Raw genomic sequence first — 72,089 nt, 5'->3', positions numbered from 1 at the left:
CAGAGTTTCCCAAGTGACTCAAACTATTTGGGTTGTGGCAGCTAGACCAGATCTAAACTGGTAATTGAGCTTAGAGCTTCTCATGCAGGTCCCCACATCTGTACCCTAAAGTTCAGAATGGGGGTGAAACCTATGACAGAAGCAGATAGAGACAAACATTTAGTGTTCCAAACCAGGAGGTGACCACCTGATTTCCACTAATATTAACTATTTTGCAGCTGGTTCTCCATGCATAATCTGATGCCAAAAATTCTAGTGAAATCACAGTGAAAAGGTATGACATATTTAATATATCAGCCAGTCCAGAAGGTATATTTTTCTCAACATGTAATTTCTAGACATATTTAAGCTATCAATGATAATTCATCAATACAGAGATTCAAATTTCAGCTGGTCCTGTATATAATAAGTCTAAACTGTATTGTCAGAGTAATTTAGAATGTAAAGTCCTTAGGGGTAGAGACCTATTTTCTTCTATGAGCTGAGCAAAATGATGGTTCTCAGTATCAATCAAGCTCATAGAGGCCACACACCCAGGCTGCTTCCTGGGCTTTTCCCTCAACCCAGAGCTCAGACTGTAACCCTGTTGTCCCGGTAGTAGCACCAGCACATGTCCTGTCCAGCAGCCCATGCAGACTCTGATCATACAGCATCGCCCCCATCTCCAGTCAGAGGAAAGAAAGCAGCAGAAAGTAGGGTGGGATTTACTGTCAACTCTGTAGCCAACCAGGGCTTTGGAGGGGAGAGGGTTTGCCTTTTCACCCTGTTGATAGATTATGTTGGGGGCTTCACACTTTGCTCGTAAGTTGGATTCCTTTCTCAACAACTCTTTGTCTGTCTTTGTCATTTTAGATTGCACACTCTGTGGAGCAAGCACCATGTCTTCCCCTGTATTGGGAAAGCACCAAGCTCACTGTGGGTGCTACTGTAATCTAAACAATAAATATCAAACAAACAGATGCCACGCCTGAAGGTGTTTACACGATGCAAGAGATGTGAAGCTGGAAGTTTGGATATGTGCTGTCCTTTCCTCCAATAACAATGATCATCCACTTCCCAGAATGTTCATATTTTATGATATACAGGCAAAACTGTTCACCTCCATTTATTTAGAACTGCATCTTACATGAAACAGTAAAACAAAAGTCTCTTCAACCTTCATAAAGCATTAGATTTTACTAGCAGAACATTATTATTGCAAGCACATTATTAAATGCATCTTTAGTAAAATAGCATTGTTATTTGCATGGAGTCTATCCTGGTAATAAAGCTTCTTGAATCTGTGCTGAAAGAAAGATTTCTTTTAAGGCTCATTTACCCTTGGACTGATAAAGCAGTTTCACAGAATTCTTGACTTAAAACAGCTTTGGAATATAAATGTAAACCCTGGGGGAAATAGGGGAGAAGAGCAAAAGCAGTTCTGTACTGTACCTTCACTTGAGCAGAAGCAGACACCTGAATTAATCTCTTGCTGCTAAGATAGAACATAATCTAAACTAATCAAGGAAGGGTGAAGAGGTTGGGTTTGAAGTTGAACCTTAAATTGAGATTTAATCCAAACACTGTAATGCCAAGGCAAAACTGAACTCTTGGAATTAAACATACTGTATTATGTGCATGAGTTGTGAATTCTAGCTTGAATCATTTGAAATCCTCTTCTAAAACAGCAGGGGAGAAGATAAAGGGAGGAGAGAAAGAAAGAGAGAGAAATTCCATCTTTGAGAATATGAAGATGGATGATGATCATGTGATGACCCACCTAATTAAATATGTCCAAAATCTGGTCATTTGCACAGAACACTGTATTACATTTTTAAAAGGGCACAAAATTAATGTCAGGTTTAGTCACAGATCTCTCTGGCTGTGTGTGTAGAGGATTACATTTCTGTAATTTTGGAGAAAGGTATAGTGCTTTTGGTCATGTGCAGAATCACATGCCATTCCACTTTGCCATCTGAGCAGCTTCTGCTTTATCATCACCACAGACTGAGCACACAGAATACAGCTATATAAAAGGAGTCTTAAATCCAGTCTGTGTGGCAGGATGCATTCATGTCTGATTAAGAATGTGTAGAGATAGACAGCTGCCCAGTTGCTGTTATCTTTATTGTGTGACTGAATTCTGGATCACTGAAGTAGACACAACACTTTTGCCAAGGAAACAAGCAGCTGATATCATGGATGAGGACATGATTACTGGTTACCTCAGATCTTAAAATGAAGCACTAAAAAAAAAATTCTGGTTGAAACAAATAATGGAATTGGCTTATTAATCAATAAATTATTTTCCTGTTGACCACCTATGGCATCAGCCTCTACTGTCCCTATATTTTTCACAATCTTTACCATAATTCTGTCTTCATTAATAAGACCTGGCATGCCAGTGGTATATGAAAGAGCACCGTTTACATATTAAAGGGAAGCTCCTTGGCCCTGCTACAATAGATTTATGCTGCTTTGTCAAATTAACCGGCTTAGGGAGTATTCAGCCAGCATAGAGGAATGCCCCCGGTGCCACAAAAATATCAGAGTGGTTCCTATAACACCATTCCTCCCACAGCTTGGCAGAGGGGGCACGGTTAGGGAAAGGGCACATGGCCATAGAATTTCTATAATCTGGTGACCAGCTGGATCAGTCCTTTAGCTGGGCATAAAAGGCTGCTCTAATTTATGATGGACCTGGTCCAGTATTCAACTGGCACCACAACTGGGGAAGCATAAAGGTGAAATACAGCTACTTTTGTCAACTTCTCCCCTGCCCCATTCTGAGCTACACAGAAGAGAGCTTGGATGTGGCCCAGAACTGGGACCCAAGTAGTTAATTGTGGATCCAGTAACAATAAGTCTGTTTTATATTCTCTATTCTAGAATACCTACATCTCATATATTTGACTGACTGACATGATTAATTTATTAGGGCTTAGCAGCAAATGTTCAGCACTACCCTGCTTGACATATTACACTTTTCAATAGGATAATGCAATTACACATTCAAGGTGAGGAAAATTTAGTTTTGTGTTTTCTGTTTTTCCACAATAAATCCCAATATATTGTCACTCATTATGAAAATGTAATTTTTTTATCAAATGGTGGACGTTATATTGGATGTTATATGATGGCAGGATTGTGACTTGCTTTCATGACACTGCACAGAGAGGAAAGGAGCACAAGTCACACCCCTGTATGGGCTAAATTCATCATGGGTCACAATGCTAGAGCGAAGCGTAATCTCCATTGGGCTGCTAGTCCCCATTCCACATCAGTGGGAAGGAATGGCTGAAGTCTTGGTTTCAGCTCCACAATATACCAGCCAGCAGAGCTGGGGGCAATCTGTTATTGGCCTGGATTACTAGCAAAATATTTCCCCCTTGGAGCAAAGGGAAGCAGGAAATAATTAACTGTGGTTCTCACAGTCACAGATCATTCTCTGTTTTGCTCTGGTGGTGGTACGGCTACATAGGGATGTTGCATAATGAATGGAACAGGAGAAGGAGATTCAGGTTTCAGGTTTTGTGTAACACTAAGGGGTCAGGACAAGGTGCCATAGCTAGGCTGATACCTCACAAGCCCTAGAGCCTCATTATGTAATTCTGGTCTCCCAGCATGCTTAGCAAAGAAATCTGTACTACAACTTTGCCTGCTTTCTGTATCACTTACTGCTAATGAATCAAGGGCAGATTTTAATGTCACAGTCTCTCTCTTGTTGTGTTTTGTTTGTTTGTTTGTTTTCTTTTGGGGGGAGTGGGAGGAAGGTTGTAATTCTTAAAACCATAAAGTTCAAAGGCCTGGCTCAGTATCTATGCAGCTAAATATAAATTATACAGACAATTCCAGTGGCACCTACAGTCAGAGGGTTATACTCAGACCTAACTGGAGTGATGATTCAAATATAAATAGTGCATGTCACAAAGTAATCAAGAACAGACACTCTCTGATATCAGTTTGTTTTATATTAAAACTTTATGGGTGATACATGTATTTAATTATTAGCTGCATGATGACAGATCACTTCTGGTAGATAAGCAGATAAACAATAATTCAAGTTCTGGTATGTGTTCCTCTGTCAAATTCCCAAGAGCATTGACTTACTCTCTAGAATTGCTTATGAAATGTATAGAAAACTATTGTAAACCTTTTTTATATCAAAGTTGGAGCCAGAATTCATAAAAATGTTTAAAAACCCAAATAAATAGTGCATGTCATGTCAGTGAGAGCCAGTGTCCATTTTGTTAGGTAAAGTTTTTCTGTCAAGCTAAAATTAATAAGGATCTCATTTGAGGGGATAGCAAGATAATATGTTTTTATTAGTAGTTCTTATAATGCAAACTATTTCACTAAAGGCATTAAAATTAGATATCAAATTATGATCAGAGAAATAAATGAAATGTTCTCAGGGTATTTTAAGATATTTATTTCATTTTCAAGCTAATCAAATAAGTTTTAAACTCTATTTCTGCCTGCAGCTACAGTCTACCTAAACAGTTCTGTTTATAAAGATATCTTGAAAAAGGAGAGTGGTTTTGTTCTACCCGGTTAGAAAAAAAAGGAGGCCTAGAGAGTTGCTCAGAAAAAGGGACACATTTAGCATGAAAATATTTGTGAAAAAAAAATATTTCTCCTTTATTCTTCGAAAATTTCTAAATTTGAATGCTTTTCAGCTCACTTTCACATGGTATAAGGCAACATTTCATGACAAAACCCTGGAGGTTCACAAGGTAAAACTATAGGAGGAGTTGGTGAGAGAGAGAATGCAAGGAAAATCCTATCCCACTTTGACTATCATTGCGGAGGCTGTGTTTCCTTGCATAGGAATAAAAGAGACATCTTTTGAAAACAAATATACAAAACTATTTTCATTAAAAACAAAGCCAATGGGAAAAAAAATGTTGGCTAGCTGTAATGCCGATGAGTTTCACCCAGCCCTGACCCTGCCTAATCCTCACTCATACCCGACTCTTTACCCACCCAGTCCCCGCCTCAATTCCCCACATGCATCTTGTCCTTGTACGGAGCCCTCTCCTGAGTCCTGGTGAAAGGAGCCAGTCCTATAGAGGCAGCTAGTGCCTTACTTGCATGTAGCATGAGGATATCTGCACATGTAGGGTCCCCTTTGAATACAAGCAATTGGCATTCATTGGAGGTGAAAATGAAGTGCAACTTACACATGGAGGAAGTGAAAGGGAGTGTAGAAAGAGAAGCAACTAACAGTATGGGGGGGAGGGATAGCTCAGTGGTTTGAGCATTGGCCTGCTAAACCCTGGGTTGTGAGCTCAATCCTTGAGGGGGCCACTTGGGGAGCTGGGGCAAAATCAGTACTTGGTCCTGCTAGTGAAGGTAGGGGGTTGGACTCAATGACCTTTCAAGGTCCCTTCCAGTTCTATGAGATAGGATATCTCCTTTAATTAAAAAAAAAATAAATTATAATATATTTTAGGTGGTGATTATGGCTGTTTTATTTTACAGTTAAGTGTTATCTACTAGTGCTGCTACATCACCTATTCCTTCTCACCACATAAGCTAGTTTTGCACATTCCCTGAAAACCAATCAACTTATACCACAGCACGTAAATTACCTCACCCTGTATGTCATCACTGCCTTTGATCGACCATATTAATCAAACATGGTTCAAAATTAAATCTAGTATTATTCTGTTAATGCCTAGTAAACTACTTGTCACATACGCAGAGAAGAATAGTTGTTTGGAAGTCAGAGCAAGCTAAGGGTTGAATCAGATTGGCCCCATCATTTGTCTGCATCAGAGGGTACAGTAATGAAAACAATCTCTTATGGCTCACTCTATACTTCTGGGAACACAATACCCATAAATATGTCATCCTGTTTATTTCAGACGCACTGACTAGAACCATCATTTTAGAAAACACCTTATTTCAATTGTTTTGCTTCCAATCATTAGCAGTTGTTCATTGTTCCAGAAATATAATAGGGAAGTATCGCACACTGCAGAATCCTAATTTCAATGAGAATTAAGGAAACAACAGTTTTGAGCATACTTGAAAATAAGAACCAGACGGGAAAAGATGAAAGAACCTCCATTCTTTTGGAAATGTTCTGTAAACACATGCACAACCATAGGTCCACTACACAAAAACTTAAGTAAACAGACATTCATAACATTCATTTAGAAGAAAAGATCTGCATGGAACTAGAAAACAGGACTCCAAACTACAGCAGCATAAATAATTCTACATGGAAAATATATCTGGTGCTCTCAGTCTGTCTCTGCCAATGGACTATTAGAGGGCAGATCATGATTTCCCTGGTTTTGTTATTCAAGGAAGATTATTTATTGTGATTTAAAAAAAAATCTATGGATTGATTGTGAACAATTCTCTGTGAGTATTTTGATATTTGAGCTATGTTGGGTAGTTGCAATTGGCCAGATGAAATAATACCATCTAGGTTTTTTCCTTCGTTGGAGAATTATGTAAACACTTCCAGGCCGTGATCAGAAAAGCTTATTAAAGTCAGTGAGAGTCTTTTCATTAACTTCAATGGACTTCAGATACTGCCCCTAGAGTGAATATTCATATGTGAAAATTTAGGATATGAGACTCATTTTCCATGAACATTCATGGCAAATAACTTGATTGCATGAATGTTCATGGAATTTGAAAACACAAATGAAACATGAGCAAATTTATTTAAAAGCTCAAAGGAGACACTATTTGCAATATTTGATCAGCTGTTCAAGACTAGGCAGGCAAGTGTTGTGTAATTTTAGAGAAAGTAGCAGCTACACTAGCTAAATCCAGGACACATTTTTATATTTTACTAATCTTTCCTTACATTTTTAAAATGACTGCTGAAATCTTATCTGTGGTCAATATTATGTTTTTCAAAAACACTGTATTTGTGGATTTTTGTCAAAACACAGACGTGTCAGCAGTGTGAACAGATTAGTAGATTAGAAAGCCAAACTACACTAATAGTATCTTGTATATCAGTGGCAGTGGGTGAGGGAGCAGCCTTTCATATGTTAATAGGAACAGAATTGAAGGTTCTTATCAGCTAGAGGTAAAATCCAGATATCTGAAGCTGAGTGCAATTATTTAAGAGTATGTCTTAGTTATAGTTCAGTAGATAAGAGAACATCTTGGCTGCTAACGATTCCATGTTTATTTAGATGGGAAATCTCTAAATCAAGCATTTATAATTCACTGTCTGAAATACATTATGCTCTGAACACTGATATGTATTTGTTTCTATCAATAATGAAAATGTGACTTTAAGGAAGCTAAGTTTCCCCTTCTACAGAGGAAAATGAAGAGGTTTTTCTGACTGGCAGACTAACCAAAATCCACTGGAAATATAATGCCAGCAATTTAAACAGAAAGAGCTATAAATCAGCCCTGGGTTACACTGGCTTCTGATATCAAATCACAGGGCTAAAAGGCTCTTGGGCTGGAAAATCTGCAGTGATGTAAGTGGTCACAGTGGCACACAGCCCCACACCACTGTGGGGCCTAGAGCCAGTTAACTCAGCCCAGAGAGTGGGCAGACTTGGTTGGGGAAGGTGTGTAGACTCCTGAAAGAGATGATTCTTTAGTGCATCTCTTAGTAGCTTGTACCAGCTAAGTTGCCATCAATGGAATCATCCTAAAATTAAAGCTTCCAGACCCTGGCTGAATTTCAGAAGAAAAGTGGCTGCCTGAGTATCCCTTGCCTCCTCCCCACTTCCAGTAGGGAATCTCCTCAAAGGCAGATGTCACCACCATCAAAAGGGGAAGGAGGATGGAGTAGCCCTCAGAGGCCAATAAAATCAGATAAATTTTATTTGTTCTATTGGGTCATTACAGGAGAGACTTCCAGCAGAAACCACTGTTTTCACTGGGTATTGTTATTTTGGTGAAACCTAATAAATCTACCACATTTTCATCAGCATTTTTGTAACCTTTCTGCCAGATGGAGTCGGCACCAACAAGAGCTGGATTCAATAACTATGCAACACAGAACCAGCTAGAGCCCACACCCAGTAACCTGGGACAATTACACATCATCCTTTGGGTGCCTCTCTAAGAGGCAATACTTTCCCTCTCACAAGCACAGAGTCTGCATTTAGAAAAGAAACTTTTAAGAAAAGGGAGAAAGTAGCCCAACATTAACTTGGGAAAACACCGCAAGCAGGATTCATAAGCATAAAACCAGGGACAAAACCTACACCTCAAAGGATGTTGGGCAGTGTCCTTTTGCCTCAGGTTCTTAGGGTGAACAACCAAAAATTCCTTTAGCATGCCACTCTCTTCCCCGCTCCCATCCCCAGCACACCCCACTCAAAGCCATTATTCTTGGTCAGTGAAGACCCGGAGTTCAGAAGTGCATCTGCATGAGCTCACGTTCCTACCCTGGCAGGGGAAGGCACCTTGATCGCTCCATTGTCCAGGCACTCATTCTGGCATTAGCCTCATTGCCAGCTATTCAGTTGCCATTTTGCTCCGGTCTTTTCAGGTCCTACCACTTAATACAGCCCTCAGTGATTTCAGTTCATAGGGGGGCTAGTGCAGACTGGGAAATCTCTTGCATCAGAGACACTATCTCAAAGCAGGTCTAACACTTAAATTTGATTATCAGTGATTTCAGCTCTAGTGGTCTTCAATAAAATATTTGCAATTGAGTTTTAATCAGCTCTGTTATTACACAGTGGAAAAAAAAGGTTAAAAAAATATCTAGAACTCTTAGGCAGAGCCTACACCACCTAGTACAAGTTCCTGTCCTCGTTGGGCTTTGGCAGCCCTGTTCCCTGCATAGTGAGTGCAGTTTAGTTGAGGGTGAACTCCTCAATCAGAGTATGCCAAGCACAGTTCTGCCCCCCTTGATTCACACAGCAAGGATAATAATACTTTATTACTCCTGCCCCCAATAACAAAGTGACTTGTGATCCAACACCAGCCAAAAGTGATTTGGGCAAAGTAGCCCCATCATACTGAGCACCTAGGCAGGGTGGGCATGTCCCTGCAAACACAGTCAGCTCCTGAAGTCCCCTTCCCAAGCTCATCACTAGATCGCAGAGGAAAGCTCATTCAGACCCTGCTTGCCAGAAAAAAACTAGATTCCAATTAACTGTTTACTTTGTTATAAAGAAATGAATCACTTTGAGACCTAGTAAGGTGCCAATCCCCATGCAGCAATGGAAGCTAGTGAGCCAGAGTGTTTAACAAAATAAAGCATCAAACCTCAGGACAGGTCTTGATGTCATTTGATTTTGGAAATGATATGCTGGTGTAGCAAATCACACACAATTTTAGAACTAATCAAATTATAGAAATATTTAGGTTGAAATATGAATTCCATACGATTTTTTAAAGAGAAAAATAAATTGTTACATTGTTGCTTTGGCAGCCAAATACTTACATTGTGCACAATTAGGAGGGTCAATAAGTGAAACTTTAATTATGGAATCTATCATGTAGATGCAGTGCTGCTCCATGTTCATCAGAGAAAGAGTAGGAATGGAGCTCTATTGGGATACTTAGATGGAACTACCAGGAGCATTGACTATATATTTCTTGTGAGTGAGTACAAGATGCAGATTAGAAACGTTTTCTTTGTAAAGAGTCACTGAAAAATGCATGGTGCTGAAGGTCTGAATTGGCACGCTTTAATACGTTGCACTTCTGTAACCCAACTTTTATCCTGCAATCTCAAAGCACTTTGCAAAAATTAAAGAATTAAGTTTCACAATGAACCTGGGATGTAGATTTTGCTATCCCATTGTACAGAAAAGGTGACTGAGGTATAAAGAGATTAAGTGACTAGATCAAAGTCAAACAGCAAGTCTGTGGCAGAGCTTCAGTAGGACTAGATCCCAGATCTCTGGATTCCCAGCCTCAGTTTCAACCACTAGACCAGACTTCCTGAAATTTGCCAACAATACTAAGCTGGGATGGGGTTGCAAGTGCTTTGCAGAATAGGATTAAAATTCAAAATGATCTGGACAAACTGGAGAAATGGTCTGAAGTAAATAGAATGAAATTCAGTAAGGTCAAATGCAAAGTACTCCACTTAGGAAGGCACAATCAGTTGCACATGTATAAAATGGGAACTGACTGACTAGCAAGAAGTACTGCAGAAAGGGATCTAGGAGTCATAGGGGATCACAAGCTAAATATGAGTCAACAGTATAACACTGTTGCAAAAAAAGCAAATGTTATTCTGGGATGTATTAGCAGGAGTATTGTAAGCAAGACACGAGAAGTAATTCTTCCGCTCTACTCTGAGCTGATCAAGCCTCAACTGAAGTATTGTGTCTAGTTCTGCACGTTGCATTTCTGGAAAGATGTGGCTGAATTGAAGAGAGTCCAGAGAAGCGCAACAAAAATTATTAAAGGACTAGAAAACACAACCTGTGAGGGAAGATTGAAAAAATTGGGTTTGTTTAGTCTGGAGAGGAGAAGACTGAAGGGGGACATGATAACAGTTTTCAAGTACATAAAAGGTTGTTACAAGGAGGAGGGAGAAAATTTGTTCTCCTTAATATCTGAGGATAGGACAAGAAGCAATAGGCTTAAATTGCAGCAAGTGCGGTTTAGGTTGGACATTAGGAAAAACTTCCTAATGGTCAGGGTGGTTAAGCACTGGAATAAATTGCCTTGAGAGGTTGTGGAATCTCCGTCATTGGAGATTTTAAAGAGCATGTTAGTCAGGGATGGTCTAGATAAGACATAGTCCTACCTTGAGTGCAGGAGACTGGACTAAAAGTTCTCTTGAGGTCCCTTCCAGTCCTATGATCCTATGAAATTCAGCCAAGTTTTGGCACTGTGAGATCCCCAACACTTAGATCCATCAGCAGATGCTAATATTGTCCAGCTTTTCAAAGCTTATTTGTTAAGTAAAATGAACAATATATGCTAACTGCACCCCATCAGTCTCAGCTTGCATAGAAAGAGCTAAAATTATTAATGTGCACTATGCTTTTGTAAATGCAACCTTCCAGGGATGGAATTAGCATTCAAATTCATGGTTCAAAAATCCTCTGGGTTTAGTGCAGAAAGACTGGTCAAGGATTAAATAAGATGGTGACAGTGGGAACTGCCAAGAAGACCTGAAGAAACAAATGGGAATCGATGCAATCAGTGCGATGAGGACCTAGGAAAAGAAATGAAGAGATATGAACTGAAATATAAAGTGTGCATAAAGACACCAAAGTAATTACTAAAACACAAAGGAGACACATTCCAACGTTGTCAAAATCCACCTTCAAGATAAGGTCTTCTACTTTTGTACAAAATATACTATGCCATGCCCTTTTGTCCCAGAAAACCCGGAGACTTGAATTAATACATTAAAACTTGGTACTGAAGTAAAGAATTCGCATCCATATGTACACAACATAGCCATCTGGTAGAAATCTACAAGGGATGGGTAACCTATGTAAAGTAATCACTAATACAAACTTTCACTGAAAACTAGGACCAAATCCAAATCATACTTTATGAGGTTCAAAAACTTCAGACTGAACATTTTTTCCACCATTATTTTTCATTTTGGGTTCATCCTAATTATAACGTGGTCTGGTAATGGAAGTGTTGAAACACATGCAGAGAGACTACTAGATTATTCCCAGAAACAGGAAGCTGCAAAAATATCATACAAGATACTTGAGGGTTTCAATTATTTAGTCAGTCTAAGAAAGACATGACACCTCTCTTCTTTGCCCCCTTCATGAAGGCGTAAGGACAATGTATGCCGGCTCTGCATCGCCTGAAAATTATCTTACGTCAGGGGAATCCTCAGCTGCAGTTTTTCAGCTGCTTTGTGCTGCTGGGAACATTTAAAAGTCCCTTTATACTTTTCAGTGTTCAGTAGTAAGAACTGGTGGAGCCCTTAACTGGATTGTACAAGGGGAACAGCAAATGTTTGTTCTTAAGGGTACAGAAACATCATTTGGAAGGGAGCTATGCTACTCGTGTCTGAAAGGCTGCTTACTATTGAGGGAAGAAGGGGAGGAAGGGAGTGTTATACCTTACATGAACAATAGGAAGTATTTGGCTTTATCCCTGAGTGGGATAATTGATTCAGCTGTGTGGGAAGTACAGGATAGATTGCTTTATGTCACTAAATGGGTCACCATTTTCTGCAGTGAAAGTATACAGAAGCTTGCTGAAAATGATATTTCTTGACTGTTTTTGTTTTCTCCTTGGATGCATTTAGTATTGCAGCTGTTTTTGATAATACTAGCCTGGTAGTGCTATGATGCATATTATCTAAACAATACAGAAATGTGTTTACTGCAAATTGCCATTACCTGGAGGAAAGCATTCAGAGATTTCAGATGAATTATGGGTAGCAACCCTTTCAAGTGAGAGTTTTGAGTTATGCACTCCCAAGGCTTTAGTTTTGGGTAATCTTAGTAAATACATATACATACATTCATACACACATCATCGATCTCTCTCTCTCTCTTCATTAAGGTATCTTGTGGCTCTGGCATGACAGAATGAAAACCACTATGCCACACATGGAAGCTGGGGAGAAAATATCAAGACTGAAAAACATAGATGAGGTTTGATCCCCAATAAGTTTTCCTTATATTCTGTAGTTTCAGAAAACATATATCTTTGTCCATTTCTTTGTCCACTCATGTTTATGTGATGTGAAGCTGATTCCAGCTATGATTATTGTTATGTTAGGAGTCACGAGGTGGCAATGTTGCACAGTCTGATAGGTTCTTTTTCTTAGCGAGCAATGTGGTCTTTGAAGAAATGTTGCATTGTTAGTTTCATGATATAGTTTCCTTTGGAGGGGAGCTGTGGCAAGCAGCAAGAAAGTTTGTTTTCTGCCTTAAGCTCTCTAATGAGAGTCAAATCTTGAGGCTGAGCTACTGCCTGGAAACTGGGCAGTGGTATTTTGACTGAGATTCCTGAAAAAGTGGATTGCCTGAATGCTAGTTCAAACCACCGCTGTTCAAGGACAGGCAGAAGTAGTGTAAACTTTAAAAAATTGTGCTCAGAGTACACCCAGATGCCATGTTACTGATTTTTCCTACAATAAGAAACCAACCTGGCAAGACCGAACCATCTACCACCAGTAGAAGGGATTTTTTTTTTTTACTTATACTAGGTGCTTTCACTATTTGTAGGTATTGAGATGAGGTGCATCTCTTTATAATTACCATAGTTCATTTAATAATCATTAGATCATTAATGTATTTTATATAAAATAAAATACTATGTAACCCACCAAGGAGCATTAGGTCCCTGGGCTCTCTGTGTGCTGGTAGTTCAGAGAGAGACACACTGTCCCTGTAGGGAAGGGGAGCCAAGGGCAGACTCAGAGTCTGCTAGGTGACCCAGAGGGAGAGAGGAGTGACACTATTTAAAGCGACAGAGGCCCCTGTTGGCTCGGGGGAGGAGGCAGAATCAAACTGTTGGCAAATTACAGCCCAGGAATAAGAGCTAGCCTAGCCAATAGGAAGTGAGATGACCTCCCCTGGGAGCAATGGAGTGGGGATAAACCAGTCTGGAGCCAGCCACAGAAAGGGCAGGACTGGCTGTGTGGGGAGCTGGTGAGTCCCAGGCCTACATACAGGGTTCCCCCTGAGAACTGGTCTTTGGGTAGCTGAAAACAATATCCCTCAGCTTGGCCCCTTTTCCTCTTCAAGGTGACTTCCAGTTTCCACCAAGCCCCAGCAAGACTGAGTTAGCCCTCCAGCTCCCTAGGTGAGATCAGTCACCACATGGCAAGCTCTGCTCTGGTTGCTAATCCAGGGCTTCTCGCCTGCTGTGTGTGTCTGAGCACTGCGATGGGAGACTAAAGTTAGGATTTTTAGTATACTTTTGTCATTTGCACCTTGAGTCCTGCACCCCTTTGTGGTGAGGGGAAATCCTGGCAGAAGCAGCCTGACTCCTGCATGAAGAGGATGCCTGTCAGCAGCGATCATCAGCCCCTCTGCAGTGATGGAAGAGTCCAGAGCCATCTCTGAACCTGAGGTGCCGTCACGGAGTTGTGCATCACAATCTTTTGGTTAGCTAGTCAGGGAAATTGTTTGGGAGAATCCCTACTCCCTGAACTGTGTCCTCAAACTAGGGGGTAAGAGTTTGGGGAGTTCATTACCTGTTGCCTATTAAACCTTCAGAGGACTTACCACTTTATCCCACTTGAGAGTCTCTTGGACTGTAGTGAAACAAGTCAGCCAAGTTGCTAACTACTGCATAGAAGATATCGAGGTCACAGGTCATCAAGGGCCCCTACAAAGTATACATACCAATGAGCCATTTGCTATACTAGGTCAAGTGACTAGGGAAATTCATGGGTATTATCAGCACCAGTGATCCTGAGAATCGTGTTTTACCCTATGTTATATTTATCTCTTGTTTAATATAATTACTGTGTATGTTGTATATATTGTATGTTTTGTGTTATTTCTTGGAAGTCTCCAACTATCTGGCAAGTAAGTGGGGGTTACCGTGTGATTAGAATTTTCCTCCCAAGCTGCTCTGGTGACTTTGCCAGGAAGGATCAAGGGGGTGGGGTGTGTGGAGACACCGCCAAATCAATTTGTATGGGAAGAAAAATAGGGTACATCCTGCTGAGAGGATGGCAAGATCCAGAAGAACCCAGGCCTGTCCCATGTGGTGATTGGCGCTAAAGAATGTAACCAGGTGGATAGTGGGAGATACATATATTTTATTGTGCAGTATTTTATAAAATATAAAATAAATTTAAAATATAAAATTACATTCAATTAAAAATATAAAATAAAATCAATTTCAAAACAAAGAAGAATTTTGAAACAAAAAATATCAAAATGTTCCATTCTGATATGGTTCAAGCAGAATGTTTTGACCTTATCAAAATGCTTCATTTCCACTTTTTCAATGTACTTTCATCAAAATCCACACATTCCCACAACCTGTTTTTATTTTGACTAATTGGCATTGGCTGATGGAAAAATGTTCCATAGAAAATTTTCAACGAGCTCTAATTATCATATAATCGCATGTTTAAACAATACTTCATCCATCACTGAAATGCAGCTACATATGAGGTGCAGTACCCCAACTGCACAGTAACTTATAGCATTAAGCAAAAATACCATGTGAAAATGTAGCTCTGGGGGGAATTTAGGTAACTAGAATGTAGGTAGTCTACATTAGAATATACCTAGGACATGGACATTAACCAGTCTACTGTTGCAAAAAGGACCTATATTTGAAATACTGCACCACCTGCAGTGCCTTCAATACCAGGCTAAGCTGTAAATTCTCTGCAGGCCCAGAGGAAGCCTGCCACCTAGTGAATCACCAGCAAGGGACTCCCAGGGTATTCCTTGGTTATCCATGTACTGGCCCAGACTAACCTCGCTTAGCGAGAGAGAGAAGAGATCACAGCATGAAGTAGTCTGGCAGGCGGGAGGGCCTCAGGGAGGAGTTGAAGAGGCGTGTATGGTGGGTGGGGCCTCAGGGAAGGGGAACGGGCCTGGGGTGGAGCATGGGCAGGTTCTTGGCGGAGGAGGCAAAGCAGGGGTGGAGCATAGGGCAGGGCCACATCTGGGTGCCAATGGGCCCACCCACACTTCTAGGGAGCTTCCAGCACTCACGCCCTGCCTCCCCAAATGTGGGAGGCATGTGCTGCCAATGGTGTAGGTGGATATTTTCAGGTTACCCTGTTATAACTGTGTTATACCTTAATGTTGTTTAATATATTCTAGCATATAATTTATTTAATTACATCATTCCCATCCTAACCATTGCATGTCTTTGACATCATCTCTGCCAGACCAAAAATACAATGTTCAGAAGTCTTCAAGATTTATGGAGTGGTGACAAATGCCAACAATTTTTTCTGCCCCAGGACTCACAATGGATTTAGCACAGCTGGTTGGACACTTCTTCTATGGCTTTGTTTGAATGGTGTTTGAAAGGAATGTTGGGTAATTACTCATCCATACCACAGGTCCCCTGGTTCCACTGTGTTGGCCAGAAAAGAAGGTGGTGGTTGGGGTGGGAGTGGACATATGTAGGATTTAGGATTGGAATGCAGGAATTGCCATTCTGGATCAGAGCCAAGGTCCTTCTAGTCCAGTATCCGGTCTCTGACAGTGGTCAGTACCAGATGCTTCAAAGGAGGTGTGAGAACCCCACAGTGGGATAAGATGTGAAGGAAGGTATTTTGGGTGGAAGCAAACTTGCTTCCACCAAATTTCCATCAGAATTAGACCTTTAAGGTATGCGTGACTATTATGAGAAGTCACTGAAAAACAGATTCATCCTACATAAGGCTCTTCTAATCCCAAAGGATCAGCCACTTCCCCAGGTCAATATATATACTTTAGAGCTTATCAATTACCTAGCTTGTAGCCAGTCCTTTAGTAACTAAAAACGAAAGGTTTATTAATAAAAAGAAAAGAAGAGAGTTATTAAATGTCTAAAGGAATCATATACATGCAAGTGATTTCAGAGTCTATAGATCAGGTTCATACCAATGTTGGTAAATTTGCTAACTTGTAATAAGTCTCTTTGATTCATCCATTAGATTAGGGGTCATCGGTCCTTTGTTCAAAGCTCTCCTATGTTAGAAATCATCTCCAGAGATATGGAGCAGGAATAAAGACAAAGAAATGATGTTACTGTCTCCTTTTATACTTTCAGCCTGAGTGAATAGAAAGTTATTGGCAAAAGATGGCTTCTTAGATCACATGTCCTTACATGCCTTGCTGAATCATGGGCAGCCATTGCCTCAGTGCTCTCTGAAACATCTCTAGGAGGGGCTCACTGGGCGAGACGATTCTCCTTAATGAGCCAGTAAGCAGGCTGGATAGTCTAGATGCAAATTTGGCTTGGAGCATCACCCAAGAAAACATGTCTGAGATACAAACACATAGCAAATATTCATAACTTCATATATAAAGATGATACATGGATTTAAACAGGATCATACTTAGCACTTGATAACTTTTCCATTGATGCCTTACATGACATACTTTGTAAAAGATTTATTGCAACTTTGTAACAATGGTGACTGTATTAGGGTAACTGTTTATCTTTCTTTTTATACAGCATCCTAATATGTCTACACTGCAATAAAAAAAACAAAACACTGCACCAAATTTCAGAGCCTGGGTCAACTGACTCAGACCCACTGGGGCTGGGCTACAGGGGTAAAAATTGCAGTATAGATGGTCAGGCTTAGGCTGGAGCCCAAGCTCTAAGACCCACCCACCCCTCTTGTTGAGTCTCAGAGCCCAGGCTCCTGCCTGAGCCCGAATGTCTACACTGAATTTTTTAGGTCTGTAGTCTGAGCCCTGCGAGCCCAAGTCAGCTGACCCAGACCAGCTGCAGCCATGCTGCAGGTCATTTATTGTCATACCTTCAAAGACTAATGCAACAATTAGTGGCTTTGGAGAGTTTGTAGAAGGAATTGGCTATTATATGTTGTCTTTTAGGAACAATTTTGTTTAATATCTGGTTGTATGTAATCTATATCATGCACCCAGACGTTATGACAAAAAGCACACAATAAAGTCAATCAATGAAAATACTTCTGTATCTTGACACCTGTGAAAACAGGCTTCGATGAGAAAGCCAATTTGCATTTGATAGCCATTGTTAATATGAGCTAAATATTAGTATTTGTTCCAAACTCACAATAAAATTCCTGTGGCATAAAGAATTTTCCATTCCCTCAGTTACAAAAGGGTTAACTAAATAGTACTAGAAATCTGGTAGTGCCCACTGGCTTCTGCTAAGGTGCTAGCACTTACTATAAGTGAAATATGTTAGGTGGCTTAAGAGGGCTCACTGATTGCATAGCCTTCAAAAATCCCCAAAGCCAATATTTTTGTAGTCTAACGTGGAAATTTGTTTCTCTTGGTAGATTTATTTTTAAGCACCCCTTTTCATGTGAATAGTATAGTAAGCAACACAACAATCTCATTTATCATCTGGATGAGATCTGGTGTTTCGTCTAGATGAAAAGATTGAGATTGAAAGATGCTTTATAAAAGAGTTTTTTAAAAACTGGAGAAGGCGATTCTTTACACTAGGGCCTGACCATAGTAATCTGTGACAAAGAAACTATTCCTGATCCTAATAAAATCTCATAGTGCAAGCTTCTAGGGGGGGAAATTGCAGGGTATTTTGCCAAAAGATGGAAAAACTAGGTGGAAAATTCTGTGGTTTTAAAGAGAAAAAATGCATTAAAATGTGTTAAAAACATATAAAAGGTTTGAGTGTTGGCAACATGGCAGTATGTAAGAGCTGTATGCAAAAGACCAACAGTTCACATTTGATTACTTTTGTTAATAGGACAAACTTTGAGCTCTTCTGTAATTTTTCCATTTTCACTGTTAATTATGAGTCATTAAGAGTACAAGAGATAGCAAAAAAAGATATTGTGCAATTAAGACAACACACTAATGCAGGAAGTAAGAACCTTTCCCTCCATCTCAGATTGGGGGCACATAAGACTAAAGAGAGCTGTGCATCTGCTTATTGAAATAGGGAAGGGCAAGGACTGGGTGAACCCTTCATTCCCCCTCTCCACTTGCTGGCTCAGGGTTTGTAATTTACCACTGGTAAGGCATTTTCTGATTCAGGGAAGGAAATGTGATTCAGAGTCTTGTTTCTGAGTCAGTGCCTCTTGGGGCTTCTGCTGGAGTCAGTGCCGGCTCTAGCTTTTTGCCGCCCCAAGCAAAAAAAATTTTGGCTGCCCCCCCCCCCATACCAGTCCTGGGCTCCTCGCCGCACCCCCCTGCCACCCCAGCCCTGGGCTCTCCCTCACCACACGCACCCCCCTGCTGCCACAGCCCTGGGCTCTCCCTCACCACACGCACCCCCCTGCTGCCACAGCCCTGGGCTCTCTCCCCCCACACACACACCCTGCTGCCCCAGCTCTGGGCTCCCTCTTACCATTGCCCCCTCACACACACCTCCTGCTGCCCCAAGCCTGGGCTCCCCCCCTCCCACCCGCACCCTCCTTCTGCCACAGCCCTGGGTCACTGGTAACTCGCTCCCAGGGCGGGTTATTCAGCAGGAATTTTAGATGTGCACAGAACATAGACAGGATTGGTTCCCATATGGTTACAGAACTGCAGTAAAGTGGAACAATTTTCAGCTTGTATGATTGGAGGATATCTGGATGCATATTATAAGACTGTCCTACATAAATGAGGAAAAGTTGAGGTGCCTTTATTATTATTTTGTTCCACTCTTTCTTTCTATGGGGAATTTGCCAATGCAATATCACTGTCTTCCTTTTAAACAAAGGAACAAACAAAAAGGCAATGGCTGTTGAAAATAGCAATTCCAGTCCTAATAACCACTGGGAAGCATTTCTTGCTCAATTTTATCCTACTTTTTCTACAGCAAGTTACAGTGGATCAGTATATTTGATTTGGGAGAAATGAAGTAACAGCTGCCCAAACTGAGCTTGAGCACTCCTGAATTTTGAGGTGTTCAAATCTGGAAGGCGGGGGGGGGCTGTGACTTCGCACGGGAGCACGGCAGCATGCATGCAGCAGCGTGTCTGGCGCTGCGCGAAGCCAGACACGCTGATCTGAGTGGCACGGTAAGGGGGCTGGAGGGTTGGAGAAGGGGTAAAGGGTTCCAGGGGGGGGCAGTCAAGGGACAGGGAGCAGGGGGGGGTGGGGGGGGGCGGGGGTTCGGGGGGGCAGTCAGGGGCAGAGAGAAGGGGAGGTTAGATGGGTCAGAGGTTCGGGGGGGCAGTCAGGGGACAGGCAGCAGTTGGATAGGCATGGGAGTCCCAGGGGTTTGTCAGGGGACAGGTAGGGGGTGGAGTCCTAGGGGAGGAGTTGGGGGGCATCTCAGGAGGGGACAGTTGGGGACAAGGACCAGTGGGGCATAGATAGGGAGTGGGGTCCCGGGAGGGGGCAATCAGGGGACAAGGATCAGTGGGGCTTAGATAGGGGGTGGGGTCCTGGGGGGCAGGGTTCCCGGGAGGGGGTGATCAGGGGACAGGGAGCAGGGCTGGCTCTATAGGCAGGGAGCTAACCAAGGAACTACAGCTTCCAGGGCCCCCTGTTGGTTCCATGCTGGATCCCTGCCGCTCCTGCAAATGGGCTGCCCCAAGCACCTGCTTGCTTTGCTGGTGCCTAGAACCGCCCCTGGCTGGAGTGCTACAACATACATACCTCCCTGCTCTAGGCTGTGCCTAAAATCAAGATCTAGCCTTATAGCAGGAGTAGTAGCAACTGGCTGCTGTTCTTAAGGTTGCAATATGATTTCCCCCACCCTCAATGCTCATAACTTCACAAAGCTGAAATTTTCAGTTTGTTCTCTGCCTCAAGGCCAATATATTTTAAACTTTGAGCTCGAACAGTTCAGTCATTTCTGAGACAGACAAGAGTGAAAGAGACACACTTCCCCCAGTCTAAAAAGAAAACTCTTGTGACCGTTTTTGAACAGGGCTAGAGAGTATTCCTTATGCAGCCTTAATTGATCACTTTTTGCTCCATTTTTGTTTCAATGTTGTTTTTAAAAGGAAACATTTGCCTCTGAGCCCATCCTTTTTGGAAGGTGGTGCTTTTTCCATCTAGAACGGAAAAACAACAAACAAAAAAAGGCAAGTCTTTTGAGACACCCCTCACCTTTCCCGTTTCCATTATGTAATCCTGGAGTAGTATCATCTTTGCTACAACTTGTTCTCTTTTTGACCGGGTTGCCTATAGCTTGCACCTTTCTTTGCAAATGTATGTCCTGGTGACATCAAAACCAGGTTCAGGCAAAATCTAGAATCATGGTCTAGTCCAGGGCACTGGACTAAGCATCAGGACATTAGATTTCTATTCTGGACTCTGCCACTGAGCTGGTGTGTGACCTCACAAGTCACTTCACTTCTCTGGACCTCAATTTCCCCATCTGTAAAATGTGAATAATGACACTTTCCCTCCTTAGTAAAGTGCTTTGGGATCTACTGATAAGAGCTAAGTATTGTCATTATATCAGATTGGTGCTGGAATAACCGCCAACATTAATGGAGTGACATGTTGACTTCTTCTAGCTTCATATTTTCCCCTTTTATAATATAATTTAAAACATTATATTCAAAAACATTCAACTAATGTTGAAGTTTAAATGATAAACAGACACAATTAATTCCCAAACCAAAGCAGACATTCTTTCCTTAATCCACTCCATTACAAGGGTGTCAAGGAACTGCACATATTACTAGTTAACCCCCTCTGTATTAACAGTGGTTACCACCTGCATTTCTCTACCCTCTCTGGTAATGCCAGTGGTTAATACAGTACCACACAGCCTCCTAAAAGCAACATATCATTTATTTAGAACAAAAGCATTTCAAGAAAACAGATCTTAAAATAACAAATAGATGGTACCCATTCCTAGCTTACTGAAGGTCTATGTGTCTTTCACATGGAGATCCTGGTAGGTCTACACTTCCTATAGACATCCCTCCCCCCGCAAACCTTAGGGTCTGAGTAGAATCATAGAATATCAGGGTTGGAAGGGACCTCAGGAGATCATCTAGTCCAACCCCCTGCTCAAAGCAGGACCAATTCCCAACTAAATCATCCCAGCCAGGGCTTTGTCAAGTCTGACCTTAAAAAAAAGTAGCATCATCTGTTCCCTTAACTCATAAATCTAGTTCCCTCGCTTGGGTTTGCAGTGTGTCCTCTAAAAGCTGCTCAGTCTTTTTGACCCCCTCCCCACCCCCGCTTCCTTGAGACCAGGTCTGTGATCTGTTAGTTCCCAGCATTCGAAAAACAAAGCTTGTAATTTGTTGGAGACAATATGTACACTCCTCGAAGCTAATAGCTTTCCCCATTGTCTTCTAAGTTTGTGCTGCCGTGTTCTTTTCTTGGAGCTATCTTCTTCCTCCTCCATTGAAATAAGTCCTGCATTGAAATAAATCAGTGAAGAATATAATAAACATTCCAGTAACCCTAGTATAGTTATGCAATCTATCTCATAACTAGATCACATGGCATTCATAGAATTATCACATTGCAACGGCACATTCACCACAAAAGCAGTGACCTAAATCTCATTGCAAAGTTCTTGCTAAACTAGTCATCCTGAACAGAAAGGATAGGCTAGAATCCCATTTTGTTACGTGTCTGTCTTTCTAAACTGAAGCCTTGTGTGGGGATTTAAGTGTTTCCATTGTTTAAGGGGAGAAAATCATTGCCTCTTGAATGTGAGAAGGTTCAGCCTGTGACAGGGTGAGAAATTAATTAATGTTTAAGTGACTAGCTTGCTGTGGCTCCGCTGTTGGCTCCCAGCGCTCTGTCACACAGCCCAAAGCAAATCCGTGAAGTCATGTTATAAATCTCTGCTGCAGTAAATTTCACAGGCCGAGTCTCCTTTCAGCCCAGGTCTCCTCTCCCCATCCCCCAATCCCCCAAGTTCAGTTATTTGAGAGTCATTGGTGTCATGAGCAGAGATGAAGAAGGAGAAAGGTAAATTGGAGACCACTGTCTCTCATTCTTATACCACCCTTCCCTCCTTGAGCATTACCCCCAGCTGGGGCTCAGACAACATGTAATCTCTTGTGGATGTGATGTCTGACCCGTCCCTGTGATGGAATGTACATTTCTTATTCAAACCTTCCCGTTGCTGGAGAATGGCTGCTTAAACCGGTGATAGCTAGCATGTGAGTGTGTCTTTGTCTCTGAAAAACTGGTTTTGGCCTGCGTTTCTTAACGTTGGAGCAGGTTATAACAATGCTATGCAACAGAATCTTATAACTTCACATACAATGTTGATACTCATATTATACCAGTACAATAGTGTTCAGCAGATTCTGAGTTTTCAAATGATACCTCACCAGGCATACTTTGTACAAAATATATCATAGTCTTGTAAAAGTGGTGACTATAATAGTAACTAGATTAAAAGGTTTAGGAAAGGTTAGTGAAAAGCAGACCTTATTGACAAAAAAAGGAAAACTCAGTTATAGGCCCACAGCTTAGCAGGATTCCAACATGAATAGTGACAATTTAAAAGTTCCCAAGGAACTCAATTCTCATGCTTCAGGGCATAAATTAATTGCCAGCTGATGTTAGGAAGGAATCTTCCCATGTACACTCACTCAATAAAGTACTGTACAATTGTCTGAGTGAATTCTGTAAAGATTAAATGGTTAGAGATCATCTTCCAAAGTATCAAGAAAAAGACAATCACCAAAAGTAGGAGAGTGGAATGAAAAAAGATTTCTCAATCTTTGTTTGACTGCATGTAAAGGTCTCCCCTTGACTGAACATTTGTAAGAGACTGTGGTGGGGACATCTTTTGAAGAACATAAAAATTGATAAAAGTACCAGAGCAGCGTAAAGGAGCCCTAAAAACCCCAGATCAAGCGAGGGGAGAATTCCCTGGTGCAAGAATTTAGGAAGACAGCTACAGGCTATTCTTGGGCTAGGTCTACACTACCCGCCTGAATCGGCGGGTAGAAATCGACCTCTCGGGGATCGATTTATCGCGTCCCGATGGGACGCGACAATCGATCCCCGAATCGAAGCTCTTACTCCACCAGCGGAGGTGGGAGTAAGCGCCGTCGACAGGAAGCCGCAGAGGTCGATTTTGCCGCCGTCCTCACAGCGGGGTAAGTCGGCTGCGATACGTCGAATTCAGCTACGCTATTCACGTAGCTGAATTTGCGTATCTTAAATCGACTCCCCCCTGTAGTGTAGATGTAGCCTTAGAGGACATCCTCATAAGTCCTGGCATAGAGGCTATGCTAGGAGCAGGACTGGGAGTGTGAGGGTTCTGTGAATGCTGGGGCTGCAGCATATAGAACTGAGGAGATTGCTGGCAACATGTCTGCCCATAGGCTGGTAAGGACAGGCTACTCTAACATACACAGCCTTTGGGGGATGACTAAATTACTTCAGGGGCCTCTTCAGCTCCTGTTGCAGCACAGACTCAGGACTTCACAAAGGTGGTTTAAAGCCACCATAGCTGTCATATTTGGATTCAGCAGAGAAGGAGATAGAGACACAGACACAGAGGAGCTCATTTAAACACAGCTAGCAGCCGTGGGAAACCTTTATCATTCTGTCTGCAAAACTGAAACCAACACAAAACTGAGGCTTTTCACTGGGGAAGGTGCTCGAATATGTAAAGGGACAGGACATCACAATAGCCCCCTCCCCTTGCAAATCTTAACCAATGTGAGGCCAGGTATAAACAGCGTTTTCCTTTGCTCGCGTGCAGGTTTGGATCCAATTAGGTTGTAGCAAAAACACAGGAAATCTCCATGGATGCCCTAGGCTCTTTTATTCCTCAGATAGGTTGGTCTGCAGCAGAGATAGCATCTGTAACACTGCTCTACAGCCAAAATGCTTCTGAAATAAATGTAGTTAAACTTTACTAATTCTGGGTCACTGAGAACAAAAATGATGCTTAAAATTGTTGATTGGCTCTAGTTTTCAAGATATGCTATTGGGTCAGTATATATGACCCTTGACTTGGGAATGGCGGAGGATAAGTGAGTTAAAGGGAAGGGATCTCAATTTAAACCAGAAATGACTAAAATACATCTTTGACTGGATCTATGAATAAATCTATGACTGGGTTTGGACAGTACTTGCTTTTTAGGCAAAACAATGAATGATGCAATCTGAAGCTGGTATTGCGTCATACATGATATGAATTGCATCATGTTATTCCTAGAAGTCATGGATGATGCAATCATAACCAAGCTTACATCGCTCTGCTGAACAAATTGCCCTATATCAGCTCTAGAAATCATACAGTGTCGTGCTCTCTTATTTGTCAGTGTTTGATTTTTGCAAAGGGACACATTTCTGTTTAGCCAAAGTGAGCAGAGATGCCTCGTACTTGTGTGAACAGTGCAGGCAACTTCTGCTGTGTTTGTGGTGAAGTGACTTTTGCATCACAAAAGCGCAATATAACCACTATGGTTAAGAAAGCTCATCACCTTTATTTTGGTTGCAAAATTGGAGCTCAGGACAAGAGGTGGGCCCCACACATAAGCTGCAACACTTGTGCAACAAATCTTCGCCAGTGGTTGAACAGGAAAAGGAAATCTATGCCTTTTGCAGTGCCAATGATTTGGAGAGAGCCAACAGCTCATACCAGCAATTGTTACTTCTGCATGCTGCCTCCAGTTGGGAAAGGTGTGTCAAAGAAGAAAAAGTGGACTGTGCATTATCCAAACATTCCACCAGCTATACGCCCAGTACCCCATGGAGAAGGACTGCCGGTTCCTGATGCACCAGAATCATTCTCACCTGAGTGAGACGAGGAAGAGGAAGAGGATGAAACTTCTGCAAAAGTTGATGTGTAGGGTCTGCTGCACAGATCCCACTATAGGAGTAGAGCCATTCTGTATACTCCTATATGTCTACACTACAAAATTAGGTCGAATTTATAGAAGCCGGTTTTATAGAAATCGGTTTTATACAGTCGATTGTGTGTGTCCCCACATAAAATGCTCTAAGTGCATTAAGTCGGCGGATCGCGTCCACAGTACCGAGGTTAGCGTCGACTTCCAGAGCGTTGCACTGTGGGTAGCTATCCCACCGTTCCCGCAGTCTCTGCCGCCCATTGGAATTCTGGGTTCAGATCCCAATGCCTGATGATACAAAAACAGTGTCGTGTGGGGTTCTGGGTACATGTCATCAGGCCCCTCCCCCTCCATCAGAGCAATGGCAGACAATCAATTCGCGCTTTTTTACCTGGGTTACCTGTGCAGACAACATACCACAGCAAGCATGGAGCCCGCTCAGCTCAGCTCACCATCACCATATGTCACCTGGGTGCCAGCAGACGTGGTACTGCATTACTACACAGCAGCAGCTAATTGCCTTTTGGCAGTAGACGGTGTAGTATGACTGGTAGCCGTCATCAGCTATCTGGGTGCTGGCAGACGTGGGGCTGCATTGCTATACAGCAACAGTTCCTTGCCTTTTGGCAGTAGATGGTGTATTACAATTGATATCCGTCATCGTCATATTCCTCAGTGAGTTTGATCAGAGGCACCTGGGCAGACATGTTTTGTCTCTTGGAGACTCAGTCCTGCCGGCAGTCCTATTGAACTGTCTTGACGATGATGGCTAGCAGTTGTAGTACAGCATCTTCTGCCAAGCACCCAGAAGATGCCGATGGCTATCAGTCATGCTGCACCGTCTGCTGCCAGCTTAAGATATAAAAAATAGATGGAACAGATTTGTTCTGTATTCATTTGCTTCCCCCTCCCTCCGTGAAATCAACGGCCTGCTAAACCCAAGGTTTTGAGTTCAATCTTTGGGGGGGCCATTCTGTGTCACAGTTGTTTATGTTTCTCCCTGATGCACAGCCACCTTTGTTGATTTTAATTCCCTGTACCTGTAAGCCATGTCATCACTCGCCCCTCCCTCCCTCTGTCAGACAATAGTTTCGTGCCTTTTTTCTGCCCAGACGCCATAGCACTGGGATCATGGAGCCCGCTCAGATCACCGCGGCAATTATGAGCACTATGAACACCATGCGCATTGTCCTGGAGTATATGCAGAGCCAGAACATGCCATAGCAAAACCAGGCGAAGAGGCGATTGCAGAGCGGTGACGAGAGTGATGAGGAAATTGACATGGACATAGACCTCTCACAAAGTACAGGCCCCAGCAATGTGCAAATCATGGTGTTACTGGGGCAGGTTCATGCCATGGAACGCCGATTCTGGGCCTGGGAAACAAGCACAGACTGGTGGGACCGCATTGTGTTGCAGGTGTGGGACGATTCCCAGTGGCTGCGAAACTTTTGCATGCATAAGGCCACTTTCCTGGAACTTTGTGACTTGCTTTCCCCTGCCCTGAAGCGCCAGAATACCAGGATGGGAGTAGCCCTCACAGTTGAGAAGCAAGTGACGATAGCCCTGTGGAAGCTTGCAACGCCAGACAGCTACCGGTCAGTCAGGAATCAATTTGGAGTGGGCAAATCTACTGTGGGGGCTGCTGTGATCCAAGTAGCCAACTCAATCAAAGACATGCTGATATCAAGGGTAGTGACTCTGGGAAACGTGCAGGTCCTAGTGGATGGCTTTGCTGCAATGGGATTCCCAAACTGTGGTGGGGCGATAGATGGAACCCATATACCTATCTTGTCACCGGAGCACCAAGCCACTGAGTACATAAACCGCAAGGGGTACTTTTCAATGCTGCTGCAAGCCCTGGTGGATCACAAGGGATGTTTCACTAACATCAACGCGGGATGGCTGGGAAAGGTACATGATGCTCGCGTCTTCAGGAACTCTGGTCTGTTTCAAAAGCTGGAGGAAGGGACTTTCTTCCCAGACCAGAAAATAACCGTTGGGGATGTTGAAATGCCTATCGTTATCCTTGGGGACCCAGCCTACCCCTTAATGCCATGGATCATGAAGCCATACACAGGCAGCCTGGACAGTAGTCAGGACCTGTTCAACTATAAGCTGAGCAAGTGCCGAATGGTGGTGGAATGTGCATTTGGACGTTTAAAAGCGTGCTGGCACAGTTTACTGACTCAGATAGACCTCAGCGAAGCCAATATTCCAATTGTTATTGCTGCTTGCTGTGCGCTCCACAATATCTGTGAGAGTAAGGGGGAGACATTTATAGCGGGGTGGGAGGTTGAGGCAAATCGCCTGGCCGCTGATTACATGCAGCTAGACACCAGGGCGGTTAGAAGAGTACATCAGGGCACAGTGCGCATTAGAGAAGCTTTGAAAACGAGTTTTGTGACTGGCCAGGGTATGGTGTGAAACTTCTGTTTGTTTCTCCTTGATGAACCCTCTGCCTCCCCCCCCCCCCCCCCCCCCCGGTTCATTCTACTTCCCTGTAAACTAACCACCCTCCTCTCCCCCCTTCGAGCACCGCTTGCAGAGGCAATAAAGTCATTGTTACTTCACATTCATGCATTCTTTATTAATTCATTACACAACTAGGGGGATAACTGCCAACGTAGCCCGGGAGGGGTGGGGAAGGAGGGAAGGAAAAGGACACACTGCAGTTTAAAACTTTAAAACTTTAACACTTATTGAAGGCCAGCCTTCTGATGCTCGGGCAATCATCTGGGGTGGAGTGACTGGGTGGCCGGAGGCCCCCACACCGTGTTCTTGGACATCTGGGTGAGGAGGCTATGGAACTTGGGGAGGAGGGCTGTTGGTTACACAGGGGCTGTAGCGGCGGTCTCTGCTCCTGCTGCCTTTCCTGCAGCTCAACCATACACTGGAGCATATCAGTTTGATGCTCTAGCAGCCAGAGCATCGACTCTTGCCTTCTGTCAGCAAGCTGACACCACCTATCCTCTTCAGCCCGCCACTTGCTCTCTTCAGCCCGCCACCTCTCCTCTCGTTCATATTGTGCTTTTTTGCACTCTGACATTGACTGCCTCCATGCATTCTGCTGTGCTCTGTCAGTGTGGGAGGACATCTGGAGTGCCGAGAACATATCATCCCGAGTCCATTTTCTCCTTCTAATCTTCACTAGCCTCTGTGAAGGAGAAACATTTGCAGCTGGTGGAGGAGAAGGGAGAGGTGGTTAAAAAAAGACACATTTTAGAGAACAATGGGTACACTCTTTCACATGAAATTTTGCTGTTCACATTACACAGCACATGTTCTTTCATTACAAGGTCGCATTTTTCCTCTTATATTGAGGGCCTGCCGGTTTGGTGTGAGAGATCACTCATGCAGTGCCAGGCAACAGATTTCGGCTTGCAGGCAGCCATGGTAAGCCACAGTCTTTTGGCTTTTTTAACCTTCTTAACATGTGGGAATGGTTTCAAACAGTAGCGCCCTCATTTCCCATACCAAGCACCCATTGGGTTGGCCATTTAAAATGTGTTTGCAATGTAAAAGGAGGGGCTGCAGTTTCCGGGTTAACATGCAGCACAAACCCAACTACCCCACACACACACACACCCAATTCTCTGGGATGATCATTCACCCCTCCCGCCTACCGCGTGGCTAACAGCGGAGAACATTTCTGTTCAGCCGAGCAGGAATGGGTACCTCTGAATGTCCCCTTAATAAAATCATCCCATTTCAACCAGGTGACCGTGAATGATATCATTATCTTGAGGATAACAAAGAGAGATAAGGAATGGATGTTGTCTGCATGCCAGCAAACACCATAACCATACGCTGCCATGCTTTTTTATGCAATGACTCCAGACTACGTGCTACTGGCCTGGCGTGGTAAAGTGTCCTACCATGGTGGATGGGATAAGGCAGCCTCCCCCCAGAAACCTTTTGCAAAGGCTTTGGGAGTACATGAAGGAGAGCTTTCTGGAGATGTCCCTGGAGGATTTCCGCTCCATCCCCATACACGTTAACAGACTTTTCCAGTAGCTGTACTGGCCGCGATTGCCAGGGCAAATTAATCATTAATCATTAAACACGCTTGCTTTTAAACCCTGTGTAATATTTACAAAGGTACACTCACCAGAGGTCCCTTGTGTGCCCTCAGGGTCTGGGAGCACGCCTTGGGTGAGTTCGGGCGTTACTGGTTCCAGGTCCAGGGTGATAAACATATCCTGGCTGTTGGGGAAACCGGTTTCTCCGCTTCCTTGCTGTGAGCTATCTTCATTGTCTTCATCATCATCTTCCTCGTACCCCGAATCCGCTTCCCTGTTGCGTAATTCTCCATTGATGGAGTCAAAGCACATGGTTGGGGTAGTAGTAGCTGCACCCCCTAGCATGGCATGCAGCTCCGCGTAGAAGCAGCATGTCTGCGGCTCTGCCCTGGACCTTCCGTTTGCCTCTCTGGCTTTGTGGTAGGCTTACCTTAGTTTCTTAATTTTCACGCGGCACTGCTGTGCGTCCCTGTTATGGCCCCTGTCCTTCATGGCCTTTGAGACTTTTTCTAATATTTTGCCATTTCGTTTACTGCTACAGAGTTCAGCTAGCACTGATTCATCTCCTCACACAGCGAGCTGATCCCGTACCTCCCGTGCTGTCCATGCTGGAGCTCTTTTGCAATCCTGGGACTCCATCATGGTTACCTGTGCTGATGAGCTCTGCGTGGTCACCTGTGCTCTCCACGCTGGACAAACAGGAAATGAAATTCAAAAGTTCGCGGGGCTTTTCCTGTCTGCCTGGTCAGTGCATCTGAGTTGAGAGTGCTGTCCAGAGCGGTCACAATGAAGCACTGTGGGATAGCTCCCGGAGGCCAATAACGTTGAATTCTGTCCACACTACCCCAAATCCGACCCGCAAAGGCCGATTTTAGCGCTAATCCCCTCGTCGGAGGTGGAGTAAAGAAACCGGTTTAAAGGGCCCTTTAAGTCGAAAAAAAGGACTTCGTCTTGTGGACGTGTCCAGGCTTAATTCGATTTAATGCTGCTAAATTCGACCTAAACTCATAGTGTAGACCAGGCCTTAGTCAGCTAAAACTACCAACTTCAATTTTGAAGTTGTAACACTCAGCCCCACCTTCTCTAGTAAAACATTTGACAAGGAGAGGAGGGGAAAAAATTCCTTTCAAAGAGCATGTGTGAAATGATGCATTTTAGGGTATTGTAAAAGTATCAAGAAAAAATAAATTGGAAGCCCACTACTTCTCTGGGAAAGTAGGAGGCACCTTAAAGATAAACAAGAGCATTCAGCCCATATTTAGCACGTTTTCTGTCTCTGTATTGTCTTTCACTTAAGATGAACAAGATCAAAACATAGCTATTGTTATTCCAATTCCATTTTTCAAGCACTTTTATTCCCTTTGTTGAGAACATGGACACTATGCTGTCTTTATTGTGATATAACTTTGGTTTATGATGATGATTCAAGGACTAGATGCAGCTCTATAGTCTTATGATTCCATTCTTACCACTTCAGAGTAACCCAGTTTTGCAGTAAAACATTTCTTGGTTTTGTTTATTTTTAATGAGGTGGCAAATTCTAAACAAGGCACAAGGAGACAGAAGTGCTACTCCACTCACACTGCAAATAGTCACTAGAAAAGCGATACTTCTTCCCTTTGGAGACTATTCTAGGCACCATGCTGCTAAGTAACCAGGAGAGAAGGGAGGGAGCTCCCTACTGGCTTCCATTCTGATGGGGGAGGGGGTTATACTCAGAGAACTTTTTCATAGGAAAAAAAATTGTTTTGCAACCTGTTTTAGTAAAGATTAAATGGACAATGGAGACCGAACCAGCCTATTTCTCTAGTAATGGATTGCTTGGCAAGTTTTATATACAGACACTCCCCAGGTTGCGCAAACCTGACTTATGGAAAAAGTTCCGTAAGTTCCATAAGCGCCTTTTTTTTCCCCCGTAATTGTCGGAGATACATTCCCAACTTACGCAAAACTTGACCTACGCAAGGCGTTCTGGACCGGAACACTTGCGTAAGTCGGGGAGCTTCTGTACTCAGGCTATGTCTACACTGCGGTGTAAGCCTAGGTTCAAACTCAGGCCCAAGCCTAACCACCCTTCCATTTACACACAAATTGCACTAACCCAGGACTTGGACCCAGGGGATGAGGGTCCAAACCTGAGTCAAGCCAGAAGCCAGGACCCAAGGTTCAAGTCCTATTGCTTTGCAGTGTAAAACCAGCCTCACCAGAGTTGTGCTCCGGGAATCCACCAAAAGTATCCCACAGGCCAGCTTTCTTTGTCCTCTAGACAGCCAAGTTTGGTGCACAGTCAAGTTTTCACTCATAGCACCATGAACAAAAGTCTAGAGATGGCACTAGGGATGTGTCTACACTGCATTAAAACACCCGCAGCTGGCCTGTGTCTGTCAGCTGACTCAGGCCCATGAGGCTCAGGCTGTGTGGCTATGAAGTTGCAGTGTAGACATTCAGGCTCGGGCTGGAGTCTGGGCTCTGGGATCCTCCCCTCACTCAGGGGGTCCCTGAGTCTGGGCTCCAGCCTGCGTACAAATGTCTACGCAGCAATTTTATAACCTCACTGCCTGTCTTGGGGCAGCTGTGGGTATTTTATTGCAATGTAGACATACTCTAGGAATTCTGGGACTGTGTGGTTGGACTCAGGCCTGCATAATGCAGTGGAGACTCTGGAGTCCCACGTTGGGATGCAGAGTCCAACAATTCCTAACATGGGGTTACAAATGAGTGTAGACATTCAAGTCATAGGTTAACAAACCCAGGGTCTGCTAACTTGAGTTCTACTAACCCTGGGCTTACATGGTAGTGTAGACATACCCCCAGGGCAGTCTAACTCCCAGTGAAGTCAGTGGAAGTGTTCCTCATCACTAACAGTTAGGCTGTAGATGTGCTGAGACCACTGTCTATCATGCTGAGCAATATTATCTCACTGTTGCCTTGTACTCCCCCATCTGTCTGTGTCCATCTATCGGGTATTGTCTTATACTTAGATTTTAAGCTCTCTGAGGCAGGGACCATCTTTCTGTTCTATGTTTGTACAGCATCTGGCACAGTATGGTTCTGGTCCAGGACTAGAAGTCCTAAGTGCTACAGTAATACAAATAAGAAATAATAACAAGAAGAAAAAGCAACTAAACAATAGCATAAGTAGCAGAGTGATGTGTGGGAGATGCCCAGCTGACTTTGGGGGGGGGGGGGGCAGAAGCCTGGGTTTCCATTTCACACAAGAAGGCCTGGATTCAAATGGAGTTTTCAGCTTGATGATTTATTGGAACCTGTTTGGGGTTCTTTTATCCTCAACAGTTAATTATTACAGAAGCTAATTACTTTGTTGTACAAATGTGGCGTGGTGTTTTCTGGTAGCATGTGGCTGGCAGATCTTAGAGATAGATCTTTTACCCTGAAAGCAAAAATGAAGATACATTTGTGTATCTGTTGACATGGGGTTACTTCACCACGTCTCAAGTTTGGCCTATTTTTTTCAAATTAAATAGCCAAAACCTTGCAATTAAATGCAAAACTACCATAAAAAGAAAAGAGAGAGAGATAGAAACACATACTATACAAAATGTTTCAAGTTAATGTGTACAGTTTTTACAATGCTCAATATTTTTCGTGATGGCTAGCATACCTTTTCTTACTAAGGTTAGATCATAAGAACATAAGAAGGGTCCTAGTGGGTCGTACCAATGATCCATCTAGTCCAGTATCCAGTCTTCTAATAGGAGCTGGTGCCACATGCTTCAGAGGGAATGACCAGAACAGGGCACTTTATTGATTGATCCATGCCCTTTAAATAAGATCAGCGGTTTATTTAAACTCATAAAATTACCAGCTCAGACATGAACTACGGACCCTGAATGATCAGCACAGTCCCCACTCCCCAACATCCCACCGCTTTCATAACCACCCCCAATCATCCCACCATCTCACACATCCTTCCAGTTATCCCACTATTACCAGAAGTACAGCCCCCTCTCTATCACACGGTTACCATTATACTCTTCCTCATCACACCATCCACATCTTTGCTTTGTCCTTCTCATAAACACAGACAACTTCCCAACCACCACACAAGCCATGTCACCACAGTTCTTCTCTTCATCATCACACCATCTAGACAAGCTACATAATTATGGTGTTGCACAATGGGACACTTCCTGATTGAAGGTAATTCTTATATAGTACTTTGTTCCCTAGGATAAGTTTTCCTCTCCACTTTTACATATGTTTATAAACAGATGGCGTTCCCTCCTTGTTCCTTATTCACACACACAAAGGTTATGTTCTAATCTTATCCCCTTCCTGGTGTTTCCTGTCATATTCATAACTAACAAATTCAAGCTGAGTTTAGTGGTTTCTCTGGTTGTGTCCTGCCTGGCTGCTTTGTATACTGCTATCGTGCCCTGCCTTAGAGACACAAACACTTTTATACTCCTGGGTTCGATATAAAACCCATCTGGTATGACTTTCAAGGTAAGTCAGCAAAATAGCTTTGCATGTCTATGCACAGTCTTAGAATCTGACGTGTTGTTGCAATGTCTTTATAATTCAATCATCAGCATAAATGAAAACTGCTTCCCATTTTCAATATTCAGAATAGAAATACAAGGAACCAAAAAATGTACATCAATTTTGCTAATATGACATTCCAATAATTCTCATCCTACAAAAATGGCCCTTGCCCATCTCAGCAAAGACCTAGCAGCAGAGTGCTGTAGTGGAGTCCCATATTACCAAGTTTCCATTCTTTTACAAAGCACATACATTGCTTTGCTATCAGTATTAAACTAATACTCCTGGGCCACTGTGCATGCAGAATTTGTGCAGAAATTAATGTTTTTGCGCAAAATTTCCTTTTACTCCACACAAATGGGCAGCAGAACTGCTGGCTGCCACTAGGGGCCACTGGATCTGATGGAGCACAACTCTCAAGTAGAAGACACTGCCAGGGGGAAGGGGAGGGATCTGGCAATTTCCCAGCAGCTGCAGTTCTCAGCATACCCTGAAGGAAGAAGGTGGCATGTAGGAATCTCCACACAACCCTGGAACCCAACATCAGGCTGGCTGTTTCTCCTTCTGGATTCCTGGAGTCTGGGGGGGAGGGGAGAGGAAGTGTGAGTGTCTGGGCTTGGGGGGACTGCAGCTGGGGTCTGGGGATATATGAGAGTGTCTGAGCTGGGGGGGGCACCCCACAGCTGGGTTCTGGGTAGGGTTATCATTCGTCCGGATTCCCCTGGACATGTCCGGCTTTTTTGAGTTAAAAATAGCATCCAGGGGGAATTTGTCAATGTCCGGACTTCCCCCCCCATGCAGAGCGTGCACGGCTTACAGAGCAGCCGGCCGGATCATGCCACTCGCACGGGCTCCAGCAGCCAGAGCCCTTCCTTCACTTCCCCCTCCTCTCCCCTGAAACCTGAGACCAGTCCCCTCCTCTCTCTCCCTCCCCCTCCCTCCCTGCATTAGCAGATCGCCGGCCGGCCGTTCGCTTCGGCCTCCCACAGTCTGGAGCTCCGACCCTGCTCCCCTCCCCCACTTCCGAGCACGCTGCTCTGCAGCACAGTAAGGGGGCCGGGGGTCAGAGAAGTGGCAGGGAGGTTCTGGGGGGGTGGGGGGTAGTCAAGAGACAGGGAGCAGGGGGGAGGGTTGGATGGGTCAGGAGTTCGGGGGGGGGGCTGTCTGGGGGTTGGGAGTGTAAGGTTTTGGGCAGTCAGGGTACAGATGGGGGGAGTCTCAGGAGGGGGCAGTTAGGGGACAAAGCACAGGGAGGCTGAGGTAGGGGGTGGGGTTCTGGAGGGCAGTTAGGAGCAGGGGTCCCAGGAGGGGACCCCTGCTTTCTGCGGGGGGTGGATAAGGTTTTGGGCAGTCAGGGTACAGGTAGGAGGTAGGGTCCTGGGGGGCAGTTAGGGAGAGGGGTCTTAGGAAGGGGCAATTAGGAGATAAGGAACAGGGAGGCTTAGGTAGGGGGTGGGGTTCTGGAGGGCAGTTAGGAGCAGGGGTCCCAGGAGGGGGCAGTCAGGGGACAGGGAGCAGAGGGGTTTAAGATGGGTCAGGAGTTCTGGGGGGGCTGTCAGGGGGTGGGGGTGTGGATAAGGGTTGGGGCAGTCAGGGGACAGGTAGGGGGTAGAGTCCTAGGGGGCCAGTTAGGATGTGGGGAAGGTCTCAGGAGGGGGCAGTCAGGGGACAAGAGGCAGGGAGGATTAGGGAGGGGGTGTAGTCCTGGGGGGCAGTTAGGGGCAGGGGTCCCAGGAGGGGGCAGTCAGGGGACAAAGAGTGGGGGGAGGGTTGGGGGTTCTGAGGGGGCAGGAAGTGGGAGGGAGTGGAAGGGGCAGGGGCGGGGCTAGGACAGGATGGGGGCGGGGCTAGGGCGGGGCTCCTCCCGTCCTCTTTTTGATTGTTGAAATATGGTAACCCTAGTTCTGGGGGAGTGGGTGTCTGGGCCCCTGGCAGGGCTCTGGAGGGAAGGGGGCAGAGAAACAGGAACTGGGTTGTCATAGGGGTTTCCTTAACTCTACTCCTGGAGAAATTTTTGTGTCTGTACTGTTACAGACATAGTTGCTGATAGCTATTTTGAAATAAATTACCAAAATAATTGAAACTGGCATGATTATATGGTGTTATTTTGACAAATAAAATATGCAGAATTTTAAAATATTGTGCACAGAATTTTTAATTTGTTGGTGCTGAATTTTTAATTTTTTTGGCACAGAATTCCCCCAGGAGTAAACTAGGGAATAAACGCCAGAGGAAAGTAGTGGAGGTCTCATTGATACTATTTTCACAACCAGACTAAACAAAACACTAGAAAATGTACCAAATTACACAATCCTGCAACCACAGGGAGGTGAACTAGGTGTCCTTCTACATCTTTCCCATCGCTAGACTTCTGGCCTCCAGCCTTTAGATCCAGCTGAGTTCCACTGCCTGAAGGAACTAAGAAGTGGGGGGATGCAAAGGTGCTTTTACATCACTGTTGTGGTCCCCCAACCCTCAGCCTTGGGGCTGTTGTAAATTATGATGGCTTTAAATGGCTCCCGAGGGACTGTTACAGCAGCCATGGATTGCCCGAGTGCTCCAGCCATGCGGCCTCCTACATCTCCTTAATCAGGGGGTTGGAATGGGTAAAGTAGAACCAGTTATGCTGCCTCTATGTCTGCTCAGGATTCCCTCATGCTTAAGGAATCTCCAGCTGCCCATTCAGCTCACCATTTGATCTTTCTGTGCCGCTCTGGCAGTACACAGGGGCTGGAGTGTAGGCCAGGATCTGGTGAGATGATTCTGTAATACATTTATCTCTATTATATTAAGTGCTGTCATGTAATTAAAACTGAAGTTACACTTGTCAAAATAAAGAAAGTACACATTTTGATGCAATATCTTGTTTTTGAAAAATGTCATTCGTTCACTTCATCGCTAATTCACAAAATTCATGACCTACCCGGGCTCTCACAGACATTAGTATGAACTGACAATTTCCTTTCCAGATAAAAAGCACAGGTATAATTTAGAGATAGTGTAAAAATATCTTTTAAATGTCCTTGAACCACTCGGTAGCCCCCCATGCTCTGTAACGAAGCCCAATGGTCAGCCACTAAATTACCTCGCCCTAGGTAAGAAATGAGAAACTCTGAAAGCTATTGAACAGTAAATTTTCACAGCAGATGAGCACAGATATGGTTAGCACAGGGGTTTCTGTTACTGTCATGTATCAGGAAAATGGACAGTGTTCAATGGCTCTCAGCATCATGCTTCTGTGGTTTGTCTGGGCTGCTTCTTTTTTCCCTTTGCTTTAATTTGTTGTGTTCATGTATTCTGCATACTATAAAAAGAACCCGATCGTATCCCTGTAAGAGATCACTCAAGAGGACTTGACCCGACACTGTTCTGCAGATCTTACATTACTATAGCCTTCAAAAAGGGCTCTTGATCCCGGAGTAACCATTCATAAGCAAGGATCCCAGTTTTCCCTGATTTAAAAAAAAAAAAAAAGTTCTCCAATAAGAAAACATAATAATCCATGTTTTTCTGCAATTAAAATGAAACACTGAATTTTAGTTTCCTTAGTCAGAATATATATGGGTGTTAGTTTAACATGATGTTTTACTGACATACAGTAGAACTAGGGTGACCATATTTCCCTATGCTGAATACGGGACACCTGGTAAAATTACTCATATTCAAGCAAGTTCAATGGCAATCAGGCAGAACTATGCAGTAGAAACATTCAAATTAATGTCAAGTTGACTGAGAAATACTGCATAGTTGGATTATTTGTATTTACCTTCTTATCTTTAAGGTTTTAGGGTTCACACGGGAAGGGGTGACACACACACCCCTACCCCCTTCCCATGGGAAGAAGTGACATACACACACTCCCGTACACCTCTCTCACACGGGGGATGGGGGGGGAGGTGACTGACCGACCAGACCCTCCCTGCCCGGCTCTCTGCCATCTATGCCTGGCTGGGCCCCTGAGATGGACCCGCCTCTCCTGCTACCTGGCAATACATGGCGGGCGGGGTGGAAAGACAGGGGACAGAGGGTCACATGCCCTCCCTCTCCAGATTTCTGCCAGGGGGTCACACCAGAATGTTCCCAGCAGCATCCTTTCAGCACTGTGTGGGAGGGAAGGGATGGGAGCTGCTTCCAGCCACAGGGGAGGATGGGGAGGAAGGGATGACCTGTCCTGTGTCTTTGCAGAGTTCATCTCTCCTCCCCCTCCCCCCGCCCCATGTATCTGGATGCAGCTTGTCCCTTCCTACCTGCACAGTGTCGAAAGTCAGCTAACACCTCTAGGCTGCTGCTGGCCACTGACATAACCCAGCCACCTCTGGCTATAGCACGGGCAGGAAGAGGTTAAGCCCTAAGGATGCATGGTGCACCAGTGCCCGGGGAATGTGACTGCAGGGACTTCAGCAAACCCGGCCAGGGAGGTGTCTCAGCAGGGGAGGGTGCCTACAGGAAGGAGCAGCCCCACACTCCGTAGAGGGAGGACCCAGGGCAGGCGGGAGGGGCAGGTGAACAGGGTGCTAAGCCCCTGCTCGGGGGCTGCTGTGAAGCCTGCAGGTTCGGGGCGTGAGCAGGCTGCAAATTGCTTCCCCCCACCACCACTCCAGAGCTGAGCTGAGGGGCGGAGAGGCTTCCCTGTGCCAGCGCTGTGTGGGGCTTTGGCACATGCAGGGCTTGGCTCCTCCTGGCCAGCACCCAAGGCTGGAGGGTCTTGGGCTATCCCAGGGCGCCGTCCCAGCCAGAGGCAGTGGAGGAAGGAAGGAACCTGACGGCCAAGCTGTTGGGGAGCTGAGCACTCTGACCAGGGGCTGGTTCTTCGCACAATGCTGGGAGTGGGATGTGCTCCACTGGGGAGGATATGGAGGAGCAGCAGGGCTTGGGTGGGGAGAGAAGGGGCAAAGCAGGGAGAGGACAGCAAGAGGAGGAGCATGCAAAGGGCCAATGGGTCGGCAGTAAGGCAACATGTAATGGGCCACCACCTGCCCACACTCACTAGCCACAGCAGGCCAGAAACGTGATGGGGGCGGGGCCCTGTTCCCCAAGAGTCGGCACGTAGTAGTGTCATCGGTGGTCGGAAAGGCTTCACAATAGAGTCCAGGACTGAAGAGAGGATGGAGTCCAGCACTGCAGCATCAGATTTGGAGGCAGTAACCAGGGCATAGTATATAAAGAAGGTATGTACCAAAACGATGTAGCAGCTCTGCAGATTTCTGAAATGGGATATTTCTAAGGAGAGCCATCGATGTAGATTGTGATCTAGCTGAGTATGCCAAAATGCTGATGGTGGTGGAATGTTGACAGCTTGGTAGCACACTATAATACACTTGGAAATGCATTTAGAGTCTCTGGGTACAAATGGTGGAACACTGACCTGTCTGAAAACAAAACAGTTTATTGGATTTATAAAATGGCTTAGTTCTATCCAGATAGAAGGATAATGCCCTGCTGACATTTAGAGCGTGGAGACCATTTACAAGTATGCAGTTTCAGAAAGAAAACTGGCAGTCATATGGTCTGATTTCAGGTGAAATGTGGAAGTTACTTAAGGGAGAAATCTGGGTTACAGACATAACAACATTTTATCTTTATAGAACATTGTGAAAGTGGGGTCTGCCCTTAAGGCCCCAATCTCTCCAACTCTGTGAGCTAACCTAATCACCACTAGGAAGGCTGTTTTCCTTGATAAATTCAATAAGAAGTAGATGGCCATTAGGGGTTTTGTGAGGCCTTTGAGAACCAAGCTCAGGTCCCAAGCAGGAGTAGGGACCTTTATCTATAGGAAGAGATTCCCCAAATCTTTTATGAATCTCAAATCTGCAGGGTGAGCAAACAAAAAAAAAACCCCTCAATAGTAGACTGGACATTGTCATCACCAACGAAGACCGGAAGAAGATCATCATGGTAGATGTCACAGTGCCCTTTGAAAACAGAACCCCGGCTTTCCACGACAACCGATCTCAAACCCTGGTGAAATACGCCCCTCTGGATGACACCCTGAGAGCTGGGGGCTATGAGGTCCAAATTCACGTGCTGATTGTCAGAGTCCTGTGTGCATGGGACTCCGGTAACGAGCGAGTGCTGAGAGAATGTGGAGACGGTCAACTCTACACTCAGCTGATGTGGCAACTCATGGTGTCAGATGCCATCAGGTGGTCGAGGGACATTTACATAGAACACATCACCAGACATCGGCAATACCAGGAGGGATGAGCTGGAGTGCCAATGAGAAGCGCAGTCAGGAAAGTAACTCAAATACTTTCCTGATGGACTGTTTTTTTCTCTAAATGGACAACATATCCTAAATTTTCAATTACTGAGGGACAATATTGCTTTCCGCCACCAACTCTCTGTATAACTTTTTTCATGAGTAATGTACCCGAATATATGGATGTTAGATATCTAAACTGTATTCTTAAATTCATTCACCTAAATTTGGGTTGTTGCTGATTATGCACAATATGTATTTTATGATTTTAAAAACAAACTTTGTATTTGTGGATAATCTAATCACTATACCCAGAGGTACACACATTCTTTTCTCAACCTACGTATTATAATTTTTTTAACATTATCTTTAATAAAAAATTTAAATCTGAAAAGCTGCTAGGGTTGCCAAATGAACTTTGATGGAACTAAGGGATAATCCTGACTTCTTAAGCTGTAGCAGGTACTCCAGAATGAGCTGAAGTGGAGCATATAAAGGAGCAGTATTGTGAAATTGAGACCAGAAGCCAATCTTGTCCACTTTTGAAGATAAGTAGTCCCAGTGGAAATTTTTCTACTATTTAAAAATACATATTGTACTATTGCAGAGCAGAACAGAATGACTCTAGCCCTGCAAACCATCCAGGAACCACGTCTTGAGGGGAAGAATGCCCAAGTTGGGATGCATCAGACATCCTGGAAGAGAACTTGAAGAATTGTTGGGAGATCTATCAGAGGATAGAACAGGGATCGGCAACCTTTGGCACGTGGCCTGCCAGGGTAAGCACCCTGGCAGGCCGGGCTGGTTTGTTTACCTGCCACATCCACAGGTTTGGCCGATCGCGGCTCCCACTGGCCGCGGTTCGCTGCTCCAGTCCAATGAGGGCTGCGGGAAGCGGCGGTGGGCCACGTGTCAAAGGTTGCCGATCCCTGGGATAGAGGGTGAGATGAAACAAGTAAGGGAACCATGTTTGCCTTGACCATGTTGAGGCTATCAGAATAACTCTGACCTTGTCCTGCTTGATCTTGTTTATCAGCTTGAGGATGAAAGGCATTGGAGGGAAAGCATAAAACAACTTGTCCAAAAATCCCCAAACCTTTACCCCTTGGCTCAAGGGCACATTTCAGGGAGTAAGGGGTCTCCCAAACAATTTCCCTGAGTAGCTAACTAAAAGTTGGCGCACTCTCAAACTCTGTGAATGATCCTCAGGTTCTGAGATGTCTCTGGACTCCTCAGTCACTGCAGAGGACTAACAATCATTGCTGGTAGGCGTCCTCTTCATGCAGGAGTCAGGCTGCTTCTGGTGCCAGGATTTCCCCTCACCACAAAGGGGTGCAGGACTCAAGGTGCAGATTAAAAAAACTATACTAAAATCTAAACTTTAGTCTCCCACCCCAGAGCTCAGATACACTCACAGCAGAAGGAAGCCCTGGACTAGCAACCAGAGCAGAGCCTGCCATGTGGTGCCTGATCTCACCTAGGGAATTGGAGGGCTAACTCGACTGGGGGAAGTTTTCCCAACAAAGCTCTACAAACTGGGAGTCACCTTGGAGAGGGAAAGGCCCAAGCTGAGGGATCTTGCTTTCAGGTCTCCAGAGGCCAGTACTCAGGGAGAACCCTGCATGCGGGCTTGGGACTCACCAGCTCCCTACCCAGCCAGTCCTGCTCTTTACCAGACTGGCTTCTCTTCTCTCCTGAGCAATGAGGGAAGGGCATCTCCCTCTCTATTGGTCAGGCTAGCTCTTCTTACCAGGCTTTCACTTGTCAAATCATTTCACTCTGCCCCCTCCTCCATGTAGGCACACCTGCAATCCTTCCTCAAGCCAACAGGGGCCTCTATTGTTCTAGATAGGGTCTCTCCTCTCTCCCTCATGGTTGCCAAGAAGACACTGAGTCTGCCCTTGGCACCCCCTTTCTACCAGGAACAGTGTGCCTCTGTCTAGGGTTGCCAGGTGTCTGGTTTTCAACCGGAACACCCATGCGAAAAGGGACCCTGGTGGCTCCAGTCAGCAGTGCTGACTGGGCTGTTAAAAGTCCAGTCGGTGGTGCAGCAGAGCTAGGGCCGGCTTCCTAACGGACTCTGCGTGGCTCCCTGGAAGTGGCGACATGTCCCCTCTTTGGCTCCTAGGCACAGAGGTGGCCAGGGAGGCTCCACATGCTGACCCTGTCCCAAGTGCCGGCTCCGCAACTCCCACTGGCTGGGAAAAGTGGCCAATGGGAGCTGCGGGGGCCAGTGCATGCAGGTGGGGACAGTGTGCAGAGCCCCCTGGCCATGCCTCTGCATAGGAGCCGGAGAAGGAGACATGTTGCCTATTCCGGGGAGCTGCCCAAGATAAGTGCTGTCCAGAACCTGCACTGTGTCCCATTCCCCAACCCTCTGTCCCAGCCCTTAGCCCTTCCCACACCCAAACTCCCTCCTGGAGTTCGGACCCTGAACACCCTCCTGCGCCCCAACCCCTTGCCCCAGCTTGGAACCCCCTCCTACACTCTGAACTCCTCAGCCCCAGCATGAAGCCCCCTCCTGCACCCTAAACCTGCATCCCCAGCCCCACCCCAGAGTCTGCACCCTCAGTCGGAGCCCTCACCCCCACCCATGCATCCTAGCCCCCTGCCCCAGCCCGGAGTCCCCTCATTTCTGGCCCCATATTGGAGCCCAGCCAGAGCTCTCACCCACTCCCACACCCCAATCTCCTGCCCCAGCCTAGTGAAAATGAGCAAGTGAGTGAGGGTGGGGAGAGTGAGCAACAGAGGGAGGGGGGCTGGAGTGAGCAGAGACGTGGCCTCGGGGAAGGGGCGAAGGTGTTCAGTTTTGTGCTATTAGAAAGTTGGCAACCCTACCTCTCTCTGAGCTACCAGCACACAGAGCCCCAAGAATCTAGGTAATCCCCTTAGGGGTTACACATTGCAGAAATCCTTACGTGATGCTTTATGCTCGAATTCCACGACTTTATTGCCTTGGTGCAGAGGGAATGGGCTCTCACCACTCCTTGCTGATTGATAGAAATCTTGCAGGTCATGTTGTCTGTCATGACCTTGATGGATCTGTGTCTGATGAAAGGAAGGAAATGAGGGCAGGAATTTCTGACCGCTCTGAGCTACAGAAGGTTGATACGGAGGTGGCCTTTGCTGTCAGAGAACCAAGGTGCACCCCCCCCTCAATCCAACAGAGAGGCATCAGTGGTTACAGTTACTGTCAGTGCTGGTTGGAGGGAGGCTGGAGTCTTATATGGTATCACAAAACTTGGTAAGGTCATCAAGACAGGAGTCAGAGTTGACCGTACCAATCTTCTATGTTTGGTGCTGTCCCCATCAGGGCGCGCGCGCACACACACACACACACACACACACCCCCCAGGGTCTTCCCGGAGCTCCGTTTAAACTTACAGTCATGTTTTCTCATGTGCCCTTTACTGGAGGAGTCTTTTCCCTCTAAGGTACAGAACCTTGAAAGTTATTGATTTGGCTGGACACTGAGGTCTTTGTGAGGGAAAATCCTTGGGAGGGGAACTAGATCTCCTCTTCGGAGAGGATTTGGGGGAGGGATCCGAAAATTTTTCATTCTTAGGAGAATGTTGCACCGAGGTGGAAGGGGTGCTAGAGACTGATGTCCAGGGCGGTCCTGATCTAGTCCGAAGCAGGGTGGAGGGAACGCTCCATTATGAGTCATCAACATTCGACTTCTCGGTTCTTCTGAGCCCTATATTTCAGAGCTAGACAGAAGTTGCACTTCCGCAGTACAGGCAACTTGCCCAACAGCAAATGTACTTGGAGTGTCCATCACTGACTGGAATGGCTTCTTTACACAAGAGGCAGTATTTAAACCCCAGTGAATCTGGCATGCCCCTCACAGGGAAAATTAAGATTTTTTGTTTGTTTTTGTAAAACAACACTAAACTAACAACAACTAGCAAACCAGCTAACTAATCTAAAGAGAAGCTCTGTAGCTGCCAACGTAGGCAAGAAACGGACACTCTAGCTCTGTCTCAAGCTGAGGTAGTTGACAAGGAACTGAGAGGGTGGTTCATCTGTGCAGCCTGGTATAGCCTCAGCGTGGGACACGAGAATACCATGGCGCATGAGCAGACTGAACAGATACCGATTTTGCAAATCTCCAATCAAGAGCGCATGGCCCATATGTGCACCCAGAGTGTCACTACTTGAAGATGAACCTTCTTTCTTGTGAAAGTTTCATTGCAAATGAAAATCAATGCAAAAATCTCAAGTTTTGCAGTTTTCAGATTGTGTTGCTTTATTTCACACAGCCCCAGTGAAAACAGTGGGATTGCTAGGAAAACAGTATGGAAAAGTCACACCAAATTAAAAGTCACTAAAAATTGCCTTTCCCCTTAACTCCCTCCCCTCTAATTTGGAAGATGAGAGCCTCGTGAAAGAGAAAATAAAAATCTTTGATGGAGTACTTCACTAAAATATAGTGCTGGATCTGACTAACACTTGTGTGTGCTAGAAGTCCATTTTCTTTCACTTTGGTGAAATTATCCCCATAGCTGCTACTTACCCATGTAAGGGTTCACAGGACTGGGCCCAAAAAACTAATGTCAATGAAAGTAAATTATTTTGGCTGAAGCTCTCTGATGCTTTGGCTTATGGCTTCGTGCTCTGACAACAGTACCACAGTTTTAATTTTTTTCCCCTCTGGCATCATACCTGTGACACCCGAGGCTGGCTTGGGACCTGGCATCACAGCTTCAGGAAACGGAAGAGCAAGAGGATAATACGGGAAGGGCCAGCCCAGAGGGAGGAGGCATATTCCGTCTCAGTGGACTAGAATCACAAAAAAAAAATATTATAATGTCATAGAGACGTTTGTAACATCAACAAAATACAAGGCAGAGTGTTGGTGCCAGCCATGCTCATAAATATATGTTTAGCACAGCAGCTATAATAACATGCACATCATCACACGAGAACAAATTCCTGTCACACTGTTGGAGGTAGGAAAAAAAATGCTCTCTAAAATGCCTCACATGAAAATTCAATGCTCTCATTACCGGAGAGTGCAGCTCTCACAGGACAAATAAGACTACGGTCTGAAAACTATTTTAATAAATCAAAACTAAATACATGACTGTCTAGATTCTCTTTAAGGGTTTATTTTGACTTTGGCTTGGTGTTTTGTAGAGCAGTGTACAAGAGCATTTATTGTATCGTGTGTGTGCGTGCGCGCTTATAAACACAACAGGCAGAAAACAAGTAGCACTTGATCATAGCTGTCTCTGATCCCAGCCAAACTGCTCTAGTACCTTGTCTTGCGAATAAAAATACTATGGGCAGAATAAGTGAGGAGCAAGCTCCTCCTTTAAAATAAGAAATGGACACCATAGTCTGCAGAGCAGGGGGGTGGGGGTGGCATCTGAGCCATGGCCCAACCGCTTTTAAGCAGATACATGGAAAATAGAATTGCCACTCGACTGGTTTTTGATCAGCCTGGCCATTTTTAACTCTTTTCTTGCCAGTTGCCAGTTAAAAGATGTAATTTGCCAGGTTTTCTTGCTGCATGCACATGTGGCCGTGCACATCAGAGCTGGAAGCATGCTGCACCTGGCACCCAGCTCTCCTTCCGTATGCTCAGTATGTCATCTCCCAGAACCTCACCTGTCCGCTGCCAAAACTGCAACGGCTCCTCCCAGTGTCACAGAGCCAGCTGTGAAGCAGGACTGAGCAGTCACTAAAGGGTGAGGCTTGCCAGCAGGGACGGGTAAGCTAAGAAGTAGGGTGGGAGAGGCAGGGGCTTCTGGGAGGGGACAATTGGGGGGCTCTCTCAAGAGGAGAAGCTCCTGGGAGGGTTGGGTGTAGGAGTTCATAGGCCAAAGGGGATCAAATTGTTAGTGGGTGGGGGCACTTGAGAGAGGAACAGGAGGGGGTGTAAATCCATGCCACACACACACACACACACCATGGGTGGTGTTGTGGGGCACTACTCTGGGATTTAGGAGACCTGGGTTCTATTCCTAGATCTGCCATTGACCAGCTATGTAACCTAGGGTAAGTCATTTTGACTCCCTGTGCCTCGGTTTCCCTTCCTGTCCTTTGTCTGGCTTGTCAATTCAGGCCATAAGCTCTTCAAGGGAAGAGCTATCTCACTATATGTTTGTCCTGTGCCTAACACAATGGGGCCCTGATCTTAGCTGGGACCTCTAGCCTCTATTAGAATACAAATAATAAATGTATCTGTAATTGGTTATTGTCTGATGTGTTTGTACTTGTCATCTTCGTACACACCTATTAATACTTAAAGATATATTGATACAGGGCCAGATTGTGAAACCTTTACTCGCTTTGGAACTAAGAGGAGGAACTGCTATGCAATGAGCCCATTCATGGGAGTAAACGCTCACCAAGGGAAGGGGTTCAGAATCTTGCCTGCCCTGCCTTTATATATTATGCTATTATTAAATTTAACATGTCAAATGTTTATTTAGTGTATATGATTACTTACATATTTGTCTTTCTGGAAATGTATACATGTTACTTCTGCTGGGAATCAAGTAGGGGAACATGTACAATTCTTATATGTATTTTTTTTTCCTTTTACTATAGTCATTTCAAAAATTAAGCCTATATTCGTTCTCATAGTTCTGATTTGTTCACTTCAGTCTGTTTTCTTTTTCTATCCAGGGAGTCAGAGCTACAAGCTTCACAAGTCAGTTCAGATGGTTATCTGCAATTTCTTTTTGTAGTGCTCTTTGAGGTCAAATCCATTACAGCGTGTGCTCAGACTGACTTTCCACACTTAACTCCACTGGGCCTACTGTGACATACTCAGCAGTTCACCTGAGAACCTGTTATTCATAGATACAGGAGATGTTAAAATTGATATATTAAAAAAAAAAAAATCTGTTTCATGCCTGCTCTGCACCCTTGTGACTGAATAACCTACTGCACTTTAAAATGATCTAATAAACAGCATACCATTTTTATGACCAAGATAAAAATGATTTTAGTCATTAGGTATTGCCATTACATCCAAAGAGTATATGATTATGACTTGTAAAGGCCATGAAGTTTAGCCACTATGGCCCTTGCTAAGAGCTATGGCTACATGATCTTCTGCTTCCATATCATGCCAGTTGGGAAAGTAACATACCTCTACAGATAAAGATGTGTAAGCATCTGCAGCTGACTTCTAAATTGAAAACATGGAGCTATAGTAACACTATTTTTTTTACTCCCCCTTGTACATGAAGCTGGGTAAACTGCTATGTGCAACAGGGTTTTTGCTTTTTCTAATGCTTGAGCAAATTTAAAATACATCACTGACCTTTTAATGGACAGACAATTAGACTCAGATACCGGTAATTTGGCTCCTAGTGGCACAATAGATTAATTCACTAGCTTTTCACCTTCAGAGATCATTTTTCACATCCAGTTAAGACTGAGGTGATTATGGAGGTTTGGAAGAAAAAGCCAATAAGAGAGGACAGAGAAGGCATTAAAACTCCCCTAACTGGCATTTGGTCTGTCAGTTCTCACCAGAGTTCACAATTTGGCGGTCTGGAAGGAATCCCAGCTGATTTTAAACAATAAAACCATGTGACCATGATTGTTTTCCCATCTGCTTGTGGCCAGCAGATTGAGACTTTTTCTCAAGTGTGGACTTTGGTCCCAACATCCAAAACTTTATTGCCTCTCGATTAAACTACTGCTTCACGCTCTCCATGAAATACGCACAGAAGCTGAAGATAAGAAAGCTGCTACATTCTGCACTAAGTGGTGTTTCTTGGCATGAACACAACACTTGTACTCAAGGATCAGCACTGGCTACCTATGAGTTTCCACGAAGAGTTTCAAGTATTAGTGTTAAACTATTATCCCAAAATGGCCTGAGGTCTGCCTAATTGACAGACTGTCTCAGAGTCTGTCTACACTGAAATTCAAAACCCACAGCTGGCCTTTGCCAGCTGCCTCAGCCTCCCGGGGCTTGGGTTATAAGGCTGTTTAATTGTTGTATAATCTTCGGGCTCAGGCTGAAGCCTGGGCTCTAGGACCCTATGAGGTGGGAGAGTCCCAGAGCTTGGACTGCAGCCTGAGCCTGAACCTCTACACCCAAACCTCGCAATCCTGAGTCAGCTGGCATGGGTTTTAATTGCAGTGTAGACATATCCTCTCTCTGTCCTGGCATACTTTGCAACTGCTATTAACAGAGGTGCTCCAGTTGGAGGCCCTTCAGTCTTTGTCCAGTAGGGATCTTGAAGAAATTATGGTGTATGAACACATATAATGATTGTATGGTTTTGCTACAAGGGGCAGAGTTAAGGGTACACAGACACCCTTAATTTTGTCATTTCCTGACTTTATTTTGCAATGTTGAGGAGGTTTGGAATGCCTGGTCTGGATATGCCATCCAGCTTTAACAGTAGTTTCATGGCTGACTCAGTGAGCTTCCATGGGCATGAATATAGGTAATTTTCAAGGAAAAAAAAGAGAGATTTAAAAAAAAAAATCAGTGACTTTAGATGTTATAAAAAGCAAGAGGGAACGTGTGTCCTTATCACACGTACTGTAATGTACTTTCTTTAAATATTCTATAAAGTGCCTTTGATTTTCAATCAAAGGTGCTTTGTATCTCAGAGGTACAGTACAGTAGCTTGATTACCATTGTGTCATGGCATTTGCTACGATAATGACTTTTTTTGTGAATGACTGAGTCAATAAGCACATAAAATTCTCATATACTTTCAGCATCTGTGTTATTGCTCCCCTTCGGCTGAAGCAATTATACCTTTTTCCTTTCAAAAATCTTACCCAGTGTTTTCTTTTTCCTTATTACTGCTGCTCTGACTTACATTTAATTACTCAAGCACTGCTTGGTTTGGTGAGTCTGTTACCTATTACTTGCATCTCTGTGCTGTGAAAAAGAGGACTTACAGATTAGCTGATTAGGGTGACCAGAAGTCCCGATTTTAAAGGGACAGTCCTGATATTTGGGGCTTTGTCTTATATAGGGTCCTATTATCTCCCCCCCTCATTTTTCACACTTGTTATCTGGTCACCCTATAGCTGATATGCAAGTATTTGATCAATCACAATTATCTAAATTCATAGACCAAAAAAAGTTGGGGCGGGGGGGAGGTTGTGGAACTTGCATAAGATTGTTATATGAAAATATGTTTAACCTAATTTACTCTTGAATATTCAAGTTTCCATACAAATGCTATGACAGGGCATAAAAGCATTTCCTGGTTCCCAGTACACAATGGGGTTAAACTTCATCTTCCCTTTCCCTTCCTCTGGCTCACATGTTTAAGGAAAAGCTTCTGGATAGACAGAAGGATGAGAATATCTATGGAAAAGAAGATCAGATGGTTATGGCTCAGAACCAGGACTCAGGAGATGGGAAGCAGAGCTATTCTAATAACTGATTTTTCAGTTCACTGGCTACTCTGAAAAAAATAATTTTGGATCAACACAAAAATGGAAGTTTTTTTAATTTTTTAGCAAATTGAAAAAAGTCAAAAAATTTCATTTTGGGTCAAAGCATTTTGATTGAGCAATTTTTAACTTTATTTTTCCGATAAAATTGAAGACAATTTTGAAATGAAAAGTAATTCAAATCAAACACTCAAATCATTTCATGTCAAAAATACCAAAATGAAACATTTTGACTTTGAGAAGTTTGAGGGGAGTGGGAGGACAGACGTATGGGAGAGTTACATGAACAACTCTGCAAAATCAACATGAATTCACAAAACGTTTCAGTGTTGCTGAATCTGCATTTTTTGCCATAAAAAGGTTGAGATTAAAAATTTTGCTCAGTTCTAAACTGAATTCATTTCCTTGCTCTGCCACAGACTTCCTGTGTCATTCTGTTCATGTCATTGTACCTCTCTGTGTCTCAGTTCCCCATCTGATAAATGGGGATAAAGGCACTTGCTTTCTCCCACCTTCTGTTTGTTTTGTGTCCTTTAATTTAAGCTGTTCAAGGCAGAGACTTTCTTAGGCCTGGTCTACACTAGGCGTTTATGTCGAAGTTAGCGCCGTTACATCGAATTAACCCTGCACCCGTCCACACCGCGAAGGTATTTAGTTCGACATAGAGGTCTCTTTAATTCGACTTCTGTACTCCTCCCCGACGAGGGGAGTAGCGCTAAATTCGACATGGCCATGTCGAATTAGGCTAGGTGTGGATGGAAATCGACGCTAATAGCTCCAGGAGCTATCCCACAGTGCACCACTCTGTTGACGCTCTGGACAGCAGTAAGAGCTCGGATGTTCTGAACTGCCACACAGGAAAAGCCCCGGGAAAATTTGAATTTGAATTCCTTTTCCTGTCTGGCCAGTTTGAATCTCATTTCCTGTCTGGACATCGTGGCGAGCTCAGCAGCACTGGCAACGATGCAGAGCTCTCCAGCACTGATGGCAGTGCAATCTCAGAATAGAAAGAGGGCCCCAGCATGGACTGATCGGGAAGTCTTGGATCTCATCGCTGTGTGGGGCGATGAGTCCGTGCTTTCCGAGCTGCGATCCAAAAGACGGAATGCAAAGATCTATGAGAAGATCTCTAAAGACATGGCAGAGAGAGGATACAGCCGGGATGTAACGCAGTGCCGCGTGAAAATCAAGGAGCTGAGGCAAGGCTACCAGAAGACCAAAGAGGCAAACGGACGCTCCGGATCCCATCCCCAGACATCCCGTTTCTACGAGGCACTGCATTCCATCCTCGGTGCGGCCGCCACCACTACCCCACCACTGACTGTGGACTCTGAGGATGGGATAGTGTCCACGGCCAGATCCTCGGACATGTTAGCGGACGGGGAAGATGAGGAAGGAGATGAGGAGGACGAGGCAGTCGACAGCGCTCACAACGCTGATTTCCCCGACAGCCAGGATCTCTTCATCACCCTTACAGAGATCCCCTACCAACCCTCCCCAGCCGTTACCCCGGACACAGAATCTGGTGAAGGATCATCCAGTAAGTGTTGTAAACATCTAAACATTTATTTGTAACAGAACATGAATATTAACAATTTAAAAAATGGGTTTCTCATGATTAGTTTGATTAACTTTACGGTTCAGTCATGGGCAGTGCAACTATTGAAAAAAAATCTAGCAATGTCCGGTTTTGCATGATTGTCCTGCCCAAGCCGCTCTACTGTTTAGTCCCTGCTACTGCAGCTACAGTAACATGCGGTCTATATGTCCGGGGATGGAGCAGAAATCCTCCTGGGACATCTCAAGGAAGCTCTCCTGCAGGTAATTTGAAATCCGCTGCATTAGGTTCTTGGGGAGAGCGGCCTTATTGGGTCCTCCGTAGTAGGACACGTTGCCGCGCCACGAGACTAGCAAGTACTCCGGAATCATTGCTTGGCACAGCATGGCGGCATACGGCCCTGGTCTTTGAAGGCTTTCCCGGAGCATTCTCTGTCTGTCGCTCTCAGAGATCCTCATGAGGGTGATGTCGCTCATGATGACCTGCTTTGAATGAGGTAGGGGAATGTTAGTGTTGGGACTGCTTTACCGTTCCTTTACAGAACTGTAACCGCTGGTTTGCAGCCACGCGGTGGAGGCGGGAGAGGGTCAGCCGAAAGGGATCGTTCCCGGGGACAGCCGCGAGGGTGTGGGACAGGAGCAGACTTCCTGCTTGCCGGATTGCTGGCAGCAGGGACCGACATTGATTTCAATGTGAAATGAGGCCATTGCTAATATTAAAGTTTTAAGCTGCCACGAATCTACGGCTTACCATGTCTGCGTGCAAGAGCAATTCCGTTGTCCTGACAGGGTTCTCAAAAGTGCTCTGCAAAACCCCAGACACTGAATGCGAAGGCCGAGAATTCGACCTTGTGCTGAGTGCGCATGTGATAGGTGCTGTGCATGGTCCTGTTCACAGAGAAAGACTATGTTTTTTGTTCACAACTACATTTATCTTTCTGAGGAATTCACTCCCTTTTTCCCATTCCCACAGCCCCATCTGCGACTGTCTCACAACCTAGCCTGTCATCACACTCCCAGAGGCTAGGGAGGATTAGGCATAAGAAGAAGAGGACACGGGAGGACATGTTCTCAGAGCTTATAGCCTGCTCCCGAGCCCAGGCAGCACAGCAGACCCAGTGGCGGGAGAACTTGTCCCAAATGCACCAAGCCAACATGGATCGGGAGGAGAGGTGGCGTCAGGAAGACCAGCAGGCGACTCAAACCCTGCTTGGACTACTGAGGGAGCAAACGGACACGCTCCGGCGCCTTGTGGATGTTCTGCAGGAACGGAGGCAGGAGGACAGAGCCCCGCTGCAGTCCATCTCTAACCGCCCTCCCCCGCCACCAAGTCCCATACTCCCTTCACCCAAAGTGCACAGAAGGAGAGGCGGCAGAGTCCCTGCTAACTCTCACTCCACCCCTGCAGAGAGCTCGAGCAGCAGAAGGCTCTCATTCCCCAAAGTTTGACAAGTTCTTTCCTTCCCGCCTGACACAAGCCCCCGTCCAAGTTTCACTTCCCAGTCCCATGTGTAGTTGATAATAAAAAATATGTTTCTGTTAACTACTGTTTCCATCATGTTCTTTTGGAGGGGGGGGGGGAAAGGGGGTTGGTAATTGGACAGGACAGTCACCTTTGGCAGGGTACATAGTCGGGGGCAGGCACAGCAGCAGGGCACATACATAGTGCAGTGATGCAGTGACTACTTACCCTGGTTAGTCTGGGAGGTTCTTTTCATGTTATGTGGTGGGGGGTGGGTTGCTCTGTGACTTTGTGTCAGGGGAGGGCAGTTAGAGATCTTAAGCGGCGGTCCTTAGGCAGGATCACAGAGCCACACAGCAGGGGATCTGTAACCGTCCCCCCCCTGCCACAAACTCACATAGACCCCCCATACACACAGTCCGTATCAGGAGGGGTGACAGGCTCCGTTGAAAGAACCATCCCACCGCAGCGGAGCCTGTCAGTCCTTGAGTTTAGAAGCTGCATTCGCGCGACTACACTACACCCGCTCCGCACCACAGTCTGCGTCCCAGTTTTAAAAAATTCCCGCGAAAACAGTATTAAAGAAAACGGTGTGCTTTAACAAAGTAGAACTATTTTTATTTTGAAACGTGTGTTGGAAGTGGGGTGAAGGCTTCTCTGTACACAAAATTAGAAAGTCACAGGTTACCCTGCTCACTCAGGAACTTTGCTTTCAAAGCCTCCCGGATGCACAGCGCTTCCCGCTGGTCTCTTCTAATCGCCCGGCTGTCTGGCTGTGAGTAATCAGCAGCCAGGCTAATTTCCTCAACCTCCCACCCAGCCATAAAGGTCTCCCCCTTGCTCTCACAGAGATTGTGGAGCACACAGCAAGCTGCTATAACAATGGGGATATTGGTTTCGCTGAGATCACAGCGAGTCAGCAAGCTTCTCCATCTCCCCTTGAGACGTCCAAAAGCACACTCCACCACCATTCTGCACTTGCTCAGCCGGTAGTTGAAGAGTTCTTTTTCAGTGTCCAGGGCACCTGTATAGGGCTTCATGAGCCAGGGCATTAGCGGGTAGGCTGGGTCCCCGAGGATCACTATAGGCATCTCCACATCCCCAACAGTTATTTTGTGGTCCGGGAAGTAAATACCTTGCTGCAGCCGTCTAAACAGACCAGAGTTCCTGAAAACACGAGCGTCATGAACCTTGCCCGGCCATCCGACATTGATGTTGGTAAAACGTCCCCTGTGGTCCACCAGTGCTTGCAGCACCATGGAAAAGTAGCCCTTTCTGTTAATGTACTGGCTGGCCTGGTGGTCCGGTGCCAGGATAGGGATGTGAGTTCCATCTATGGCCCCACCGCAGTTTGGGAATCCCATCGCTGCAAAGCCATCTATGATCGCCTCCAAGTTTCCCAGGGTCACTACCTTTGGCAGCAGTACATCAACGATTGCCTTGGCTACTTGCATCACAACAACCCCCACGGTAGATTTGCCCACCCCAAACTGGCTCGCGACTGACCGGTAGCTGTCAGGCGTTGCAAGCTTCCAGAGGGCTATGGCCACTCGCTTCTGGACAGTCAGGGCTGCTCGCATCCGGGTGTCATTGCGCTTCAGGGCAGGGGACAGCAACTCACAAAGTTCAAGGAAAGTTCCCTTCCGCATGCGGAAGTTTCGCAGCCACTGTGATTCATCCCAGACCTGCAGCACTATGCGGTCCCACCACTCAGTGCTTGTTTCCCGTGCCCAGAATCGCCGTTTCACAGCATCAACATGACCCATTGCCACCGTGATGTCCTCGGCGCTGGGTCCCCTGCTTTCTGAGAGGTCTGTGCTACTCTCAGACTTCAGGCCATCACCGCATTGACGTAGCCTCCTCGCCTGACTTTTCTGCATCTGCCTCAGGGCAACCTGTATGATAAGCTGCGAGGCGTTGAGAGCGGCCACAACTGCAGCGATGGTTGCAGCGGGCTCCATGCTCACAGTGCTGTGGCGTCCGCGCTGTCAATGACTGGAAAAGTGCGCGAAATGATTTCCCGCCGGCGCTTTCAGGGAGGGAGGGAGGGCGGGAGTGATGGACGGATGACGACAGTTACCCAAAAGCACCCTGGCCCCTTTTTTTTTTACCCAGAAGGCATTTGCGGCTCCACCCAGAATTCCAATGGGCGGCGGGGACTCCGGGAACTATGGGATAGCTACCCACAGTGCACCGCTTCCAATGTCGACGCTTTCCCCGTTAGTGTGGACTCACAAAGTCGAATTACTGTCCTTAGTGTGGACACACACGTTCGACTTTGCAATATCGATTCCAAATATTCGATTTAAGTAAAATCGAACTACTCTCGTAGTGTAGACAAGGCCTTAGTTTGTGCGGTACAGTGCCTTGTACAGTGGGACCCCAGCCTCAGTCTCTAAGCATTAATATAATACAAATATTAACAATGCATGATGGAAAGACAAGGTCCCGTATTTAAGCCCCGGTTCAACAAGCTACTTAAACATGTGCCACTGAAGTCAATGGGTCAATTTAAAGTTGGGCACAGGCTTGCGTGCCTTGCTGAATCAGGGCCTTACACTCTGAGGGATGGATTGATTCCCAGCCTGAGGTAGTTTTTGTTTTCCTCTTTGTTTTGATGCGGGCTAATATATAAAGATTCTCCCTGTCTGAACAGACATGACTGCCTGTTGCTGTGTTTTGCTTCTGCTCAGTAATCCCTCCAGGTTACAAAGGTTGCTCAATAGCTAATTAAAACTTTTACATCTGGCAATTGGACATCTCCAGGGACTGACTACAAATCCTTTCATTTACAGTTTCATGGCCTGAAGTATGGCTAAGGCTAGTAGCAATTTTAAAGTCATTACCATCTTAGCATTGTCTAGTTGTCTTGTTCCAGTTTCTACGGGTCAGGTATCAGCCTCATGGGAAGCCCCATCACAATGATCCACAAGGACAGCTTCACCAAAGCAGAGAAACTTGAATAGAAATGGAATCTGAACAACTCAGTCACTGCTGTCTTCAAACAGAGGTGCTCTGAGACAACATAGGCAGGGCTGCATGGGAAGATTGCATTGCTGCTGCCCATACTGTACATATTGTGTGAATAAGCAGAGGACTTCAGCTTCCAGTGTTTTCATTCTGGCATCTTTCATGAGCACTAAAATCTTACTGGAGGAGGATTCATTCGCCCACTTTAAAAGAGTGCCAAATTGGCACATTACAGAGGCGAGAAGTCCCGTATACCTTTCCATATGTGAGGTCTTTTCATCTGGGAGCAGCACCAATGCTAACAGCTTACTGGACTGGTAGGCTCATAAAACAACCCAGCATGAAGAGGTGTTTCTACCTTCAGAAGCAATGGAAATTTTCTGGCCAGCTTAGAATGAACTTCAAAGGATTTGCTCAAGAGGTTTGACTAATATTATGTTTTCAGAGCACACTTGTATTGACTTTTCTGATAACCTTACCAACCAAATCATGCATGAAAACCACTGTTACACTTTTTTTTTGGCTAGACTCTCTGCCCCATTTCTTTTGTCCTGTACACTGCAGTATGTTACACGTTCACTGCAAATGTTTATAGCTCCACAGCAGACTTGACAATTGGGACAAATCCTCAACATCAGCACAAAGCCCAAGTGAAAGAAGTTTTCTGCAGGGGTTCTCAGTGGGGGGGGGACTGAATCCTCTCCCAGTCTGTGCAGCTTTTGCTGCGGTGCTGGGATACCAGCTGTACATTTTCTGTTCCCATTCTGAATGCGAATGGGGAGGTGATGAAAGGCTACAGAGGAGCTACCCAGTAGTTCCTTGTGGTTAATTTTATTTATTATTTGTATAAAAGTACTGCCTAGAAGTCTGAACCAAGATTGTAGCTCATTGTGTTAGACACTGTCCACACAAAGTAGTAAAAGACACTCCCTGCATAGACAAGCTTACAATTTAAATAGACAAGGCAGACAAAGGATGAGCAAAAGCAAGTGTTATTATTAGGGTTGCCAGCAGTCCCTTATTACAAGGAACGTCCCTTATTTTTTTTTAATCTCTGTACAGCAAGTCCAGGAGTTGTTGAGTGCTGCAAAAAGCAGCAATAAGTACCCCTGGATGAATGGACTGTAAGGTGAATAGAAAGCTGGCTAGATCATCGGGCTCAACAGGTAGTGATCAATGGCTCCATGTCTAGTTGGCAGCTGGTTTCAAGCGGAGTGCCCCAAAGGTTGGTCCTGGGGCCGGTTTTGTTTAATATCTTTATTAATGATCTGGAGGATGGTGTGGACTACACTCTCAGCAAGTTTGCAGATGACACTAAACTGGGAGGTGTGGTAGATACACTAGAGGGTAGGGATCGGATACAGAGGGACCTAGACAAATTAGAGGATTGGGCCAGAAAAAACCTGATGAGGTTCAACAAGGACAAGTGCAGAGTCCTGCACTTAGGATGGAAGAATCCCATGCACTGCTACAGACTAGGGACTGAATGGCTAGGTAGCAGTTCTGCAGAAAAGGACCTAGGGGTCACAGTGGACGAGAAGCTGGATATGAGTCAACAGTGTGCTCTTGTTGCCAAGAAGGCTAACGGCATTTTGGGCTGTATAAGTAGGGGCATTGCCAGCAGATCGAGGAACGTGATCGTTCCCCTTTATTCGACATTGGTGAGGCCTCATCTGGAGTACTGTGTCCAGTTTTGGGCCCCACACTACAAGAAGGATGTGGAAAAACTGGAAAGAGTCCAGCGGAGGGCAACAAAAATGATTAGGGGTCTGGAGCACATGACTTATGAGGAGAGGCTGAGGGAACTGGGATTGTTTAGTTTCCAGAAGAGAAGAATGAGGGGGGATTTGATAGCTGCTTTCAATTACCTGAAGGGGGGTTCCAAAGAGGATGGAGCTCGGCTGTTCTTAGTGGTGGCAGATGACAGAACAAGGAGCAATGGTCTCAAGTTGTAGTGGGAGTTGTAGTAGGTTGGATATTAGGAAACACTATTTCACTAGGAGGGTGGTGAAACACTGGAATGTGTTACCTAGGGAGGTGGTGGAATCTCCTTCCTTGGAGGTTTTTAAGGCCCGGCTTGACAAAGCCCATCCGGGCTGGGATGATTTAGTTGGGAATTGGTCCTGCTTTGAGCAGGGGGTTGGACTAGATTACCTCCTGAGGTCCCTTCCAACCCTGATATTCTGTGATTCTATGTAGGTGAATGCTGCTTATTATTAAATACAATAAATAATAATAGTTAATAATAATTACAATAACAACAACAACATCTGGCCTAAGGGTGGGGCCCGGGTGCTAAGAAAACAGCCCCTTATTTTTGAAACGTTGGCAATCCTAGTTATTATCCCCATTTTACAGACGGGGAACTGACAAAGAGAGAGACTAAATCCCAGATCCTCAAAGTTGTTTAGGCACCTGACTCCCATTGAAATCAATTATTTCAGTTAAATCGATTATTTCAATGGGAGTCAGCCACCTAAACAACTTTGAGGATCTGTGCCTAAGTGATTTGCCCAAGGTCACAGAGGAAGTCTGAAGCAGACTCAGCATCTGAATCCAGATCTCTTTTTTGTCCAGACCAATACCACATGACCATCATTTCATTCCACTAGTTGTGGGTCCACTGGCCAAAATGCTACCTCTCTCCACTCCATACCACCATATTATGGCATGAGCCTCCATGGAGCTCTTATCTTTTCATCTCTCAGCCAGGGGGAGGCCCCCACAAGCAGGATCACAATGGTTCCATTCTGCCAAGAGCCCTCTGCCTCTACAAAAGGGAACCAGAGGACTTCTTATTTCACACACAAAACACAAGACATGAAGCAGAATAAATTACAGTGTTTAGTAAACTAGGAGCTCACATGTACAATGTTAATCCCTATCACCCACGGATCAGTTGTTGACAATGGAGTTAATTTTAAATGCAGCAAAAAATTAATTAGTGACTGCAGTGTTAGTCACTATTAATTATTACGATTATAAATTATGAACAATTTCGAGTCATTGTTCCTTTTAATGCTGTTACGGATATTCACCTTGTGGCTGAACTGTGCTGGAATCTTCCGAAGCACTACACCGTCTGATTCAATGCTTTGTGGGCTCACATTCAGAAAGCCATTTGGCCTGCAAACTTGCTGGATTATCTGTAAACACAGTGAAAGAAGACAGTTATTGCATGAAGCCCAGGCAGCGCACCTGCATGCTAATGAGTTAAATGTCATGACAGAAACACAAAACCATTATTCCGTGCTACCTTTAAGATGGAAGCCAATTTACTTTTGTAACATTTCAAATAGAAAATTATCATGTAATTTCCTATGTCAATACATCATTTATTTTGTAATAAATAACTAAATACATATTTATTGGGCTTTTTTTTTTTAATCCATCTGTTGTGCTATTCTCAGTTCTCCCTGCCCTAGATGTACTATTCAGACTCATTGTAATGCTTTCTGTCTAAGGCTGCTATACCCTTTAAGCTCTGTAATGATTGAGGAATGTATTATAGGATTAAACACAGCTACCATTTCCTTCAAAGAATCCTAAATTACTTATGTTAGGATTTATGAATTGTCTTAAATTAAACCCAAAAAAGGATTTATATTAACAAAGAAGAATACATTGAAGGAAACACTAAGTCATAGTCTAAAACATATAGGCATTTAAAAAAAAAATCTACATTAGTGTTGTGGAGCAAATCAACGAAAGCCAGCCAAATCAACACTAAGGCTGGCACTCCAACTTTGACATTCTCACCATGCCTAACAGTTGTAGCAGCACATATGACTTGTAACAGCATAAACTGAACTGAGGCTTAAGGAACACATATTTGCAAACTATTTCAGACTTCTACAATACACTCCAAATGAGCAGAAGAGGGAGCTTTCTTTTTCACTTATGGTTTCACTTTGGCAGCAACTGAAAGTTATTGTCAGAAGGCTATTTGGCTAATCATGTAAAATGAGATGTATTTATTTCATTTACTTGGTGGTCTGAGTCCAGTTCCTAACTAACAAGTGCCGGTATCTCAAAACATCCATACACACAAATGGTACTAACTGATAGTAATGGGTGCACTTCTAAAAAGGTTCAAAGTTTGGTTTCCTAGATATGTTTTTAAAAACTTTTTATTGGTTTTCTATAAAATATAAATACATAATGAAACAATATATATAGATATAAATATATGCACAAGATGTAAATAGCATATAAATAACAAAATTCAGTGTTCATTATTTGTAACAACTGGGTAAAAACAAAACAAAAAACAAACACTTCTACCTGTAGAGGTCAATGACTAGATAACATAGCCTCTGAGTATCGGGGACTAATACATACTAAACTGAAAAAGTATTCAATAGTTTCATGTGTGACCAGACATCCTCATATTTTTTCCAAGCATTTCCATTAGACAGTCTCTTTTTCCATTAACGCAGTAGTAGAGAGCTCACTAAGTCAATCTGTGTATGAGGAAAGAATTGCAGATTGCCACTTTCTCAAATAACTCTTTTGGCCTCTAAAATAGTTACTAGAATCCATTTCTTAATTGAGTTAACTGGTAATACCAACTCATACAGCACCCCTAAAATACACAAGCTTGGAGAGATAAGATAGCACCACAAATTTTTTGAGAGAGCATTGAATATAGTGTTTCAGAACATATACATTCTTTGACAGGCACAGAGGATGTGTGAAAGGTTTGCATGTGGCTGTTTGCACCTCCAACATTCACTGCATATTGCCAATCTATCCTTAAACAAATGTTCCGGAGTTTAATAGTACCTGTTTAATATCCTGTTCTCATTCCTAGAATACTTTAAAGAATACTTTGTGGTCCTCTAGCACTATCCGTCAGAATGCTTTAATAAAGCCTCACAGAAACCCCATATAAGTATTATTAGTCTGGGCAGCTCTTACCACACCCTAGGGCAGTGGGCCCCAAACTGTAGGGTTTACCACCCTAGGGAGGCATGGATGAACACTTGGGGGGATGCAGCGGGGCCTGGGTCAGCCCCCACAGGGGATGGGTAGGGAGCGCCTTCCAGCCCTCCTGTGTCCCCCATCCATTCTGGCCCCGCTGGAGCACCTCTCCCCAGCCCCAGCCGTGGCACCACTACTGGCCGTGGTTCCACTCCTGTCCACGGCCCCAGCCGCACCTCCGGCCCAGCTCCCGACCGTGGCCCCCAGCCCTGGCTCCAAGGGGTGTGTGGACTGAGTGGGGGGTATGACTGAAATATTTTGGGGACCCATGGCCTAGGGTGACTATACATCCTGTTTTGGCCCCAGACATCCAGACATTTTTGCCAAACTGGGCATTTGTCCTATTTGCTCTTGCCACTGATCACCAGCTCGGGGGACTGGGGGGGGGGGGGCGGGGGGGGGCAGTGAGAGTGGCAGGGCTCGAGCCAGTCCTGCGCACGGAAGGATGGGGATGTGGGTGAGTGGCTTGGGCCAGCTCCGCGTGGAGTGAGGGAGAGGCTCAGGCCAGTGGTAGGGGAGAGAGACTCAGGCCAGTTCCATGTGAGGGACTGGGGGGAGAAGGGAGAGGAGCTTGGGCCAGCTCTGTGAAGGAGGGTTGGGGGCCAAGGGAGAGGGTGCTCAGGCCAGTCCTGCATGGGGGATGAGGAGGAGAGGCTGGGGGAGAGGCTTGGGCCAGTTCTGCACAGGGCAAGGGAGAGGCTCAGGCCAGCTCAGCACAAGTGATGGGGGGAAGGCTCATGCAAGCTCTGTGCTGTGGTCCAGTGAGTGGCTGACCTACCTACCCATGGGGAAGGGTAGGGGGAATACACTCTCCCTACCACAGGATCCATCTTCCAGCCTGGCCAGGGGGCAAGGCCTCAGGGAGAAGAGGAGGAGCAGGGTGGAGGAGCAGGGCCGATAGGCAGGGTGGGAGAGGAGGAGCAGGGGTAGGGTTGCCAGGCGTCCGGTTTTTGACCGGAACGCTCAGTCGAAAAGTGACCTGGGCAGCTCCAGTCGGCAGCTGTTAAAGATACGGTTGTCAGTGCAGCAGGGGCCCAGGGCTAAGGCAGGCTCTCTGCCTGCCCTAGCTCCGTGCGGCTCCCAGAAGCAGTCGCCTGGGTACCGTGACCAATGGGAGCTGCGGGGGCAGCGCCTGCGGGCACGAGGGCAGCGTGCAGAGCCTCTCTGGCTGCCCCTCCACCTAGGGTCTGCAGGGACCTGGCGGCCACTTCCTTGGAGCCACAGTAAGTGCCACCAGGACTCCATGCCCCCACCCCAACACCCTGCCCCAACCCGGAGTCCCCTCCCACACACAAACTGCCTCCCAGAGTCCACACTCCGCATCCCCCCCCCACACCCCAACCACCTACCCCAGCTCTGACCCCCCTCCTATACCTCAAACCACTCAGCCCCACCCAGAGCTGAACCCCCAGTCCAGAGCCTGTACCCCCTCCTGCATCCCAACCCCCTGCCCCAGCCCAGAGCCCTCTCCTGCACCCCAAACCCCTCATCCCCAGCCCCACCCCAGAGCCCACACCCCCAGCTGAAGCCCTTACCCCCCTCCTGCACCCCAACCCTCTGCCCCAGCCCAGTGAAAGTGAATGAGGGTGGGGGAGAGCGAATGACAGGAGGGGTGAAACTGGGTGGCAGGGCCTCAGATGAGGGGCGGGGAACGGGCAGGGCCTTGGGGCCCCATTGGCCCATGCAGTAATCTGCCACTGGTTATACTACTGCATCCTCCTCTCAGAGGTACAGCATAAAATTAGAAGGTGGCGTATTTGCCTAGCCTGGAATCAGTGCAGAGGAAAACATAGGCTCAGACTCCACAGATCCGCAACCAGACTTGCAGAGTAGTTGTCTCTCTGTGTGCCCTTCAAGCACCCTCTTCCATTCAGTCAACAATGCTGCTTTCAATTCCAGGCTACCACAGGTTCCTCCACTACAGCCGCATATTCCATGAGGGATTAATGCCACAACGGGGAATTTGGAAATAAAGAAAATTGCCAAAAACTTCCAGCTCCTTTCCCACTGGAGCACAATGTACAGAGTGAGCTGCAGGGCTGGCTCTAGGTTTTTTTGCCCCCCTCCCCCAACAAAAAAAAATGTGAGAGCTGTCTGACTATCCATGCTATAATGGGGCTTACAAACTTCATACAGAAAGAGGCAGAAGAGAGAGAAGAACCTTCCCCCACTTCAAGACAACCAGCTAACCACATCTCAGAACTGCCAATCATCGAGACCACACCCACAGCTTGGACCAATAAGGAAAACAAGCCCAGCTATAAAGGAAAGAGAACAGAGAGAGAGGGGGGCAGACAGGAGGGCCTAGGATAATGGAGGAGAACAGCCTCACACCAGGCTACCTCTAGGGAACCAATAAAGAGGTAAAATAAAGGCTTCAAGCCCTGGAGCTTGAGAGCTGCTTGATTCATGTTATATTAAGTTGTTGGACTGGGCGATTTTGAGCTGAATAGAGAAGAGCCAGTTTGGTGAAAGTTGGAACACCAAAAAAAGAGACTGCACTCAGAGTGGTTGACACATACTCTCTAATATCCATAGAAACCCTAATCTGCACAGTCTGTACATCATGTGGAGACACCAGTCCCCTGCAGACAGACCAGTCTGGTCCATTTCCCTGTGCAGCAGCTCCCTTGCAAGAGCACAAGAAAGGAAACACTGAAACCTAACTATAAACATTTTGATAAAAGAATTTATTAATTTAAACTTAAATTCCCTTTTGAAATCCCCATGCTACCCATGCTTTCCCACTGTGCTGATTTCCTTTCTTTAAGAATGAGAAAGGAAATGAAGGGAGAAAAATCTGTTCAACAGATTTTCTGAGGCAATAGAATAACATGAGGCAGAACAGCAGACTTTTTGAACTGTTACATTCACGTTCAAGGGAAGATCCTGCTCTCTTTACTAGCCCGAACACTCCCCCGTGGCTTGAGTGCAGCTAAGCTCCAATCCTGCTCCCATTGCTGGCAATGGGGAAAACTATCAGCAGGAGAAGGACTAAACTCCTACTCATACAAGTAAAGGAAATAGGTGTTGGTGTCCAGTGCATGAGTAATATACATTTACAGACCTTTTATAATGCAGCCTCGGGGATGTAAATAAACAAGGAAGACCTCTTAAGAGTGAATGCTCTTGAGCCATCAGGCTGACAACTCAAAGGTGCAATAGTTTTGTGACAGGACTTTTCAGACTCCAGCACACTCAGCACGCAAGCAGAGTGCTTCAAAAAGCAGCATAAGATGATCATTTATGATGCTTCTATTTCTAGAATTCCCCAAAGGTGGTGGCATTGAACCATATATATTTTTCAAACAATGTCAATAATATGCACGTTATCTGTGTAAAGCGTGAAGCTGTTACTAAATTACAGAAAATAGACAGCTGTCTAGATTGAGGGAAAGCAAAAAGGACTATTTTTACAAGCGAGAGCTAAAGCCCATACATAGCGGGGTTTGTATTGCTACTGGAAATAGTGGCATTGCCTTTGATATACAGTAACAGTGCAAGTGACACTACTCTCCTTCATGTTTTATATTGTTGCCACCAGAAACAATTACATTGCCCAAGCAAAACTTGTCGCAAGGAGATGGAGGAGAAGTTCAACAAGGCATTCCCTCCCTCCTTCAGAGAGACGTAATAATGACCAGGGTGATTATGCTTTTAAGAGGAGAAAAATACCAGTTGTCTGGAGTGTTGCCCAAGACACAGTTCCAGGGGCTCCTGTTTCCACTGTTGCCTAAAAAGGAAGCCTAATTAATTAGTTTTATTGAATCTCTTCCAACATGCTTTTGTTGATGCATCAGCTAATGAAAAAGAAGTGAAGTTAGCACTTATACAAAATGGCAATGCCAGAAATAAATGGAGTGTTTTGTATGGTATGTCACAGCTCATAAAGAGGGACAGCAATTGACATCATTATTAGCTTCTAACACAGTATAATGTCATGTGCTTGTGTGTGTGTGTGGGGGGGGTGTTTTAATCTTGGCCTACTGTACATTTCTATGACAGGCTATAGGTTGAGACACTATTGTAAAAATAGGCATAGACATTTTAAAATATTTTTTCATTAAAAACTGGACTGCAGTATCTAAAATAATTTAAAAATAAAGTATTTTTATTTTGTTTTCATAAATTCTTTTAAAAGATGTATATTTGGGAATATTTGAATAAAGAAAGTTTGTGGCCATTTCCTACAGAATGTCAAGGTCAAGTTATGGAGGAGTTGAGTGTAAATGAACTAATGAATACTAATTTCCAAACATTTTCCATTGAGCACCAGTAGTGATACGGGAATAAAACCATCAGCTAAGACATCAGCTTGAAGCCCAGGAGCGCTAAAGAGAAAAGTATATGCAGTTTTTAAACATGTCAGAAACCATTTCATAGCATTAGTGACCTCTGTGTCCACTTCATATTTAATCAAAGCAATACTAATTTTCAAAAACAAAACACAAAAATCCTAGTCTCTCTTTAGCTTTGATCTTATCCTTTTCTGTTCACTCAGGTGAATTAAGTATAAATAGATTAAATGGCAAAAATCTTCATTAATGAAGAGTTAAGTTTGCCTGGTGATAGTTTGTACCTTTCTGAAAATCAGGAAATACAGAATTAAGGTAAACATCGACGCAGCCTTAACTCTGTCCCCTTGGAGTTGGTAATACCTTCTGGCATGCACTCCAGCTATACTCATGACGTTAGGTATAGCTGTGTTGAATGATGGAGGAGTAAGTCAAAGCAGCTTGGGAGAGCTGTAATTGTGATGTGAGAAGACCCGGGGATTAGTTTGAGGAGTGTAACAGAGCTGTGTGTGTTATCAAAGGAAAGAGATGCATGGGTATCTTGAGGTTCCAGTCTGGATCATTTCAATAGCAACTTGTGTCAGTAGCAAAGCACTGGGATCTTCTTGCCATGAGTCAGTAGTGAGGTGGGACATGAGAGCAGTATGGATTTAATGATGGGTAGGGGAAAGCATAGGTGTTGGTGGTGTCCTTTGTGCATATGTGAAGGGTTGTAAAAAGGGTATGAAGTGGTTGTTAAAATTTACAAGTATGATATTCTGTCGGGTGAGTAGGGTCAGTGATTGAGTGGAGTGCAAGTGGAGGTAGCGCCTGTTCATTCCTGTGGAAAGGCAAAGTGGGAGTGTGAGTTATAGGCACATTGGGACATTGCTCGGAGGGCAGAGTTAAGGTTCTGTGGGTGTTTACCTTAACTCTTTATGTCCTGGTTTTCTGATGTTTGAGTTTTGCTTAATTCAATGTTCGGGACGAGCATAAGCTAGCATTGGGCAGTCTTAGCTCTGTGTTAAAGTGTTTTGCCATTAAATTTCCTAAACAGTACAAGAAATGTTTGTTGGTAGGAAGTATTTGAAGGCCTATATGTCAGATACCAGTCACCATTTAGCAGAAGTAGAAAAGCAACTCTTATAAAACACAAACCATTTGTTTTAAAAAAAAAAAACCCCACAACATTTGATTTGTCTTATATTTCTAGAACTATGCAGTGTTGTTACAACCATGTTATTTCTAGAACTAGGTAGCGCTGATATGTATGCCTTATATGTTTTAATAACAGGTCATGATGGTTTTGGGAGCTTATTTTCTAAGCTTTAGATTTAATGTATGAAAATTTTTAAAAGTGAATTTTTGTGATTGATGTAAATCTCAGAGAAAGCATGCAGTTTTCCAGTTTCTGCTTTTGCTTGGAGCTGTCTTAGAGCAACATCTAGTGGTAGACTGTATTTGCATCTTTAGTCAAAACTTCAAAAGGAGGTAAGCAAAATCAGAAGTGTTAGCATAAAAACTGACTGTTAAATGGTTTGCATATGCACACATAGAAAATAAGGAAATACACTAGCCCATTCTGAAGAATATTTTCATATCTTTACCTCTTATTCTTTATATTAAGGGTTTGATCCTTCAAGGCACTCTGCACCTTGGGCACTCTCGTATTGAACTCAGTGGAAGGTGAGGCTGTCCAGTCAATCTCACCTCTTGTGAAAGACTGATCCTTGCATAGGACTCTATTCTATTTTACCAAATAACTTAAAAAGATCAAACTTTCCTTGCCGTAGGATTCCTACCACAGTCGTGTTCCAAGAATTCAAGGGGGAAAAGTGTGCAGCTTCTTTTTCTGACCCAGCACCAGATTGATCTATTCACAAAGCCATCAACTATTGGTGCTTGATCTTGCAACCTTTATTTGTATGATTAATTCTTACTCGTCCATGTAGCCCCATTGATTTCAATGGGATTACGTGTTTGAGAAGTGTTGCACTGTCTGCCTCTTTGCATCCTACTCAGTTCTTTGACTTCATTTTCTCTCAGTAAATTCTTCAGCACATACATACCAGCACCAAAGAAAAACAGATTAACTATTCAAGTGATTGCTCCTGGTGCCGGGAAGAAAGAGAAAGAAAGAAAGAGTTTTCAATAGCGCTTTGATGGTGATGAGAGTCACATAAACACCTAGGTGGATTGATAGACCCTTTGCTGATGTGTGCAGCTTCACTGAATTCAACGGGACTGCTTATGATAGGCAAGCATGATTTGCCTCTTCTTGCAGTAATGTACTTCTGTGAGAGTAGCTGGAGTTGTAATGTAGGTTACATAGGTTAGCTCTAGGTAAATGGAAGATAGCAATGGAAACATTACAACATACTTCATTTACCTTATTAGTCTCTGCAATCAGCTGGCATTAATGCAATATTAAGTTTGAGAGAGAAAGCACTCAGTTTTAACCCTCTGTTTGACTTCTAAATGGTCAACTTTAACTCTGTCTCAACTATGCTTATGGTTTAAAATCTTATCTGTCAATATAATTATATAATCTTACATAAAGTTACATAGTACATAATGTCTTCAGACTTGGCTTTATTTGTAAATCTTATTGAAATGTACAAAGCAAGCTATGTTTGAATGGTGGCTGGAACTCAATATAGCTAACTCAAGGATAAAAGACTAGGCTAAATCAGCCTAATGTAGAATTGAATCTATGCGTCCGGGGTCATAACTATGTCAAACCTAATTTTTTTTTTTACCACAATGCCTCGCCCTCCAGAAATGCTTAGAAGCTCTTTTGATGTATGTCCCTTCTCTCTTTCTTTTCTATTTGCTTCTCTATCTGCAGAAAATACTTCTGCCACATTTCCTCTCTTCCTTACTGCCTCCTATTTCCTTCTCATTGTACATATCTAAGAATTTCCTTCCCCAGTCCAAACCTGGGGGAGAGGGAGAGATGCTTGTTCTTAATGTGCAGTGTTCCTATATTCTCTTCCATACTGAAAAGGAAACAATTCTAAGTCTTGTATATTTTCAAAGCACTGTCCAAACAGTAACAATTTTTTCCCTACAGCTCTCCTGTGAAGTGGGCTAGCAGATATTAACTCATTTTACACATGGTGAAACTACTAGCACAGAGAGAGTCCAGTGACTTACCTACAGTCTCACAACAAGTCAGAGTCAGGCCCCAGTTGAATTCACTGGTCCAGAACTTCTCAATCTGTGGAATATGACACAAAAGTGGGCTGTCAAGGGGTCACATGCCACTGGCTGAGAAACCAAAATAATAATAATCAGTAAAATCCCAGGACTCAGCAGAAGCCTATGAAGGGGAGGAAGGAGAAGCTTATTCCCTCTCTGCTCCTCCTTTTGTGTCCGTGCTCTGTCCCTGCCCTATGACAAAATCCAACCATCAGGCTACATGTCCTGAGTTTCCCCACCCCTGCAGTTCTAAATTCCAGGCATGGGAAAACACCACTCAAAGAGGCTACGCAGCTTTTTGAAGCTTCTTTAAGTGGTGCTTCCCTACAGCAGAATATTAGGTGGGCAGGGAGGGGAAACAAGGAAAGCATCTCTCTATCAGCTCACTGTCCCCCGCACCTCAGTAGCCAAAGTCAGCCACGCTTCCCCCCTGCCCTCAACTGCAATCCTTTGCTGCTTCCAAGCACTGTAGATTTGTGTGGGTCTCAGTAAGAAACCATAGATGGTTTTTGCATCCCATGAAAATCACACACCACATAGGTTTATAAGATTAGGATGGTAGAGTGGTCTAAGGTGCTATTTTGAGAACATAGCATCATGTGGTAGCATGGGTTTGAATTTCACTCCTGATGCTTTGTTAGCTTGTGAGGGGAGAAAGAGTCCAGTGGTTCAGGTGGGGCATACTACAGGATATTGGTTTTTTGTAATAGCACTACCCTGTTTCCCATTCAAGATTCCTCACCTCATAGACTCTAAGGTCAGAAGGGACCATTATGATCATCTAGTCTGACCTCCTGCATGATGCGGGCCACAAAAGCTGACCCACCCACTCCTGGAATAATTCTCTCCCTTGACTCAGCTGTTGAAGTCCCAAATCACGATTTAAATACTTCAAATCGCTGAGAATCCTCCAGCAAGCGACACCTGCCCCATGCTGCGGAGGAAGGCGAAAAACCTCCAGGGCCTCTGCCAATCTACCCTGGAGGAAAATTCCTTCCCAACCCCAAATATGGCGATCAGCTGAACCCCGAGCATGCGGGCAAGATTCTCTAGCCAGACCCTCTGGAAAAAGTTCTCTGTAGTAACTTTTAATATCCCATCATTGACCATTGTTACTAATTACCAGCGATGGCGCGTTATTGACCTATTGACTAAAATCACTTTATCCCATCAAACCATCCCCTCCATAAACTTATCAAGCTAAAATAGACCTAGTGAGTGCATTCACACACACAGCATCAGAGGTCTGACAACTGTTCCACATGTTTGTTGCGATTTGAACTGTCCACCTTACATACTACACCAAGTCAACAAATGAGACAGTTCAGATACGGAGTACCAGAAAGAAATCTATGGGATGGGTATCCCGGTGAAATAGATAAGCAAAGACATTCACTTTATTTGTAATGTTATTAGAATGTCTAACTAACTAATGTTTGTAACATGCTATGGCAGTGCAGCATGTTATTAAATCCAATGGGATATAAATAGAAATCAGGAGGAGTTGTTGGCTTTGAGCCCTATTTTATTTTGCCAGGCCATGTGTTTGCTCAGAAACCACAGAAGGACTTTTAAAAGTTCTTGCATATTTAAATCATGACAGTTTACTAATAAACTGAGTTCACATTTAGATAGTTGCATAGCACACTAAAGATTGAGGTTACCTCTGTTTCATACTGTGCATGTGCATTATGGTGCATTTATAAATAAGTACAATGTCTCTAATTTTATGACCATCTTTTCAAACAACTCAGCTGCTCGTTATGATCTACCTACATGGACAAGTGTAAAGGTTCCACTGGATTTGAGTCGTTTCCCTCCTCTCCCACCTACACAAAAGAGAAGAATTTATATTTATGAACAGGATTTTTCTTCATTCTGTTATAACAAACATAGCTGAAAGTATTCTGTTGAAACTAAAACATTTTGTTTGGCATGAAAAGTTTCAGTTTTGAAGGTGAATATTTCAGGAAGTAACAGATTTGTAAAAACAGGACTTCATAATGGAAACCGATCTGAAATCTCCTGACTACCTCTATAATTCAGATTGAAGCTGTGTTCAGCTATATCTGTACTTCAACATATACAGAGCCTAAGCATCTTTGGGACTTGAATTATTGGGTTTGACATATATTTTGCAGGAAGTTGTAAGCATATGGGTAAAAGTGCCCTGAGCTACTAGAGAACTTTGCATTTGAAAGTCTTCCTGTCAGGTGTTATATTACAATCCCTTCACCCCTTCCAATAAATTACCCTAAGGGGAAATTGTATTCTAATTGCCTGCAGGGTTCGACATCCAAGAGGATTTACTAGACTGCAATCTTAAAATTGTAGTACATAAGGCTAAAGTTTGTGCCATTCCCTATTCTTGTTATACTCATTGTCATTAGCTTAGGGTACATCTACACTACAGGGGGGAGTCTATTTAAGATACGCAAATTTAGCTACGTGAATAGCGTAGCTGAATTCGACGTATCGCAGCCGACTTACCCCGCTGTGAGGACGGCGGCAAAATCGACTTCTGCGGCTTTCTGTCGGCAGCGCTTACTCCCACCTCCGCTGGTGGAGTAAGAGCGCCGATTTGGGGATCGATTGTCGCATCCCAACGGGACGCGATAAATCGATCCCCGAGAGGTCGATTTCTACCCGCCGATTCAGACGGGTAGTGTAGACCTAGCCTTAGATTTGTGTGGTTCTAATTTCTGTTTTTGTCACAATCGCTGCCATGAGAATGAGATCTAAGAAGTTTAATGCCTCATAAGTTCTGTGAAAGCTGAGAATAACCTGGACTCCTCTAATCTCCTCAATGTCCTAAAGTTTCGTGGCTGGGTAATATTAATTAATATAATTTTCCCTTTTTGCAGCCCCAACAACCAGTATGGCCAGATAATCATAATCAAAATTCTAAGATCAGGGAAAGGTATTTTGCCTTGAAGAAGGAGAGATTGGCCACAGCTGGAGATGGGGCACCGGGAGTGGACCAGTGCTCTGAGGTGGCACATAGAATCCTCTTCTGAGATGCTTGGCTGGTGTGTGTTGCTCACATCCTCATGGTCATACTGATTGCCAGATTTGGAGTTGGGAAGGTATTTTTCCCCAATCAAATCAGAAGAGAGCTGGGGTGAGATGGGGGAAAAGGGGTTGTCTCTTTCCACTGCAGCATGGGGTGTGGTTCACCTGCTGGGATCATCTGAATATATCTCACCTAAACCAATTCCCTGTCATTGCAGTGGCCTCAGGCATTGGTCACCATATTCTCTCCTATTCTCTGTCTGTGGTACACAGTTTAGTCTCCTGAGGACTGCAATGCTTAAGGGTATATTTATACTGCCATCACTAGGTGTGATCAGGAGCAGCGCCAGGGTTTTTGCCGCCCTAGGTGGCAGCGCTCCTCCTCTAAGCATTCGGGTCCTTCCGTTCCGTGTCTTCGGGGCACTTCAGCGGCGGGTCCCGGAGTGAGTGAAGGACCCACCGCCAAATTTCTGCCGAAGACCCGGAGTGGAAGGACCCCCCGCTGCCGAATTTCTGCCGAGGGCAGCAAAATGCCGCCCCCCAAATCCTGCCGCCCTAGGTGACCGCCTAGGGTCGCCTAGTGGAAGCGCCGGCCCTGGGTGTGATTGCAGCCCATGTAGGTATTCCTAAACTAGCTTAAATCTAATTAGTTTGGGTACCAGAGCAGTGAAGCCGCAACAGCGCACACATCAGTGTGGGCTGTGCAAGCCCATCCAGAACTCTGGGTAATTATGTCAGCAGCTAGCCCACACTGAAGCCTGTGCTGGCGCGCTTTCACTACTCTGGTACCCAAACTGGATCGATTTAAGCTAGCTGGGGGGTATAGCTACACAAACTGCATTCACACCCCATGATTGCATTATAGGCAGACCCTTAGTCTAAGTGAAATGTAATAGTCTATGATATGCAGGCGGTCAAAGTGCATGATCTAATAATCCTTTCTGGCCCTAAACTTTATGAAACTTTTAACTACTCCTGGCCATATTTTGCCAATGCATTTTAATTTCTGTTCAAACAATGCTGGCACAATAGGACTCAGAATAAGACAAGGTATATTATTGATTTTTCAGTCAAAGATTGTGATGTGAAAAGCATTGTAGCAAGAGCAGAAGACACCATAACATGAACATTTTCTCAGCACAATACAGGAAATTGCATTGTATGGATAGTGGCAGTAATCATGTAGCACTCTATTCTTTAAAACATCATAAATGACCACTGATTTAATTCACTTAGAGTCCAGTGCTGACAGGTACTTAGCAAC

At 44.7% G+C, this 72,089-nt stretch overlaps 1 long non-coding RNA gene across 1 annotated transcript; it reads right to left on the bottom strand.

Annotated features, from left to right (window-relative positions):
• Nucleotides 1–34,135: 34,135 nt before the first annotated feature.
• Nucleotides 34,136–69,632, bottom strand: LOC117875639. The gene is made up of 6 exons (XR_004645310.1): nt 69,590–69,632; nt 67,769–67,832; nt 58,394–58,501; nt 44,642–44,758; nt 36,469–36,540; nt 34,136–34,356 (listed from the first exon to the last, which is right to left on the bottom strand). It is a non-coding gene; the product is annotated as an uncharacterized LOC117875639 (long non-coding RNA).
• Between the last annotated feature and the right edge of the window lie 2,457 nt (nt 69,633–72,089).

Source organism: Trachemys scripta, chromosome 3 (assembly GCF_013100865.1).
Source record: "Trachemys scripta elegans isolate TJP31775 chromosome 3, CAS_Tse_1.0, whole genome shotgun sequence".
Lineage (NCBI taxonomy): Eukaryota > Metazoa > Chordata > Testudines > Emydidae > Trachemys > Trachemys scripta.
Note: the sequence above shows the minus strand (reverse complement) of the source record. Positions and strands in the feature narration are given on the sequence as shown.